Source organism: Gymnoscopelus microlampas, assembly GCF_963454915.1.
Source record: "Gymnoscopelus microlampas genome assembly, chromosome: 3".
Taxonomy (NCBI): domain Eukaryota; kingdom Metazoa; phylum Chordata; class Actinopteri; order Myctophiformes; family Myctophidae; genus Gymnoscopelus; species Gymnoscopelus microlampas.
Window position 1 is genome coordinate 41828442 of NC_139940.1, and position 71735 is coordinate 41900176.

Genomic DNA, 71735 nt, shown 5'->3' on the forward strand with positions numbered 1-71735 from the left:
GATGTGGATGCGCCATCTCATATCTTCACATTCTCTGACCAGTCTTTCGAGGAGAGCCTGCATCCTTACCTCAGCACCCAATCTGACCTCAACAAGCCTCTAGTAATCACTCCTTTACATCACCCAAATTGACTCCATTCAATGTGGTTACCTGCCTAATCTGCCTCCCTTGCTGTTGTGTTCATTGTATTCATTTGTTTTTAAATGTGTGATAGTAGTAGAGTTGGCAAAATGTATAGTTTGTTTCTGTGGACACTAGAATCAGTTAGAGACTGTGTGAAAGCTACTTCTAAGCCGATATTCAGTTTTTAAAGTGTTTTATACAGGTTTTACTGCTGTGACTGTTTTGTTCTTAACCTATTTGTGAGTGGGTTTAAGGAGTTTACTTTCATATTGTGACTTCTGTTAACTTATTTGGGAGTGGGTTTAAGGAGTTTACTGCAGTGACTTTTCGGGTCTTAACCTATTTTAGTCATGTTTAAAGTGTTTGTGTTATTAATAAACGGATACATTTCAGAAGAAACATGGCTGTGATTTTATTATCAATTCTACAAATGTATGCCACTACATCTTACGAGTGGGGGTTGTCCAAGAGTCTTACATTGATGGCGTTATGCCTTAAATTGGACAGACTATAATGTAATGTGTTTTCAGTGTATTGGCATTGTGTATGATTATTGAACAATATAGCCTATTGCCAGAAGCACACAAAAATATAGCCTATTGCCACTTATTTATAAATAATTTGTGGGGGGGGGAAAAAAGCTACAGTTGAGTGATTATTCCAACTTATCTGACAAAACCCTTTGTTAGGGGAAATGTCTCTGTCCTCAGGTGTGACTGTCAGAATACACAATGAGTACACCATTTTAATACATGCCATTTACATTGTAAACATGTTATTTTAACAATGTCCTGTTATTAGGATTTACAAGGTTGAATATGAAGTCCATGATGCATGTCCGTTTTAGTTGTGTTTTAATCCTTTTACCTTACATTGTACTATGTTCTCTGTAAAACACTGCGCATTGTTGACCATTGAAGGGTCTGACCTAACCTCGGCAAAACTTAACTAAACTCAGTAAAACTATGCTTAACCCTAACTTCAGTACTGTAAAACTATGCTTAACCTCAGCAAAACATGCTTAACCCTAACCTCAGCAAAACTATGCTTAACCTCCAGGAAAACTATGCTTAACCCTAGCCTCAGTACTGTAAAACTATGCCTAACCTCTGCAAAACTATGCTTAACCCTAACCTCAGCAAAACTATGCTTAATCCTAACCTCAGCAAAACTATGCCTAACCTCAGTAAAACTATGCCTGCCAGGGAGCCAATCAGACACAGGATAAGGGCAGGCGGGTCTATCCCATAACGTTTGTGGAATGAATCCATAATGTGTCGTGCACAGGGCAGGGCACAACACCTATGTCTGTATTTGGTCGATGATTATTAATGAATGATGCCAAACTAGTATGTTGCACATGAATGATATGGCCAGTGGTGTAATGGTGATTTATTTTTCAGGGGAACGGTATTTTAATGTCACATGTATGCGCACCGGTAAACCTGTTCTGCAAAGTAGCCATTTGGGTACTTGGCCGTGCCTTGCGCGTGAAAGATTTCCAGTGTTTTCCGTGGTGTCCCGTGTAGTGACCAAAACACCACTGGATATGGCAATGCCACATTTTACATTACTTGCATTCATTAATCTATAACTCTTTACTTCCATGTAATGGTATACACTAAATGTAAGCAAAACATGTTTTACTTACATTTTACAATAGATCATTTTATTTTAACTTTCAAATGCAGTCTGTCACAAGTGCTTCTGAACAGATGAGTGTTTGTATGCTTTTTGATGGTGTCAACAGCGTTCACAGATCTTCCAAAATGGAGTTCTGGAGTCATCTGTGATTTTCTCCTTTATTTTTTAAACGTTATTTTTAATGTATTTTTTATATTCTTTTGCACGTGATTTATGAAAAGTGCTATACAAATGAAGTTTGACAGACAGATAGTCTGACTGACTGATTGATTCACTGAAATGTCAGACTGTCCTTTTCACCTATGTAACATAGCAAAAGCCGGGCACACTGTCTCTAAAAAAATGTAGGTAGTTAGGTAGTGTGAACTACATATTTGGACAAAACAGACGTACTCTTGATAGGATTAGACGGACACTGATCTGATGCAATAACCTGGAGGGAAGGTGGACTTTTATTATTATTGATTAATTATGATGGTGATTGTTATCATTATTTTTATTATTTTCCTTTTGCTATTCGCCTTGCTGTGTATATGTTTACCATTATTGCTGCTACAATGACTGATTAAAAAAAAAATGTTACTCCTATGTACCTCAGTGCCTGCACACAAGATGTAAACATTGAACCTTGATCTGAGGTTATAAAATCACAACAACAAACATAGCTTTTTGGGGGGCTTTTATTTAATCTGTTGCTGTCATGGCTGCCAGTTCCCACCTGATGCTGTGTGGGAGTCCTGACTGCTGCAGGCTGTACTGAATAAATGCTAGCTTGCATAATGTCTTCAAATTAGGACTGAAGTCTAAGATGTACAGGTCACTGGGTCTGTCTCTGGGTCCTCTAAAGAGGATCACACAATCTCCCACCATGCAACAGGACATGCTTTTGTAGTAGGCATTCCAAACGGGCATTCACCCTTGGGCTTAACCTTCTTCCAGGAGAAGGAGTCTGGATTGAATTTCCACAGATCATTGATGATCAACTGATTCAGACGCAAGCCAACAAATATGTACAGCACTCCATTATAGGCAAAGGCTGAATGTGCTTGTGCTTGTGGAAGCTGTGCATAATGCGTGCTCAGGTTTCTGTGTCAAACACTGATGTTGTTGTAGTTCTTCAACTTGTTCCCTTGGCCCCCAAATGCAAACATTGTGGTCCCGATGATGGTGGCAGAGTGATGAAGCAGGTGTTCTGACCTTTTCCAACTCCCCGTCAGAATTTCACTCCACCTTAATCTTTACCTTGTTCTTCCGTAGTCGTAGATGGTGCCAGGTGACCTGCTTTCAAAGGGATTGATAGTTAATTATTACATTACTAGAGAACATACAATAATTAATATTTTTGATCAGTTTCACTGTTATCTCCATGCCTACAGTACATATACAAATAAGGAATTCTGATCTGAACATTATGACAGACCACCATATCAGACCAAATCATAATTTCATAGATTGGGGTCGCAAAGAAAAAAAGAAAAGACGAAAGAAAAGAAATTTGTAATCAAATGGGGGTCGGAGTGCTAAAGGTTCTTGAAATTAAAAGGTTTGAGAATCAGTGCACTGCAATGACTAACCCTTAATGGTCCATGTGGTTACATTTGTACATTCTCAGAGTTACAAATGCATAAACCAACACTGATGATTTTACTGTGCACAATTACAGTGTAATGTAATAATGATGTAAATAATCAATAAGACAATAAGCTATAAACAAACCACCTCATTGCAGTTTGTAAAAATTATCTGAGTACTTCTTCCACCACTGGGGGGGGGGTCCCTTGCACAAAATATTTTCACGTGGGGGACCGCCACGGCCAAATACATTTGATTTGGGGGTCCCTGTCTGACATGAAAAAGTTGAGAAGCCACTAGCCTCGATCTCCAAGCTTTTAAGAACCCACTGACTGGACGACAATAACCGTGTTGCCAAGCAACCAACCAGCCAATCACAGCATGACCACCCCATAGGCTATGGGGTGTAGAGGTGCCAGTCAGCGTTGCCATGTCCTTTTTTTATAAGCGACTTTGGGCGTGTTTTTGAAGCACTTTATTTAGAAAGACATGGAAACAGTACAGGGAAATTGAGGGAATTACAATTCATAGGTCCTCTAAACTGGATCTCATTAAAGCACAATGGCTTATTTAAAATTAAATCCCCATGTAAAGATGCTTGTAGTTGCAGGTTGCGTTTTTTGGGGCTTGTTTCAAAAGTGTAGTTGCTTATTAATATTTGGGATTGTTTCTAGCCCTAGAATGTCTGTGATCTAACATACATTGCATGTATTTCAAATACATGAAATGTATGTAATATCACATTCACATTCTAGGGCTAGGCTTGTTTCCTAATGTTTCATTTTCAAGTCAAGCTAGGAAAAATTGAATTAATATTTTTTGTCTGAGGACCCCCATCTGAAAACATTTTATGCGGGGAGGAACCCCCATACAAAACTTGTGTTGTTAAAATGTTAAAAAAAACTATTCCAAATTTTTCTAAATTTCTTCAAGATTTAAAATAAATACATAAATAAATGTTTAAAGGGCGAAGGGCTCGCTTCTTTTGGGCTTGTTTCTACAACCTTCTTTCGTAGAATCTGGCAACACTTTTGCCAGTCAGTCAGTCAAAGGCGGAGATTGTCTCTCTGTGGAATGAGTGTGTTTCGGAGCAAAAACATTTGCACGCTCCAAAACAACAAGCTAAAGGAACTGTAACTAAACTAACTGCCCCGGGAGACATATCAATGTAGTGGACTGTTATTACACACGGAGTCGAGGGTAAGCGCTTTTACTCACGTTTTATTTGTGGGCTTTAAACTTTATTTGTTGTTGTCCAGAAACTATCAGCCAGTGAGCCAGCAGGCCTCCACTGAGGCAGCGGGCTTTATTATTCTCCATGCCCCGACTCTGGTGTCCCGACCCGGGCTGGAATAATTATTGTTTTAGAGCCCAGTGGTGGAAGAAAGTACTCAGATATTTTACCTTTTAAGTAAAAGTAGCAATACCACAACATGTATAAAATAGGGCAAAAGTGGTTAATGCATGTTTTATAATATGATAATTTATATCTGCAAAGTAACTAAAGTTTTCAAATTATTTTAAGTGGAGTAAGAGTACAATATTTGCCTCTGAGGTGTAGTGGGGTAGAAGTAAAAGTACTGAAAATTGGAAATACTCCAGTAAAGTAAAAAAAAAAACTCAAATTGTACTTATATACAGTACTTGAGTACATGTACTTACTAGTTACTTTACGCCACACTGCATGTTTACCAAGAAGATTGATATGGAAGCTGTTATGTTTTACTGGTCTCTGACATGCTTGTTACATAGTTAAATGCTTCTACCAGCCTGTTGTAAAATATGTGTATTGTTGTTGTTAATCATTTGTCAGTTCAACACTCCCTTTCACATCCGATATTACACTAACATAGTATAAATGTTTAGTTTACCTGGTGAAATAAACCCATTTGAGTGTGGCAGTGGGGTTTATAGGTAAACAGCCCACACACTAATGCAAGTGAAACTCCTAAAAGAAAACTTGAATATTATTCAGTATATTGATATGAACTCTGCTGTTTTCCTTTGAACTATATGACTGATTGTTAGGGATAATAAGTGTGTGTGTGTGTGTGTGTGTGTGTGTGTGTGTGTGTGTGTGTGTGTGTGTGTGTGTGTGTGTGTGTGCGCGTGTGTGCGCGTGCGTGCTTGAAAAGCCAGATACTTAATGAGAAGCCTGCATCAACAAGCACAGACGTATTCTTATTGAATCAGTCGTTTATTCCCCACCCTGTATTTAATGCACTTGACTTTGTGCTCTGGGAAAAAAGGATTTGACTTGGCTTTTGAAATAACCCTTTGAACCAGTTCTGTACGTATCGCTGACATGTAATGAACACCCAGAATCAAGGCCACCTCGATCACTGATGATTCTTTTGGAAATGCCCTGATGATGATGACTAAGAGCTAAACATAACAGTAACCTGTTGTAGACACAGGCAGGCATAAGCCAAACTATCTATTCCACCATAGAGTTAACTTAATTAAAGTGCTTTATTTTCAGGGGATTTGTGGATTTTGAGCTGTGATCCCAAATTTTATAAGACTGATCTTAAATCATGGCTTCATTTAAATAGTGTAGTTGGGACGTAGATAAACGTATCGTGGCTGGACTGGCCCTATTGCTCTCACCTGCACAAGAGACTCTTTCGGTGAGGCCTTTGTTGAGTCGCTTGTGCTATGTGTACTGTTCTCTTAACTGTCTATATTAGTAATAATAATAGTATTTATTGTCGTCTCAGGGACATTCATCTTCACTGTCTGTTCCAACAGAAAAAAACACATAACCATAGTACAAAACAACATAGCACACAACAACATAACACCAAGACACCAGTATACACAGAACCATCATATCAGCGAGGCAGTTTGTTTAGTGCAGCAATGGCTGAAGCAGGGATAAAACTCCTACTAAAATGAACTTTTTTTTGCCATTTCGAAGTTCTGTATCTTCGTCCAGATGGCATGAGTCTGAAGTGACGATGTATTTTATTATTTTTATTAGCTTTTGTTTGGTTGTTTGTATAGTCTGTCTGTGTTGTAGGCTATGTTTTATAATGGACCACAATGGAAACAAGCTTTCAGCTTTTTTTGTGTGTTCAATCCATTTGGAGCTTTTTTTTATTTGGTGATACTGTGTTGTTTAATCGTTGCCAATAAAATATCTTCATAGATTTTGGAAACCTCATGTGTCCAAAATCTGTTACTTTTCAGGATTCAAAAATAGCAGATCAACAAGCTCACAACGCGTCGCTTCGCGCCGCGTTTCGAGCTTGCAGATCTGCTATTTTTGATCATTTTGTGTGACGCTGTAGTATGATCAAGTTGGGGGCGTTAATTTACGCCCAAAAACACAAAAAGTTAAAATATGCAGATATGAGGTTTCTGCCCGACAACAACAATAATATTCTCTCTACCCAGAGGCTCATGCTGAACACACAACGGGGGCTAATGGGAGTGTTCTACCTGCCACCCCTCCCACCGGCGTTGCCACGGAGATGACCCCCCAGGCCAAGTGGAATGCGGATGAAAGTCAAGTGAGCCAGTGGAATCCAACACTTTGGGCCAAGATATCCTCATTCTGAGCCAGGAGAGAAACTTGACCCTGTACCGGTGGCGGAAAGTAACCCAAGTACATTTACTCAAGTACTCTACTTAAGTACACTTTTTGAGGTAATTCTCACTTGAGTATTTCCATTTTTCAATACTTCATACTTCTACTCCACTACATTGCAGAGGCAAATATTGTGCTTTTTTTGCACCACTACGGTAATTTGCAGTGGTGCACAGTAACGGAGTAAATGTACTTTTAGGTTGGATATTTCTTTATTTTTTTTTCATTTAGTCTGGTTCTTCAGTCATTTCTATGTCTTTTATTGGTGTTTCTGCAGACTTTACTATAACGTAGTGGTTCTACAAGCAAGCACATGCACATCAGAGTGCATGCAGTGCAGCTGGTTTCAGAGAGATACCTCTCTGAAACACAAGGTCCTATGAATTCATTGTGAAAACATTACAGCAATTCATCGATATAAGACTTAAGAAATGTACTTCTACTTTTAATTGTACTTTTAAATATGTCAATAATGTCTTTGTATATTTCAGTTATTTGTCATATCTGCCCTGTGCAATTTTTGATTACGAAGCCTAAAAGGCTTCACATGTTGCAATGTTCAATGGCCAATAGGGCTGGTGAATTAATATTCGAATATTGAGTATTCCTCGAATATGGGGAAAATATGTATATTCGAATATGAAAATTAATATTTGAATATTAAAAAATAATAATAATAATGTTTATTTCACATGGACAATACAAAAAACAATGTATCAAGTTATAAAAACAAACAAAAGATATGTTTTATTGGATCCGAGCACTCAATACATTGTTTTTTGTATTGTTTCTGTCAAAAATCTTTTTGAAAAATATGTTTTTTTCAAAGAAAAAAAAAATATATATATTATAATAATATTCGAATATATTCGAATATCTGCCAATTTTTAAGACCAATATTCTAATATCATTTCTGAGGAAAGTTGACAGCCCTAGTGGCCAAACACAATTAAATCGTTAATGGCAATTATTTGAGAGACAATTAATCGTCAACTGAAATGTTTAATCGTAACAGCCCTAACAACAACAACATTTGCACCCCAAAGCAGCCTCCATAATGCTGACGTCTGGACCACCGTGGCTGCCGTGCCTCCTCCTGGCGCTGACGATGGGGATGAGAAGAAGCTGCCACGCCCACAGCCTGTTCACCTGTGAGCCAATCAGAGTCCACCGCTGCCACGGCATGCCGTACAACATGACCTTCTTCCCCAACATGATGGACCACTATGACCAGGATATCGCCGCCAGCAAGATGGAGGTGAGATTTATATAATATCTTTTATTTAACCTGTTCAAACCTGGGAACGCATCTGAGCCTTCACCTCTTCAGTTCTTCTTAGTTTTTGAGACCACCGCACCCACCATCAACCTTATGCTAAGGACAAAGAACGGAGCAACAGTCTACCCTGGACTTCATTGCTCTAAATAGACTACAATGGAGAGAGTGACATTGTGTGTATGTGTTTGTGAGTTATTGGGAGACATGGATGTACCATTGTATGCGTTTGGCCCAACAAGAATGACAAATGCGTGGTAAGAAAGAGAGAGAGAGAGAGGACAGCATGTGACAAAGGTTGTGAGTCCAATTTGTGAGGTCTCATGATGTTTTGTATTTGTATTTTATTTTATGTAGACTAAGAAAAGCACATTACAATTTCTTATCTCCCTACTATCCTATCTAAATGAGCCCCCAACATTGTGCGGTACTTACGATGTAGTCTAAACCATTGGTTCTCCTGGGGGGGGGGGGGGGGGGGGGGGTACCAGGGGGTCCCCAGGGGGTCCCCAGCACAATTAGCTCAAAATGAGCTAATAAAGCATCACAATCATTTTAACCGCTTTGTCCATATTTTATACTTTGGCTATTAAAACATAGCAGATATACAGTATAAGCTCATAGCGCGGCATCGAGTGCCATGCTATGAGCTTGTACATCTGCTATTTAAAAAAAATTATAATTGTTTTTGCAAATCTTTGAATATACCGTAATGTGTTTTTTAAAGCGTTAAACATTTGTAACTCAAATCTTTGCTTCTGGGGGGTCCCTGGAACAAAATATTTTGAGATGGGGGTCCGCGGCCAAATACATATCATTTTGGGGGTCCTTGACATGAAAAGGTTTGATAACCACTGGCCTACACACATTCTTATTTACACCTGTGTCCTTGGAGAGTAGATACAGGGGAGAGAGAGGTCTAGAAGCTACACAAAGACACTTACGTATACCTGGAAACTATGCAGCACAACCTGAGTTGAATTACGTTTTTGGCATGGATGTGGTTGTCAGGGGTTGACCTTGGCTCTTACTGGAAACGTTTGGATTGCCCCAAAAGTGTAAACAACACTCGTTGGCACTTTGGTAGATTAAAAAAAACAACGACAACACTCTAATTTCTTTAAAAGAGTGCCAGTGAACAGCACAGGCTAACGTCTACTTTCTGCTGAAGCCTGCATCCGTATAGGTCTGTGTGTCAAAATTGTATGAGTTGTCTGTGTTAAGTTATGGTGGGGAAAAAAAGTCATTTTTTTACAAGGAATAATTATAACTACTACAAATATATACACCGTCATACTGTGGTGTAAAGTAACTAAGTACATTTACTCAAGCACTGTACTTCAGTACATTTTTGAGGATTTTATTTACTTTACTGGAGTATATTCCCATTTACTACATCTCAGAGGCAAATAGTGTACTTTTGCTCCACTACAATTATTTGACAGCTTTAGTTACATTTCACCACTATTACATTGCACCACTATTTTCACCATTTGAAAATAGCCGATCTACAAGCTCACAATGCGTCGCGATGCGACGCATTGTGAGCTTGTAGATCTGCTATTTTCAAAACATCTGTATACATTATGAACTTGTGAAATGGGAAACTCTGCACGAGTACCCTCACGTCGGCGGTGGTTTCAGTTTGGTCTAATAGTGGAGCCTTGAGTCTTGGCACCCCATTAAAACGTCAGGGGTTTCGGTTACAGGTATTTGATGAGTAAGATGTGTTCCTGTGACTGACTGGCGAACAACAACAGTGTTCTGAGAGAGTCTTTGTGTTGTCTGGCAGAAAGTCTGGGGCTTCTTATTTCACTGGCAAACTTGGCCACAGGGAATCTTTTCTACTTTGTTGTGTGGGGCCTTTGATTTTTAGGAGGAAGGAGAGAGAGACACACCCAGATGCACACACAATGGTTTTCCTGCATACTTTGCAGAGAATCAATCTCTCTCTCTCTCTCTCTCTCTCTTTCCCCTCTCTCTCCTCTCAATCGTTTCTCCTGTACACAATCTTCCACCAGTCTTTGTCTCCTAGGTGACAGCCCCACATTCAAGGCTACATACAGTGGTGGAAAAAGTACTAAAATGTTGTACTTAAGTAAAAGTATCAATACTGCAATGTAGAAATACTCCATTACAAGTAAAAGTCCGGAATTCAAAATGTACTTGAGTATAAGTACAAAAGTATTGGCATAAAAAAATGACTTAAAGTACCAAAAGTAAAAGTACTCATTATGCAGAATGTCCAATTTCACAAGTTTAAAAAAACAAATAGCCGACCTACAAGCTCACAATGGTATGCGACGCATTGTGAGCTTGTAGATAGGCTTTTTTCAAATGGCCGATATGTATTTAGGTCTGAAGTGGTTAATGTATGTATTGTAGTAATAATCACAATATATAAAATAACTAAAGTTTTCAAATAATTGTGTTGGAGTAAAAGTAAAATATTTGCCTCTGACAAAAAAAATACCTCAAAATTGTACTTAATAATAATAATAATAATAAACTTTATTTGTATAGCACCTTTCATGACATGAAATGCAGCGCAAAGTGCTTTACAGAGCAAGAATACAGTTACAGTTACAACCAATTTAACAATAAAGCAAACAAAAAATAAAATAAAATAAAAGCAAAAGCATAAAACATTAAGTACAGTACTTGAGTAAATGTACTTAGTGACTTTACACCACTGTCTGTCTCTCTCTCTATATCTCCTCTCTTTCTCTCCTCTCAATGGTTTCTCCTGTACACAATCTTCCACCAGTGTTTGTCTCCTAGGTGACAGGTATACACTGCCCTACATTCAGGCTACATGCGTACTATACATAACTCTGTTTGAACTATGCCATGATCTATTGGACAGCCCCTGACATTGTAGTCAGGCAGACCTTTTACTGGGTGTGTGTGTGTGTTCTGCACAGCATATCAGTAGGACTTTCCGGTGGACGGCTATCCTCTTCCGTCCTTGTTTTCCCACATTATTCCACCACTGGCTGGCAGCTTTTGAAATGCCCCCGTGAGGCACTTCAGTTGAAAAATAATGGAAAAGTAAATTAACTTGTATACTGTCACTAGGCCTGTCCCCGACTAAGGATTTCTATAGTCGAATCTGATCGGCCAAATATTGCCTATTGTCGACTAATGTAACACCCAAAAAATAAAGAATATATATATTTATTTGTTTTTGAAAAACTTTTTTTTTTCATGATTCGACTGAGATTGGCAGTCGAATCACTGCCAATCTCTCAGTCGAATCATGCAAAAACGATGTCATGCAATATAGAGGAACATTCCATTTGGGCTGTAGGGGTGCTTAACTCTTTGAAGGCCGCTGACTCGATAACGCGTCAATTGCTAGTTTGTTCAGTGTGCCGTCGACGCGTTAGACCATTCATTGTTTAATCTCTCATCGCGCTATGCTATAATATTTCGATCTAGGTTTCGAGTTCCACTTACTTCACACACATCTGCATCCGGTTTCAAGGCCGGGGTTCCGTTTCCGGTTCTCATTTTTTTCCCGCGGTCATTTTCGGCCAGAATAGGGAAAAATACGGCTTTTCACACGGTAGAAAAGACAAACGGAGAGGTTATCTTCTATAATCTCTATGGTCTGGGTGACGATCAGTCACCCAGACCGTGTATCACATCGTATCGTATTTTTGGCCGATCAGACAATCTGAGGACACGTCACATCCGGTTATCACATCAGCGAGCTGATCAAGCTGTCATTTGCTGCTCTCTACTGGTGGAACTGTAGTATGGCTTAAATACCCACTCAAGAGAATTTATTTGAATGAAAAATGACAAAATAGCAAAAAAAATGAAAATTGCTGGCACTGGGGGAGTACTTTATGAAAATGCTCAGGCAGTCAAAGAGTTAATGTCTGATTTAACATATACTTGCTTGGTTTCTCCCCAGAACTCATGATGTATATCCTATTTTTGACATAGACTCCCCTCGACTGATACTCGACTGATTAGTCGACTATCGAGGTCAGGCCTAACTGTCACAGAAAACAGGAAGGCTATGCTTTAGATCAGTGGTTCTCAACCAGTGGTCTGGGGACCACCAGTGGTCCTTGAGGGGGTTCCAGGTGGTCCCCAGCTTAATGGTGGAGATTTGGAAACCAAATGGAAACCTTATTAAATCTTTAACTCTTGTGAGTGCAAAATGAAACCAAAAGGACTCATTACGGGTCCATTTGGTTTCATTTTACGCTCTCAAGAGTTAAATTATTGTTAAACATCTGCATTACAGAATTGTTATTTTGATCAACGTTTGCCTGTTATCTCTCCTATGGTACCAACATCAATACAGCATGGAATTGAGGACAAAATCGTATCCAACGACAACAAAAGTTTTGGGTCTGAGAGGCTAACTCTCATATTCTGGCTCCACCCCCTGAATCGTTTGCCTCGCATTCAGGGTCTGGTGACGCTGTCGAAGGCGGGTGTTTCTCGGTTGAAAATCTGTACGACGAATCGGGATAATCCAGTATGAACCAATTGCCGAAGAGTCACACTTTGGCCACGCCCCCATCTCAGAAATCGTCTGCAATGAGAGGGCTTTCAGACTGAATAATGGAGTGAAACGAAATGAAAATTCAGGCTGAGTGTCAGGTTATAACTCTCATCAAACTCTCATAAATAATGGACCTTGATATGAAAAGGGTTGAAAACCACTGCTTTAGATTCTTAAAAGTGGTTCTAAAAGTATTTAAAAAATAAGTGAGTGCCTAGCCAATCTAAAACCGTATAAATCCTTGAATGACGTTGGTGTGAAACTCACACAGCAGAGGATTTAGCCTTTTTCTTTTTAGAAGGAGTTGACTTGACTTCTGCCCCTGATCCTGGCTGAAGGTTTCTGAAATCATTGGCTTTTTTTTTTTTTTTTTTTACAGTAGCGCCGCCATAAAGAAAATAAAAGTCAGCGTGAGCACGAAGAGCTCATTGAGACGGAGTTTGGGACCTCCACAGGAGAGAGACAAGGACTCTCACTGTTGGAGGGAGAAACCCACCCGTGGCCCCTGAGAGATCGGGGGCCACTGCCAGACTGGAGTCTAGGAAAAGGAAACATTGAATAGTAACTTTGTTCGATTTACTCTGTGTTGACTGTAGGAGCGTGTGTGTGTGTGTGTGTGTGTGTGTGTGTGTGTGTGTGTGTGTGTGTGTGTGTGTGTGTGTGTGTGTGTGTGTGTGTGTGTGTGTGTGTGTGTGTGTGTGTGTGTGTGTGTGTGTGTGTGTGTGTGTGTGTGTCTCTAACTTACTTTGGGGTAAATATTAGCTGTAGAGATTGACAACAGAGTCGACGCATTCGTCTATGCATCACTAATCTGAACGTGAATAATAATGCATGCAAACGAGTTTAAAACCGACGTGAGCCGACTACGTCAATACAGCATTTATAATTGCTGATGGCTTTGATAAGGTGATGATGGATTATATTATTTATTTTAACCCTTGATAAGATCTCTTCATTTTGACCACTGACAACAACAGAACAAAAATAACAAACTCATCATTAAAGATTGTAGAATTTGAATCGGCAGTAAATGGCACCGGTGTCATAATATACTATAGAGCACCGAAGTCTGACGTAATTTACACATCCTACCCCCCCCCCCCCCCCCCCCCCCATTCTGAATTACCATAGACGTGTTTAATATCGCGTCAAATAAGAACTGTGTTCCAAAAAGAAACAAATGATCCCGGCGGTTTGACTCTTATGGATATGAAGCGTCAACTGACGGTGAGAAAACGCTAATGTTACTACCGCCGAATTAGTTATCAAATGATATCTGCCGAATTATATCAAATATGAGTGACTGACTATCATAAACGATACAGAGCCACCTCCCTGACAATATCGCCGAGACTGGTTGTTTATTTTTGGACCACAATTCTTATATGAGACGATTCGATGATGACCCAATGTTATTCTCCATAGAGAAATGACTTCGACTACGACCCAGGGGATGAACGATTGACGTCAGGACTTCTGTACTCTATATAAGCCTCTCTGGTGAAGTAAACCATAGCTATTGTCTGCAGGGAATCTGTGGACAAATAAAGAACAGTTTATATAATTGGGATTGCTTTGGTGCCTCGACTGCGATGGAGATTTTCTTTTCATGTTGTCTTGCCACCAGTAATCCACATTTAATCCTTTGTACATGCAGTGCACATGTCATAGAAACACTATAACACTGTGGCAGGCTAACCTATCAACAGCTCTCTGCTCTCTCCAGCCTTCCTGGCTAGTCGCTGTATGTTTCCAAACAGCTATGCAGTCATTTCCTGATGCTCCAGTCCCCCCCACCCCACCCCCCGGGTTCCCTCGTCTTCCACAAATCTGTTGAAACGGAAGAATATGTGAGCCAACCAGTGAAAGGACTCCTTTGTGTGGCAGTTATAGAACAGTACTGCTTCAGCAGCCCTCAGTGCTCACTTTACTGTAGAAATCACTCTTTTTCTTTTGCCGATCTTAAAGAGACAAAAAAAAACTTTTCTCGAACAATATATTTTCATTGTGATACCAATAAATAGGAACTTAAAATATACTATGTTAGTTCCTTTGCTCTTTGCCCTATCAATGTCCATTGAGGCGTTTAACCCATTGAGACCTGAAGCCGATTCTACATGTCTCCTAAAGCTCAACAGTATTCTGAAAAACGTATGTTTCTATATCAGTGGTGTTCAATCTTTTTCATGTCAAGGACCCCCAAAATTATATGTATTTGGCTGCCGACCCTCATCAAAATATTTTGTTCCAGGGACCCCCAGAAGCAAAGATTTGAGTTGAAAATGTTCGCTTTAAAAGTATTTATATTCAAAGATTTGCACACATTTTCACGATTTTTCAAAAATAGCAGATCTACAAGCTTGTAGCGCGGCACTCGGTGCCGCGCTATGAGCTTGTATATCTGCTATTTTTGAATAGCCAAAGTGTAAAATAATGCTTTTTAGCTCAAATCTAAAAATGACACAGTTCCAGGTCTTAATGGGTTAAGTCTCCTAAGACTTTTCTTTTCATTGGCCTTTGATCACACCTGAGGTTATTGTACACATTTTTATTTCAATTGTGTTTTTTGATGCCATGTGGGTGCACATGCATAATGTTTTGTTGATGTACAGCACTTTGGTCAATCTCGATTGTTTTAAATGTGCTCAATAAAGCTTGATTTGATTTGATGCCGGCACACAATCGAATTACTCTCATTAAGTGGTCACTTTCCAGATGTTCAAGTCGCCCTTGATCCCGACAAGTTTAGGAACCACTGACTTAAAGTCATCTCCAACTCAGAGAGTGATACAGTGAACACGGCAATGGGAAGTGAACTTTACAATCCTAGCAATACCCCGCTGTAGCCACTGAGTTGGGGAAGAAGACCCGTTGCCTGCCTGTGTCGTTGTAATGCAAAGGCTGACTGACTGACGACACTTGTTGTTGTTTCTGGCCCACCACGCAGCCGTTCATGCCCCTGGCCAAGCTGCGCTGCTCGCCAGACGTGCACCACTTCCTGTGCCAGGCCTTCATCCCGGCGTGCACAGAGGAGAACAAGGTGATCCAGCCCTGCCGAGAGCAGTGCCAGACCGTGCTCTCCGACTGCAGAAACGACAGCGCTACCTTCGGCATCTCCTGGCCCCCCGAGCTGCAGTGTGACAAGTAAGGAAAACCATCCAATCATCGCCAACTTGCACCCCACATGACCCAGACCCACACAACCTCCGAGACCTTTAACCCATTAAGACCTGAAGCCGATTCTACACGTCTCCTAAATCCCAACAGTATTCTGAAAAACGTATGTTTCTATATCAGTGATGCTCTATCTTTTTCTTGTCAAGGACCCCCAAAATTATATGTATTTGGCCGCGGACCTCCATCTCAAAATATTTTGTTCCAGGGGGTCCCAGAAGCAAAGATTTGAGTTAAAAATGTTTGCCTTAACAATATATATATTCAAAGATTTGCACACATTTTCACGATTTTTCAAAAATAGCAGATCTACAAGCTCATAACACGGCACCCGCGCTATGAGCTTGTATATCTGCTATTTTTTAATAGCCAAAGTGTAAAATAATGCTTTTTAGCACGGAGACCGGCTCATTGCACGCACGGGGGTCCAGTAGAATCGGAAAACAATTGGCCGTCCACGATCCTCCATTCCAGAGCTATGGTCGTTTGAATGTGGCTTGTTTTTTGAAAAACAACAGAAATCCGACAAAATGTGTCAATCCTTCAACATGAAACGAGGCAATCTTTTGTTGTTGTTCCCAGGCTGCGGAGCTACTTTTACCCATTGAGACCTGGAACGCATCTGTGTCACTTTAGATGTCTTTGGCTATTCAAAAATAGCAGATATACAAGCTCATAGCGCGGCACCGAGTGCCGCGCTACGAGCTTGTAGATCTGCTATTTTTGAAAAATCGTGAAAAAATATTTTTTATATTTCTTTCAAAAAACTGTTAGGATTTAGATTTTTTTAAAGAATCGCCTTAGGTCTTAATGGGTTAAGTAAAAATATCTTGAGTACTTCTTCCACCACACGATTCTGATGTGTTTTTTTGTGTCGTATCACCCTGTAGACTGGACACGTGTGTTTCCGCGGGTGGCTCGGTCAGCCCTTCGACCACTCCAAAGACCTCCCCGTCCGCCAAGAGGGACCTGGGCTTCTGGTGCCCGCTGCAGCTGAAGACCAAGCCGGGCCACGGCTCCTCGTTCCTGGGCGCCCGGGACTGCGCCCCGCCGTGCTCCAACATGTACTTCAAGCCCCACGAGATCGACTTCGCCAAGAGCTTCGTCGGCGTGTGCTCCGTGGTCTGCCTCGCCGCCACGCTCTTCACCTTCCTCACCTTCCTCATCGACGTCAAGCGCTTCCGCTACCCCGAGCGGCCCATCGTCTTCTACGCCGTGTGCTACAGCTTCGTGTCGCTCATCTACTTCCTGGGCTGGCTGCTGGGGAACAACGCGGCGTGCACCCGGGCCGCCGCGCACGGCGCCGCCGTGGACACGGTGGTGCTGGGCTCCCAGAGCAAAGGCTGCACGCTGCTCTTCATGCTGCTCTACTTCTTCTCCACGGCCGGCATCGTGTGGTGGGTCATCCTCACCATCACCTGGTTCCTGGCCGCCGGGCCCAAGTGGAGCTGTGAGGCCATAGAGAAGAAAGCGGTAGGGCCCCCCACTTTGTGTATATATATATATGTATTGGAGCATTGGTTCTCAAAGTGGGGTCCGGGGACCCGCCTAGGGGTACTTGAGGGGGTTCCAGGGGGTCCCCAGCTAAATGATGGACAGGAACCAAATGGACCCTTATGGTTCTGTAACTCTGAGAGTGTACAAATGGAACCAAATGGACCCATTTGTACACTCTCAGAGTTAAATTAACATTGATTTTACAATATGAATTGGGGTCCCAGAGGTATAAATGCCATTAAATGGGGGTCCGTAGCCCTAATGCATGTTAAACTGGGGGTCCTTGAAATTAAAATGGTTGAGAATCACTGCTAGAGAGCCATAAAAACCTTCTCTTATTGGGGTCCCTGGCTTATCTTTTCAAATGGGGGTCCGTGGGGTAATAAGCGTCTATTTGGGGGTCCTTGACATGAAAAAGTTTGAGAACCACTGTATTGGAGAGATGGTGAGAGGAATATAATGAAGGATATAATATATCAAAGATCATCAAATTGGAACAAGTGAGAGAGACAAAGGTCACTTGGTTGGCGACCTGATGCAACTTACACATTTACGTAAAAAGTTTCTCCATTTCCATAACTGAGAAAAATGTAAAGGCTTGCATTGTTCTTGCAATCATTTTTTTGTTCTTCTCACAATTGTTGTGAGGTAGCTAATTGCCAGAGAAAAACGTATTTTTACTCAGTGATGGAATTTGGTTTCTAAGAAAAACGTTGACCCATTAAGACCGGGAAAGCCTACACGTTGTTATACCATTAAAACTGGGAAAGCATCTGTGTCATTTTACATGTTGCTGTGTATATAGCAACAGGATTTTTTTTTTACATTTCTTTGAATATAGAATAGAACACTTCGGCCGCAGGTCTAAATGGGTTAAATAATATCAAACTGTAATGAAAATGGTTCCGAACAAAGAAAAGGAGAGACGTCACGTGACTTCCTATATCCAACGTTACAGAGAGTTAAAGGACGACTTCACCACTTTTCAACATATCTTCATATAATAGGTCCTCACTAATACTCATGATAAAATGGTACAATTATTTTCTAATCAGTTTGAGTCTCAGAGGAGGGCTGTAGACTGTTCAGAAACCCGTCTACCAGTGACATCATCGATGGGGAATCCAAGCTAATAGAAACGGCAGGCTTTGTATTCCTGGAAAGTTGCAATGCAATAATAGATCCCATTGTTCTCGCCTTAATACAAATTGAATAAAAAAAATGAATAAAAAAATCTTTTTGGAAAAAAAAATCCTGCCTAACGATGATGTCACTGGTAGACGGGTTTCTGGACTGTCCACAGCCCTCCTATGAGACACAGACCAAGTAGAAAAAAATTGTATCATTTTATCATGAGCATTAGTGAGGACCTATTATATGATAGGTTCAAAAGCGGTGAAGTCGTCCTTTAAGTTGTGCTCCTTGTGTCCTGTCCTGTAGGTGTGGTTCCACTCGGCGGCCTGGGGCCTCCCCGGAGCGCTGACCGTCCTGCTGCTGGCCCTGAACAAAGTGGAGGGGGACAACATCAGCGGCGTGTGCTTCGTGGGCCTCTACGACCTGGACGCGCTGCGCTACTTTGTGCTGGCGCCACTGTGCGTGGGCGTGATCGCGGGCCTGTCGCTGCTCCTGGCCGGCATCGTGTCTCTCAACCACGTGCGGCAGGTCATCCAGCACGACGAGCGCAACCAGGAGAAGCTGAAGAAGTTCATGATCCGCATCGGCGTGTTCAGCGGCCTGTACCTGGTGCCGCTGGTCACGCTGCTGGCGTGCTACATCTACGAGCAGAGCCAGCGCAGCACCTGGGAGAAGACCTGGATCAACGACCGCTGTCAGGAGTACAGCATCCCCTGCTCGCACAAGGTAAAGCGTGCCCGGTGTTGCCAGATTCTGTGAGAGAAACAAGCAGCCAGGTCTAAGAAAACCAGCCCAAAAGAAGCGACTATGGGCCACATGAGCACTTTAACATGTACATCGGCTATTTGAAAATAGCAGATCTACAAGCTCACAACGCGTCGCGATGCGACGCGTTGTGAGCTTGTAGATCGGCTATTTTCAAATAAAATCTTGCAGGGAAATTATAATAAGCAGATCTGGCAACCCTGACTGTGCCTTTTTATTGAAGATGGTTGATTTAGTTCAGTAGTGGTTGTTGTACAGTACAGAACTAGAAGGGGTGCCAGCCTTCCCGGGTTGCTATGCACGTCGGGAACAATGCAAGCCGGGAATACATGGCCACACCCATTGTGCAGTACTCATGTTATCTGATGTACGCTTCACGTTAAGCCGACATCTTGCGTTGGCCAATCAAGGACTTATATTGGCTAAGCGGCTCAATCGTGACTTGAAGCGTCACCAGTCCGTGAAACCGATGATGGGGCCGGGTTGGCCAATCAGGGAAGCAGATGCATTACGCTCCCAGCAAACACACAGAGATTTGGTGTATCCTCCGCAGAATCTGTGTGGCGTCCGGAGACCTGCAGTCAGACACATAGAGATATTTGTGGTTTTTCAATTCCGAAAACCGCCGGTCCGATCGAATTTGGCACTGCACACCCACGGTTCATATGGTATAACCACGCCGAGTTTGAGGCCGTTAGGTCAGACAGTGAACGAGTTATGGCCGGGACACACAGACACAGGTTTTGTGAAATAATAGATAGAAGACAGATACTGTATGTATGTACAATATTGCATGCTGAACAACAGTGGAAAACAAGCAAAGAAAGAAAATGAAAGTGAGAGAGAATGAGCTCGAGCAAGGGAAAGGATTTTGTGCTCCTGTTTTAAAAATGCAAAAGAACCAATGGAGTCAGTGACTGTTGGGAAAACGTTTGGGGTTTTCCCCTTGATGCAAAATGTAATGTTACACAAACGCACTGAGTAACATGGATTACCTTTGGCATATCTATTATGTGCTTGTTTTCTCTGTTTCAGACGGTGGAGTATGACCGTCCTGACCTGTCCCTGTTCCTGGTGAAATATCTGATGACGCTGGTGGCGGGAATATCCGGAGTGTTCTGGGTCAGCAGCAAGAAGACCTGCTCAGAGTGGGCCTACTTCTTCAACAGGACCCGCAAGACAGAGTGAGACGGCTGCTCTTTAATACCACATAAAATGTGTCATTTGTTTTCTTAGTCATTGATCTAGGACAGCATAATTATGATCATTCATCTGGTGTAGCTTCACAGGCAAGATAAATTGAAGCTTCTGGATTAAAGTTCTCAGTCGCCACGACTGATTTCAAGCATTTGGATTCCATAGAAGTCGGCATGTCTTCTATGAAAGCATGCCATGCACCGGAAATAGGCTATCTACAAGCTTACAACACGTGTTGTAAGCTTGTAGATAGCCTATTTTAGGTTATTTTGAAGTGGTCAAACTAGCAATATAATGCATGTTCAATCTTCCAGAAAATCCTAATAATCTCAGATATTTCATGAAAGCAAAGGTTAACCCTCTGGCATCTGGCATTTTGTTTTAAACCACTTTTTTTTGTCAGGGCTGGTACAGTATGGCCGACTTTAGCAATTAGCAAAACTTTCTGCGATGGACCCTTCGCTAAGCCCCACCCACTCCACTCTGTGACTGGTGGTGCGGAGTTAGTCACACATCCGTGGCCATAGCATAAGCAATTTATATTTGAAATCTGAACGTTTATATAGATGTACGGACCGTAAATGGAGAAAGTGCAAACACCAGGTTGAAGTTCATCCATGACTGTAACAGGAGTTTTCATGTACCGCAGGGTAAGACTACAGTAGCAGTTAATAAATAGACGAATAAATGAATGAATATACTTTAACTTGCGGAATTCGAAACAGGCAGCGCTGGGATTCTGAATTGTGTTACGATTACGGTGATTAGTATCATTGACACCACCTGGGCGAGTGAGTCGAGTAACTTTCCCAACGTTAAGCTGTGTTCAACAACACAGGCACAGCCATAGCCTTCCAGTTTAAGCGCAGATTTCAGCTTGGGAAAAGATCCTCCAGTTGTGGGTAAGTGGAATCTGTTGCTGGTTCATAGTCAACATTGCGTTATCGCGGTATTCCTGTTCTTGCTATTATGTTGCAAATGATTGTGTGTGTGTGTGTGAGGGCGAAATAACATTGACAGCTATGGCAGGTGACGAAAGTTTGCCAGACCTGTGCCAGGCTAACAACGGTTGCTAAGCTGGCATTGGACAATCGCTTTTGGGGTGGGGTTTAGCGAAGGGTCCATTTCTTCAACTGGTTGGCTGTATGGCTACCAAAACACCATCATTCTACATTTTGTGCTCATTGTTTATCAAACACAGCGCTAGTGTGTGTGGGCTCCTTTCACGCTGTTTCACAAATCGCTTATTCGGACTTACATACTGTACATACATACATGCATGTACTGTATGTACTGTTTGAATGTAGTGTACGTGCACATGGTCGGTAGGCTTGTAATACTGTAGATCAGTGTGGATGACACCATCATGGTCTGTGTGGTCCACAGCCCCATCAGCGAGAGCCGCAGGGTGCTGCAGGAGTCGTGCGAGTTCTTCCTCAAGCACAACAGCCGCGTGCAGCACAAGAAGAAGCACTACAAGCCCGGCTCGCACAAACTCAAGGTCATCTCCAAGTCCATGGGGACCAGCACCGGAGGTCCACCGACCAACGCCTCGGGCACCCCCACCACCACCGCCAACCAGGGCACGTCCGCCGCCGTCAGCAACCACGACCTCCGGCTCCACAGCTCCCTGTCCGAGCCCAGGGGCTCTTCTGAGACCTCGGGCAGGGACAGGGGTGAGCAGCACCTGGACAGGGCGGCCTCCGGACGCACCTCCAGGCGAGGAGGAGAGAGGGAGAGGGAGAGGGAGAGGGAGGGCGGCCTGCACCGAGAGGCCGTGGAGAGACGCAGCAAGGCGGGGAGCTCCAGCAAGATCAGCAGCCGCTCGGAGAGCTTCCAACGAGTCCCGGACGGAAGGTAAGGGAAGGATATTAGGAGATAATAGGTGTTTTTTTGTTGCTGTTTTTTTTTCATTTTAACTTTTTACTATTGTTAGGAACATGTCGTTGCTGTCGGGCAGAAACCTCTTATCTCCATATTCAAGCTTTTTGTGTTTTTTTGTAAATTAACACCCTATGTCAGGGGTCTTCGACGTTTTCTGCCCAAGGACCCCCTAGCTGAGAGAGAGATGAAGCAGGACCCCCTCTATATTGTGTTTTAGATTCAACTGTTTTTGTTGACGTTTACTGTTCTTTTTCCCTCTATACCTACACCTCTTTGCCAAAAATAGCCGATCTACAAGCTCACAACGCCTCGCGCTGCGAGGCGTTGTGAGCTTGTAGATCTGCTATTTTTGGCTAAAGTTCTCCTCAGAAAAGGGATGCTAGGGTTCAAGTGGTTAAGGTAAAAAAAGAATCGAATGAAGACCCCTGCCCTATGTGATCATTCTAGAGCGTCACAGAAAGCATCCCAAGTAGCAGATCTGCAAGCTCTTCGCGCCGCGTTTTGAGCTTGTAGATGTAGCTGTAGAGCTACTTTTGCTATTTTTTTATTTGAATCCTGAAAAGTAACCGTTTTGGACATATTTCCACACGATATGGTTAAAGGTGCAGTTTAAGATATTTTTTTGTTAACATAAGTGTTAAACAGCTCTATATTCTGATAGTAATCATTGCTATATAGAGTGTTTGTTCAGTAACAGAGGTCTCCCCATCTAGATATTATATTGTTAGTCTCGTAGCATAATTGTCTACGTCATATTTTAAGGTTTTCAGAAAAGAAGAAAAATCACACTCTGCCTAAAGGTAGCTCTCCACCGCACCGACGTCGCCGGCGGTAAGTGTTGGAAAGCGTCTTGTTGCCGAACATCTGCTGTTGATTGGGCGCTGGGTGTCGTGTTGGGTCGGCCTAGTTGTAGGGAAGCGGCGAAAGTCGACTGAGCAAGCTCGGCCGGCTTTCGACCGTCGGATAGTAGCGTGTTTGTTGTTGAAAAACACATCGAGCCATAGGCTATTCTTAGCTCCAAAGTAGCTGTCTGTCGGCTCTCAGGTGCATTCAGCTGCTTTTCTTCACACCTTCCAACCGAGTTTTGTAGTGATCTGTCGTAGTCTGTTTGGTGGAGAGCTACCTTAAGTCGTCTCTACGAACTCTACTCTCCTAACACTGCTGATTCACTGTGTATTATTGCCTATGTCCTCAGCCACATCAGAACGCTTGTTACGTTCCAAAATCGCTATCTAGCCTAAGTCAGTGGTTCTCAAACGTTTTCATGTCAAGGACCCCCAATATTATATGTATTTGGCCGTGGACCCCCATCTCAAATATTTTGTTCCAGGGACCACCAGAAGCAAAGATTTGAGTTACAAATATTGGCTTGAAAATATATATATATTCAAAGGTTTGCACAAATTTTCACGAGTTTTCAAAAATAGCAGATCTACAAGCTCATAGCGTGGCACTCGATGCCACGCTATGAGCTTGTATATCTGCTATTTTTTTAATAGCCAAAGTATAAAAGGTTAAAATTATCGTGATGCTATATTAACATATCATGCTGGGGACCCCCTTGAACGCCCCCAAGGACCCCTGGGGGTCCCCGGACCCCACTTTGAGAACCAATGGCCTAAGTCATCTCTTTGACTTATAGGCAGATAGTGATTTTAGAACAACGACAAAAAGTTTTTTAAAAATCCGTAAATGTCTCATGATGTGTTTTTTTAGGATGACTCCCAAGAGCGACCTATCAGAGGCCAGACACGCTCCCATTGGACCGCAGCATTCAGCTTTAAGCCTATCGCACAGCAGCAGCATCATCAAAGGCTCCGCCCCACACCCGGTCCGGCCCGTGCCGGAGGAGAGCAAAGACAACAGCTGTTGAGACAGACAGCCAGTCACACATTTCATCACTTTGAACCACCGCTCATGTCCATCTGAAAGTCGTCCACTCATGACCACACATTGTATTTTAAAACAAAATGCCAGATGCCAGGGGGGTTAAGAAAATTAAGCCAGTGGTAATTTCAAGCCCCCCCCATAACTCTTGAGAGTGTAACAAATGGAACCATTTGGTTCCATTTGTTACGCTCACACCAGTTACACACCTGTAAGGGTCCGTTTGGAACACCCTCAAGGAACCCAGAGGGTCCCACTGAACTAAGCAGAATTAGCACTACAGACCCAGTTGTTTTTTGCTACATTTTCCGGGAGTTAATTTTATGTTAGCACAGTAAGCTGTATTGTAGTCGGTAGACTTATATTTCCAGCCAAATCTCTTACTTCAAGTATTTACAACTTCGGCACATTTTTATGTCCGGCGTGTTCAGAGGAGAGAGTCTGTACTTCGACATACGACGCGCCGCATGCCAAAAATAGGAATCTACAATTTTACAAGCTCACAAAATGTCACAATGGTAAATGGTGCATTTATATAGCGCTTCTATCCAAAGCGCTTTTACATAGATTGTGCATTACATTCTCCCATTCACACACAGATGGCGGAGGAAGCCACGCAAGGCACCAACCTGCTCATCGGGAGCAATTAGGGGTTCAGCGTCTTGCTCAAGGACACTTCGACACTAACTCTGGGGGAGCCCGGCCACTCTACCGGCCACTCTACCCCTGAGCCACTGCCACCCAATGTGTGTAGGATTATAGATTGCCTATAGTTGGTGCGCGGCGCCCTGTACGACGGAACATAAATTAATTATTAGTGTTGCTATCACTCAAAATATGGGTGACACCACTTTGTCATTCAGCTTTACTGAGCTTTGGGCCGTACAGCGTAAAGATAAATGACAAAGCCTTTCTGTGGCATTGCTGTTTTGTTTAGCTGTAAAAGAACCAATTTTAATGCAATTTTAGTGCATATTAAAAAAGCTATACATTTTGTAGACGTACGTATATGTCATACAAGCTGTAGACCGCACACTGGTAAACGAATGCAATATTTATGTAAATAATATTTTATTTTTTAGAACTCAAAAAGTCTGTCACTGGACTAGTCTCTACACTGAGTGTTTTGATGGGAGAAGTCAAGATATTGCCAAACAGTCAACTTAAAAGTCTTACTGTGGGTAAGACGACAAACATGAAACTGTTTTTTTTGTTTGTTTATTCAGAGGACAGTTATGTCTAGAAATATGTGTTGTTTTATTTCTTTGAAAAACACATGTTTATATTGTGTAGTTTGTATTTTAGACTGTGCTGACGCTGTGGTTTCTGTCACTATAATGTTTGTCTTTTTTCTACATAGAATGCTGTAAATATGTGTTTTTTTTTAGGTGATTTTATTCTTTTCAAATTGCCATCGGTTTCATGTCCTGTGAATTTGGGAAAATATGGCTTTATATTGTCCTAAAGAATGTGCCTTCTTTTGTAATAACAATTGCTTTTACATGGTTATTCCCAGTGGTGGAAAGTAACCAAGTACATTTACTCAAGTACTATACTCTGCCGACGTACAATTTTAGGTACCCGGTACTTTTACTTTACTTGAGTATATCCACTTTTCAATGCTTTATACTTAACACTACATCTCGGTGGCAAATATTGTACTTTTTACTGCACTACAGTTACTTGAAAACTTTCATTATACGTTGTTTTTGCAGATTTCGATTATTATTACACAAAACATACATCAACCACTTAAGCTATTTTATACTTTGACTATTCGAAAATAGCCGATCTACAAGCTCACAATTCATCACAACACAAAAAGGTGAGTACTTTGGTATTGAAAGCATATTTTGATACCAATACTTTTGTACTTTTACTCAAGTAAAATTTTGTATACAGGCAGATTTTACTTACTTACTTTACAGAGTAGCCTATTTTTATATATCGGTATTGCAACCTTTACTAAGTACTTCTTCCACCACTGGTTATTCCATATGTCCATTCTTATTGGGAGTTTTCATATTTAATTCAAATTGGAATCAGTCTGCAGAATGGTTAGGTCTTGCACTACAGCATCTAGGATGTAATTTGACACAAATAATTGAATGTTGAGTTCAATAGCCATATATACTGGACTGTTGTCAGTAAATAAAAAAGGAGATAAGATAAGTTCACATGAAATTGACAGGTGAGTACCGTAAATTATCTCTTATAAGTATTTTCACTATTTCTTTTCTGTGCTGATTATTTGAAAACCATGCTGTTATACACACTGTTCTTAATGCTGTGTGTGTATGTAGGGGTTTGAGGTCCACTGCTTTTCCTTCCATCAGTTGATCCTTTTGTATTTGAAAGACACAGGACAATCCAGTTACACTTGATAAAGGGAACATCATCTATTTCATAAAATAAGTTTATATTTTATCATTCTGGATGATCTCTAGACCTAGTGTAGTTTAGCCATGAAATGCGTGTTAATTTCAGTTTTTGAACCTTTTTACTCTTGTCGTGTAAACTGCATTTTGCATTTGAATTTTGTATCAACGGTGTATTTTTAATAAACTTTTGAATCATGAAAAAAAAAAGAACATTATCTCACTAGTGTAGTGGTCTTGTCGTAGCTAAGGAATGAAATGCAGAGCAAACAATCCAAAGCTTTGCTTAAAGCTAAGAGAAAAGCCAAGCTGCTATTCTCATAGACCGACAATCCACCACCGTGCGAGGTCTCCAACTTTAGTAAAAAATAAACAACTATTTCGCTGCTAACCGAAACGAAGGCCGTTTTGTGTTGTTGAAAGTCTATTCTCTAGGCTGGGGATCTTCTCAGGACCCCACCTTCTCTGTATAATACACTTTTTGGACAGAAAATAAAATATTTCCGCTAGACGGATATTGTTTTATTTACTCCACTGCGCCCTCTACAGATCTGGTCAATGGTAATTTATTTTGACCAGATCTGTAGAGGGCGCAGTTGAGTAAATAAAATAATCACTATATGCTCAGAAACATAGTTCTTCTAGAGCAGTTGTTCTCAACCTGTGGGTCGGGACCCCCAGGTGGTCCCCATATGATGTTGGGGGAGGGGGGTCCCCAGATGACAGTGAAGTGACAATTTAAGGACTTTTGAATACCTCAAAAATAAAAATAAAAGAAAAAGGTCATTGCTGCATCAAAAGTAATCAACAAACTATAGGCCTACTATATAACTGGTCAAACATTGGCCAAAATAATATAAGAAAGAGGCAAACATTTTGAAAATAGCAGATCTACAAGCTCACAACGAAGCGAGGCATTGTGAGCTTGTAGATCTGCTATTTTCACAATATTTATCCGTGGAACCAATAAACTAAATGTAATGCCTATAATTCCAAGTGCTTGTCTGGGTGGGGGTCCCCAGTTCAAATATGATTGTTTTGGGGGAGTCCCCAGTTCAAATATGATTATTTTGGGGGGTCCCCAGTTCAAATATGATTATTTGGGGGGGTTCCCAGTTCAAATATGATCATTTTGGGGGGGTCCCAGTTCCAATATGATTATTTTGGGGGGTCGCTGCCTGAAAAGTTTGAGAACCACTGTTCTAGAGCCAGGTTCCAGGCTGGAACCTGGCTCTAGAACAGCCCTACTGCCAGTTGACTGGCTCCTCCGTCCTCTAAAGTTTAAACTAAAGTCTGGTCCTGCCTCCTCCTCCTCCTTCCAGCCTCTGGCTCCTCCAGTGTGTAACTACTGTCCTGTCTGTCCTGTAGTCTCTCTCTCTCTCTAACAACCCAGCGACACCACGATGTCTCCTGTGGCCGCGCGTCTGCTGCTGCTCACCTGTCTGGTGCTGCCTCTGTACGGAGTGGAAAAGGTGAGGAATAGAGGCTATCGAAACAAGGATGCTGAGATGGAAAAGGTACGTTATTTATAAGACGAGAGTGGAAAACGGACGGTGCGTTATTTTGGGGGATTTCGAGTCATTTGATTTATAAGAGCCACGCGTTCATATAAGCTTCTTAAAGTTAAGTTGTTGAGTTTTTCCCCTCGCGTTGGTTTAGACACCGTTATTCTTTGTCATAAGAAAAAGCTGCAGCACATTAACATTTTATTTGACATGATGTGGGTCATGCTGGAGCTGGATGCCATCCTGGCAAAAGATGAGCGTTATTAGAGGCTATACTTGTATCGCTGAGTTACTTCGATGCTGAGTTACTTCGATGAATTGAGGACAAAGGACCCCAATGGAAACAAGCCATAGCTTTTGGGGTTTTAAATCCTCTTAACAGACCTTGTATTGAACTGTACTTCCCTGTGCTTGTCTTTGCAAACGGTTATAAAGTATTCAATCAATCAATTACAATGAACAACAGATTTAAACAGATTTGGTTGCAACTTGCAACAGCAAAATAAGGCTCATTGTGGAAATATGTCGACCTGTGCAAAAGGTGCAAAGAGTGTTTTATTATTTTTATTTTATAGGCATATATAAAAATAAACATTTACATTGGAATTAGTATTTTAATGTAAATGACTGGGCTAACAGATGCATTGGTTATTATGGTGTCATTTCCCACCTCTAGCACAACATTGAGGTTTTAATCTCAACCTGTGGGCTGCGGCCCAATAGCGGGCCGTGAGGACATTGCAAGTGCCCCCCCCCCCAACTAATTAGAAAAACACTAAGATTTTAATGTGAATTCATATAACATTAATATAAAATTTAAAAAGTTCACAATTGTATTTAGATTTAGTGATAAATCAGTTTTCATTGTGATAACCGATAATAATAGGAACTTGATGTTATAGTTCCATTATTCCGAGCATGAACACACAACAAACAGAAAAAGTTTGGGAGGGAACCAGTTTAATGAACAGCATGTTATGTCATCATTTTCTGTCTATATAGTGCACTGGAAATGATGCAGACAAAGCTAACTGCACTAGACACACAGAGGAAGACAGATTGAACAACACGGTAATAATCACATTTTATATGTCCTGCTTCATTCATTCCAGAGCTGCTGAAAACTCAACTGAAATTTGAATGAACTTGAACAGTAAAAAAGGCATGCATTCTGTTGCTGTGTGCAGTGGTGGGCACATGTACTCAACCCCAGTACTTGAGTCAAAGTATAGATACTCCTGGTCAAATATTACTCCACAACAAAGTTGCTCAGTCAAATTAAGTACTTGAGTTAAAGTACTGGAATACTTAAAGGACGACTTCACCATTTTCAACATATCTTCATATATTTGGTCCACTCCTCACTAATGCTCATGATAAAATGGTTCTTTGTTTCATAGATAGGCGAGCTATGGACACTTTTTTTCCATTTTTATTAACATGAGAACAATTGCTTCCATTATATTATAGCATGCTAACTTTACAGGAATAGAAAGTCTGGTTTCTATTATCTTGGATTCCCCATCGATGATGTCACTGGTAGGGGGGTTTCTGAACTGTCCACAGCCCTCCTCTGAGACCAGTAGACACAAATGGTGCCATATTATGATGAGCATTAGTGGTAATTATATGAAGATAGGTTGAAAATGGGTGAAGTCGTCCAATAGTATAGGCTACATGGTTTTAAAAATACTCAAGGATTCAGAAGTACACATTACAACGTACATTTACTATTTAATATTAATGCAGAGTACAGCAACTTGCAATGTTTACAAGATAGTCTACAAGATACAATACACCTCAAACACAAAGACACCCATGTACTTGTCAAACTACTTTAAAACATTAAAGACGTCCACAAACACAACACCAGAGGGAGCTCCACAAATCACGTTCAGCACAGATTTGGCTCAAACAAGGGGTTAAATTAGTTCTATTGCCAGAAAAGCCCCCCCCTCCGAACTGTTTACTGTACATATTTTTATTTGTGATTACTACTCGTCTATATAATGTATTTGCATAGTATTGTATGTTTGTCTGTCACTAAATGTTTCTATGATGTTTCTTGGGTGCTTTCAAGCCATAATGCTTTCTTGGGTTCTTGGGTAAAGTATTCAATCAATCAATCAATCAATCAATCAACCCCCCCCCCAAGATTTTCAAGCAACATAAAGAAATATATCAATAATAGTGAAAATATCATATGTAGAAGCTCACATGTGTTGTGACTCTTGTGAGATTGTAGATATGATTTGAAATAGGACTTACTGTATTTGGTTAATTCGTAATGTACTTTTTTTTACCTTGCTAGAAATAGTGGAGTCAGAAGTACAACATTTGTCTTTGAAATGTATTGGAGTGAATGTCATCGAAAAAGTAAAGTAAAGTACAGATCCTCAAAAAAACATAGTAGTTACTATTAGCTTACTGTGTCCACCACTGGCTGTGTGGCCCAGGCTGGGAGTGGGTTTTCTTTGGCTCTTCCTTCAGTGTCACAACCAATGCATGACCTGTTGGTGATGATTCCTCAGTCCTTCCAGGCGAATGCCGCCTCTATGCTTGAGTCAAAAGCAATGGTCTTTCCGTTAATACTAACATTCAGAAAGGGCAATACTGTAATTTGCAGCACCACTATAGACTCTCCAGACTAAGTTAATATAAAAGTCAGCTGTGTAGCTACGTACACACAGAGTCTATTCATTAAGGTTACTTTGAAAGGTCTCCAGATTCGCGAACCTCATTAAAATGTTCAGACCCTGTAACTGTACTGAATTCCAAAGCTATACCGTTGAAATCATTCACTAATGCAAAATTCAGCTATAGTTGAGGTATATTATTTCCATAGTCACTTCCACATTAGGTCAGCCATCCTGGAATGTTATCCACTGCGTTAAAAGGACAAATTCCCAGTCTGTTACAGCATATGCATGTCGCCAGTGGTGGAAAGTAACTAAGTACATTTACTGCATTTACAAGTACTGCATTTGAGTAAAATTGTGTGGTACTTTTACTTACTACTTAGCCTACTTTTCTCGCCACTACAGTTACTTTGCAGATTCAGATTATCAATGCAAAACCTACGTTGACCACCTAAGGCGAGCCCTACTTTATACTTTGGCTATTCAAAAAATAGCCAACGTACAAGCCCGCAACTCGTTGCATCGTGATGCATTGTGGGCCTACTGTATTTTTGAAAATGTTTGACCAATTTGAGTACTTTTACTTTACTGCAAGTAATATTTGTATGCTAATACAATTTTTAATACAGGCTATAACAGAGTGTTTTTCTATTGTGGTATTGCTACTTTTACTCAAGTAAAAGAGTACTTATTCCACCACTGATGTCACCTCATAATCTATCAACTGTATTTGATCACAGGCTTCAGTTATCCCAGTTTTCCCCCCACAGGGATGAGGTCAGACTTCATTACTCCACCATAGGAGATCAGCCTCAAAGGTGGCTCAGCTTAATGGCTAAAACAGCGGGTGGGAGAGAGGGTGGATGGGTGCCTCACTGGGGCATGCGTCTCTCAGCAGTCAGCAGTGGAGATAAATAAAAACGTAACTCTATATCTGTTATTCTTTCTATTAGCTTTTTAACATTCTTTAAATTCTCTTTGCCTAAAATACACATATCTTTTACCCAAGAGGCTCAAGTAACAACATGTTTTTTGAGACTGAGAATCGCCTTTGTTATTTCCTTCTGCTGAGCACTGATTGACTCTGCCTGTTGGCCGGGTGCCCTCCTGCACAGCTGCATGACGAACAAAAGATTTATATAACAAAATAAATTGTAACAAAATGTTTACCCTCCCAGACCCAAACCCTCAGTTTTTATTGGACAAAGCTGTATTTTTACACACCAGTTAAAGACGTGTCACATTTTCTTTGATAAGACATAATAGGCCCGTATAAGTGGCATTTGGCTACTTGTTTTTATTCATCAAATGACAGAAATGAATTCCTGGTTTTAATTAAATCTCCTACATTGCATTATTATATGGTATTCGTGACTGAGCTTTGTTTCTTTGAAGGTCATAAAAGTCATGTTAGATCTACATTGTGCGTCTCTCTCTCTGTGTGGTGTGGCTACTTGGGCAGGCTCACATGTCTCTCTGAGTCAGCTTGAGTAACAGGCAGCATCTGTTTAAACATAGCAGGACACCCTAGACACTGAATCACTCCAGACACTGACCAGACACCCACTGGCTATCAACAGGCCCTCAATTTATGATTAATCCACGGTCTGTCACTCTAACACTTTATGTGGCCTAATAGCTGATACTTCACAGCTGGTCTTTTCTTACACATAGCACATTGACACTCAGATAAAGTGGGACATGAAGTGGGATTTGTCCAACACTAGGCTGTTTATTAACATGATTTGAATGGGGTATAATTGAGAATCAGTAGGGTTTATTTGTCACTAATCATACAGGTACAAGCAGTGAAATAAATGCAAGTGTGATAACTAAGGTCCGCAATGCTGTGATAAATGCAACATAATCGTGAAACTTAATACCACACTTGCATTTCGCTGCTTGTAATTTGTGTTGGGGTGTGATAGTTGACCTAGAGATGGCAACATCTCTTGGTCATTATCGTCCTTTGCAGATCTTGCAGTCCAACCGGGACTTGGCATGCTGGAAAAAGTTGCACTCTGAAACAGGAAGTTGGATTTTAATAGCCCCAACATGGGCCCACAGCTTTTATTTATTTATCTTGTTCCCTTTTTCTTTTTCTTCAATTTCTCTGTCTAGGCCTAGGGCGAGTAAAAAGGGTGTGTTTTTTTTATATTTTTTTATATAATATGTTGCAAAGATTATATCAACAAATTGATCAAACATTTAAGCCCCATTTTATACTTTGTCGCACAACAGTGTATTTTAACAAAACAATGTTAAACATTACAGCTTATAGAATGGCCATTTTAACTATTTTAGAAAATTGTTGACATTTTTTAAAGCTCAAATCGGTTAGTTCAATTAAATCTCACTCCCCTAATCATGTCCTCCTCACTCCACCTGTCCCCTCTTCTTGTTTCTCCCACTGTTTGGGTTTTCCAGTACAGCAGCTGTATGCAGGGTCCGCCTGGCAGCCATGGAAGAGAGGGCAACCCGGGCACCAACGGGATCCCGGGCACGCCGGGCATCCCTGGGCGGGATGGGGCGAGGGGGGAGAAAGGAGAGTGTGTGAGTGAGATCTTTGAGGAGGCCTGGAAACCCAACTATAAACAATGTGCCTGGAACTCTCTGAACTATGGCATTGACCTGGGTAAAATAGCTGTAAGTATCCTGGTGTTTTACATGTAGGGTTGAGAGGGTTGGTAACCGAACAAGTCACCGTTCTCTTTACCTTCATGAACGTGATATCATAGCTGTCAAGCAGAAACCTCTTATCTCCATATGTTACGACCTTATATGGAGTCTAGAGGCTAAGGAGTAACACATAAAGTACCACAAACACAAGTAACGAAAAAAAGTGTACATTTATTACTGAACTTGTGGTTACAGAAATTGCATAGAAATGTCAATATAAATAGGGAAAGCGTCAAACTTCAGGGTGGCCAAGGCCAAAACAACAAACAGAACACTCCACCCTACCTGAAAAGGAATCAAACTAAACTACACCAACCAAAGCAAAAATGACCGTCTACACTCCCTAACTAAACATAAACATGTTCAAAAAGAGTATAGAAGGAAATGGCAGCACACCCCTACCAAGCTTCCCTGGTCTGTACTTTAAACACTAACTATAAAAGTTACCTTAAACACCAAGCATAAGGCATGGCACACAGCCTACAGATACAGTAAACAGGAATAGATGCTAGCTACACAAAAGGGTTCAGCACATGAAGGTGACGGATGGCAAAAGCTTCTCCCAGGCTTTTATACTGGCTGCTAGCTGATTTAGGATGAGGCCCAGATGTGTCTCCAGACACCACGCCACTCCTCCAATCTCCACTCCCCCCTCCATTACCAAATAGGGCACTGAAAACACTCAGAGGGTTAAAACACAATATGAGGCCCCCTTTGTGGCCTCATTGTTAAACACCATATTTTAACTTTGTGTGTTTTTTTCCGTAAATGTATGCCCTACTTGATCACACTACACTACAGTGTCACACTAATGTATCAAAAGTAGCAGATCTGCAAGCTCAAAACGTGGCGTTTTGAGCTTGTAGATCTGCCACTTCACACGATTTACTAATATTATTGTACATTTAAATAAGCCCTCATAACTTATTTTAGATATGTTTACATTATAGTACTCTAGTTCCTGTGTGTGACTTAGTTTGAATCACATTTTCACTTAAAAGGGGTATTTCACTTTAAAGCTGGCTTTTGTGTGCACCCCAGATAGTTTTTGAGTTGCTTGGTTCAATATTTAGATAATTTGACTTTCATTATCCTATATAAATCTGCTGAACTTCAAACTCCATTTTAACCATGTTAGACTCATTGAAAACACACAACCCTGATTCTGGTGACTGATACTGTACTTCTAATGCGTGAGGGGGCCGTGTTTTTTCAATGACCCCAGAAGTGTTTTAAAGTGAAATTCCCCTTCAATAAACTAGTAAAAACAATTATAATGGTAGCTGGTGACCTCTGCCAGGCCAGTGCCCAAATGAGGACCTTTTTGATGTCTTTTCTGTGCTTTTCAGGACTGTACGTTCACCAAGCTGCGTTCAGACAGCGCTCTGCGAGTGCTGTTCAGCGGTTCCCTCAGACTCAAGTGCAAGAACGCTTGCTGTCAGAGATGGTACTTCACCTTCAATGGAGCGGAGTGTGCAGGACCACTCCCCATAGAGTCCATCATCTACTTAGACCAAGGCAGCCCAGAGCTCAACTCCACCATCAACATACACAGAACATCAGCAGGTATATGCTTTACGACATAACCACTTAAGCCCTGATGTCGAAAATTGTCAAAAGTTGTGAACTTTTTAACAATTCTGGCTAATGATTTGCTAGTGATATTCTTTTGGTAAAACGTTAAAGCACAATATTCTGATAGTTCTGTAGTAAACAGAAAATACCTTTTCAGGTCAGAATACCAATTGTATCCAATCAGGAGAGAAAACCCCACAAATATAATTGATCAGCTTACATTTTATATTCCACCTTTTTGTGTTCCAATTCCTATTTCTTCTGCTCATTTTTGTGTTTCATCACTTCCAATTTAACTTTATTTTTATCCTGTGTCCTGTATTCTCTCTCCTGATTGGATAAAATTGCTATCCTGACCTGAACATGTATTTTCTGTTTTACTAAAGAGCTGGCGATGGGGGAGACCCCCTTTTATAGAACAAAGACACTCTAGCCTAGCACAAACATTCACTACGACGCCATCTGCTGGTCATTGACCTTTATTGAATGTATGCTTAGAATTGAACAATAGCAGTGTTTGTAACAGCCTGGGAAAGCTTTGCCTCTCAAAGTCCATGGGGACTTCAGCATATATTTCACTTTTTGAAAGCAGAGTAACTCCTTTCATTTCAGGACGAGTTAATCACCGTCATAAAACAACCCAATGAAGAGCTGTTCAGTTTGGGTGTTCACTGGGATTAATTGTAGCCTGGAAGAAGTGGTAACCACAGCTCTCTCTCTCTCTTCTCTCTCTCTCTCTCTCTCTCTCTCTCTCTCTCTTCTGTTCTCTATTGCAGTGGAGGGGCTGTGCGAGGGCGTGAAGTCAGGATTGGTGGATGTGGCGGTTTGGGTTGGGACCTGCGCCGATTATCCAAGGGGCGACGCATCTACGGGTTGGAACTCTGTGTCGAGGGTTATCATAGAGGAACTGCCCAAATAAAAGGCTCTCTGTGGGCTCTTTTCGACTACAAGAACGAAGTGTGAACCGTGTGCCCTGCCATCTTCTAACAGTATTTCACCAGCTTTGGATTTGTGATACGCAGTGATGGAAGTACTCACATGTTTTACTTAAAGGGGCTACACCATGATTTAAAAAAATATGTATTATATATAAATATTGCCCCCTAATATGTTTTAAACAGGTTGTAAGCCTAAAAAACATCCAGATATTTTTTCTCACAATCTGACTGTCTGTCATTCCAAGCTTTTTCAGCTGCAATACCAAAACGTCCTATTGGGCAGGGGGGAGCTACTGAGCAATTCTGTCTGGCCATCATCAATGCAAAATCAGGGCAAGTGACATCACTTGCCCTGCCATTCTGAAATGGCCTGTTCAGACACGCCCATTCAGGAAATCCATGAAATGAGCATGAATGACTGAATGTTAAAAAAATATATTTTTTTGGGTACAAGAGACACTGGGGAGCCAAAAAAATACTAAAAACCTAAAAAAAAATGAAATTCATGGTGTAGCCCCTTTAAGTAAAAGTATAGAAGTCCCGTATTCAAAGTAAAAAGTACAAAAGTATCGGCATCAAAATATGTCCCATTTCACAAGTTCAAAATGTATAAAAGACATTTAGAAAATAGACGATCTACAAGCTCACAATGCGTCACATAGCAACACATTGTGAGCTTGTAGATCTGCTATTTTCAAATGGCCAAAATGTATATAGGGCTGAAGTGGTTAATGTGTTTTGTAATAATAATCAAAATCTACAAAGTAACTAGTAACTAAAGTTTGTATTATAATTGTAGTGGAGTAAAAGTATAATATTTTCCTCTGAGATGTAGTGGGGTAAAAGTGAAAGTATTGAAATTTGTAAATACTGAAGAAAGTAAAAAATACCTCAAAATTGTACTCAAGTACAGTACTTGAGCATATGTACTTAGTTACTTTTCACCACTGGTGGTGATACGCTTATGGCTCGTTTTCAAATAGGGCCTCAGAACCTAATTTGGGTCCCGCTCAGGGGGTAGCACTGACTCCTGAGTTCTTGGAACCCAGAACTTGTACTTTCAAACGTTTAAAAAGAAATAGCAAAGATCTTTGCTTTCTTTAATAGTTTTTTTCTTCTTTTTTTTTATGAAGGATATTGCCGGTTCTTCTGGTTATAATGGAAACATTAAAAAAACAAAACATTACAGAACATTACAGGTTCTGGGAAGTTTCAGGTTATGAAAGGTTCTGCGTTCCACTTGTTAGTCGAAGAGAGCCATGATTTGGAGGGGAGGGAGGGCGGGAGGGAGGGTCCCGATAGAATGCTGTCTGCCTCATGTGGTTCAACCAAAACTATCAGTTGTGGTTTAGCAGAGGCATCACAGCATCACCGATGTCAACTTGAATGTTTTATTTTTATACCAGACATGTTGACAGGGATATAAACGGGGGAGTACTGTGTTATTTTGTGTACCAGAAATAACACTTTGGTGTCTTTGTTTTTTTTTTTTTACTGTAGTATCATTTTGTACTGTAGTCTTTCTGCTAAAGTGCCTTGTCACTCTGAGGAGGGAAAGGTCAACCTTTGCTCAAATTGTTGTTCAGTCTCATTGAAATGAAAGGCGGTTTGGTAGCCAGAGGAGCTGCCAAACTGCTACTAGAGATTGTACCCTTTTTTAGTTAACTGCCTGGTGCCAAATTACAGAAAATATGTTGTCATCATAGTGTGTATGAGCAGCAGGGGTGGACACAGTATATACTCAAGGAATATTCAAAAGTACAAATTATGCAGTACATTTTCTTTTTAATATCAATGTATTGCTGTATTTAAAAAATGTCCCCAAAAGATTTCACCAAAAAAACAACAAAAAACAAAAATGTCCGAAAATTGCAGATCTACAAGCTCACGTGTCTCGGGTGCGATGCATTGTGAGCTTGTAGATCGGCTATTTTCACTATATTTGAATTAAAGGGGAAATCCACCCATTTTCAATATTTAACTATGTCATTAATATAGCATAAAGGAGTTGTGTGGAAATAAGAAAAAAGTTCCCCCCTTTCTGTGTTGCCTTGAACTGGAGGATTGATTGTGGGTTTAACATTGCAAATTACAACATGATGAGTCATCACGTTGTAATTTGCAATGTTAAACCCACAATCAATCCTCCAGTTCAAGGCAACACAGAAAGGGGGGAACTTTTTTCTTATTTCCACACAACTCCTTTATGCTATATTAATGACATAGTTAAATATTGAAAATGGGTGGATTTCCCCTTTAAGTGGTTAATTCAAATGTTTTTGTATGTTTGGTTCCCAAGAGTCCAAGAAATGTAGTGGAGTCAAAAGTACAATATTTCTATTGAGTCATTAGCTTGCAAATAAAAGATGAACCTCCAAAAACGTACTTACTGTACTATAAGTACAATACTCAAGTAAATGTGTAAAAGTTATTGCCCACCACTGATGATAAGTGATATAAGACCAAGATACATTATGCCATTTCATAGTGACAAGATTTTAACAATACTGACAGGCTGGAGAGAATGTGACCGGTTTGTATGCATTGTTACAGTTAATAAAGTCATCTTTATGTCTCTGTCAGTCGCTGCATAAGTTTACATGCAATGAATGAAACCCTTTACATTTTGCACACAAATAGAAACTAAAAGCATGGTATGTAATGTATTTTCTGTTATGTCAAACAAAATGCAGACAGCTGGAAGACAGTTTAAACTAAACAGCATTGCTATCAAGCAAATACAATCGACTGTGACAAAGAACACTTAGTTTAGAAAATATCTTCACGAAGATTCACTCACTAAGATTCTTTTTTCTTTTCTTCCTAAAATGCAGAAATAAAGGACCTTGATATTAAGCCCCATCTACAGTCTGTGTGGTTCAGACGTTACAGACATCACACAAGATGCAATAAATAAAAAGACAAAAATAATGAACTCACACATGCAAGCGATAACCCTGAGTACAAACAGATGAACCTTTTTGCCATATGTATCATATTATTGTGTGCTTAAGCCTATAGCCTCCTTTTTTTATCATATGTTATAGCGTAACAAAACATTGTTTGTTGTGCATGTCACCAATATTTAACATTAATCCTGTCGCTCAATGTGTTCTGTGTGTTAAGAGCTCACTAGGCCAATGGTTCTCAAAGTGGGGTCCAGGGACCCTCAGGGTTCCTTGATGAGGTTCCAAATGGACTATTGCAGGTCTGCAACTCTGAGGTATGGAGGTCCTTGAAATTAAAAGGTTTGAGAGGCTATGTAAGCTCTGGGGTGGATTTTCCAGCGCAGTGTTAAGTGAAGCTGCTTTCACACATGCACTGCAAACTCTGAACTTACCTAGGCATTAAGCAGAGGGGCTGTATGTGAGCATGCAAATGCCTCATGCCCTACCAGCTCCCTAGCACAAAGTCTGTGTAATGTCTGATTGAGCCCCATCAAAGTAAGCACTCGAAAAGGCAGTACAATTAGGTCGTTGACCACAATGCCTCGAGTGGAAACGGCCACGAAACACAGTGCTATTTTTAGTTTGTATGGGGTTCGAGACACTCGATGAGCCCTGTGGCTTTGGTCACGAGCGTGGAGACGGCCTCCACTTCAAGAAACCCAGGGACACTTTCCACCTCGTTGCCCCATAAATATTCACCATCACCAACTATAGGATTCATGTTAAATACAGCCAGAGTTGCCCTTTAAAGTCCATATCAGATCGTTTTGTTTATAACTCTCAGCATCAAAGAATGACTATCATAAAACCCAATGATGTGTCAACTAAGCCACATCTTTCTTCCCTAAAACCAGGGGTGTCATTTGGTGTTAGCGTTCACATTTAACCACAAATTCAGCTCTTCATGCGTGTTTTCTCCAACTCTAGTCTGATTTTGCAGCTGAAGCTGACTTCAGCTCATCACTGAGTGAGTGCATCTCAATCCACACCCCTTCCATGTGACATGTGACACACATTAAAGACGTGTTATCTTGTCTGCAACCATACATTCATTTATCACTTTCAACCTGGTGTCCCTGTTTTGGGTATATCATAATATAGGCGAACTGTTCCACAAAATGTCACTTAAAAAAAATAAAGAAAAACACAAATAGCTCACGCGATGTGACGTGATGTGTACTGTAGATCGGCTATTATTTTAATATGGTTTAAGTAGTAGCTTTTTCTTACCAACCCCTAGTTTTTTATGAAATTACGCCTCTGCCTAAAACAGAACACTTTTCAATGCATCCATGGCAGAAACAGAGGTCTATGTGCAGTGCCAGTCTGCACATAGACTCCACACCATCACTTTTTTACTGAGAACCCACAATTCAGAGTAAATGTCTTAAAGTTGCTGTTGGCACTGATCACTGCTTCATCTCTCAGATGACAGTTTTTATATAATTTCCTTCCACAACTTTGTGTGTCCTTAAGTGCAAACTTAGCAAACTAACATACTGCTTGCATACTCTGTATCTTTGCCACAGCACCCCATAGACTGGAGTGTCCCTGCCTGCCACTGTCCCGTGGTTTGTCCGTTGCCCTCACTTGGACAGGCCCAGCAGGAAGCGCGATACGTTCTCATATACAACGAACGTGATACAACAGGCTGGAGTAACACGGATAATGTTGGGGACCACACCTTTGTAGAACCCTCTGGCGCCCTCGTTCCTGGAAAGAAAAGTGAACAATTATCACCCTATAAGTAATCAACCACACTACAAATACGATGTTATTATTTTACTAGCCTTTCTTTGTTGTTAACGATCACCCAAAATGAGACACATTTAGGATGGTAAGAGCTGTCTTATACTCAATTAGGGATCTTATGAATTCCTGTACTGTAAAATCCAATACTTTCCATACATTTACCATTAAGTTTGGATAACAAGAAATATAACGTCTCTGTCGGGTAGAAACCTCATATACCAAAAACGGTTACTTTTCGGTATTCAAATTGAGAAATAGCTAAAATAGTAGATATGCAGGCTCGAATCACGGCGCAAAGCGACGTGTTTTGTGTGACGCTGTAGCATGATCAAGTAGGGCACTAATGTACGAAAAACACTACAAGTTTAAATATGGACAGCAACGATAAAGTACCTCCATGTCCTTCTGAGGACGTCCATGACCCCGTCGTATTTATTGTGATGGTCCTGCAGACGTGCGCGCACCACCTGGTACGGGTATGTGGTCGCCACAGCAAAGATTTTGGACAATGCTGCCATTGAGATATATTCCAGTGGAGTCTGTCAATGGAAGTGAGCGAGAGAGAGAGTGCATGAGAGAAAGGAAGAGAAAGCAGAGAGTATTGAATTGTGAGTAGTGAGCAACGCAGGATATGGAAACTACATTTTCTTTGAACCAACTGCAAGGTATCAATTGTGGGCTCGTTCCTTATTAATTTGAAGATTTACAAGCCCAATGCTTGAGTTCTATTTTAAAGCTGGAGCACAGTTCCAGCCGGTCAGCGGTCTGTGCGGTTAATGACTCACCAGCTTCTTGTCTGAAGGCATGCTGTTGTATTTGTTGTATCCTCTCTTCAGCTCCTCGTAGGCCATGAACTGCAGCGCTCCATGAGAGGTTCCAAACAGACCAGGAACATACCCCTTTAACATGAATATATGTACCGTTAGACATAATGAAACTGGAATATACCCCTTTAACATGAATATGTACTGTTTGACATAATGGAACTGGAACAAGTGTAGCATACCCCTTTAACATGAATATGCGTAAGGTTAGTCATAATGAAACTGGAACATAGAACATATCCCTTTAACATGAATATGTAGTGTCAGCAGTGGTGGACAAAGTACTCGACACCAGTACTTGAGTCAAAGTATAGATAGATACTCCTGGTCAAATATAAAAGTGAAAATTCTCTGTCAAAATTTTTACTTCAATTAATAAAGTACTGGAGAACTTGCTTCCAAAAATAAAACCATAAAAGTAATGGTTAAGGGCCAAGAGTATATACAGTACAGTTGGATTACAGTTTTCCCAACAAGGAAATAAAAGACGCATATCCCAGTGTAAACTGTCCACAGTTGGAAAAGCTATCATCCAAAAAAAAAGTTTTCAGAAAAGTCTAGAGTTGGCACAAATACCATACTTTTGAAGATGTTTTAATTCCAGCCACCTGGAAGTTAACCAAGGCATTTCTGGTTAGGGAAATTAAAGTTTTGGGGGACCGACAACTAAAAATGCATCACCAACACACCTTGCTATGCAAAATTTGATTTGTTACATATATACATATAGTGAGTGCTAAAACTTAAAATAATCAACATTTTATTGGCTGGAATTATTTTCCTACACCTCCTATACATCATGAACAAAATATAGCTGTTTTCCCTAGAGACAGGATAGATCTTCAAAAATAAATAAATAAATAAATATTCTGTGGGGAACTAGAGCCCTCTAGTGGCAATTCATAATATTATTACTGCCATTCAAAAATAAGTAATAACCAACGAGGCGAGTGTAAGGCATGTTACTGAAAGATATGCTTTCTTTACACCTGCATCATGACAAATCGTTACAAAAGCATTAATCATGACTACATAACACTTCAGCATCCACTACAATGTAATGCTATATGAAAATGTATATTTATATATTTTATATTTGTTTATTGAATACTTTATTAGTCAGAAATGTAAACAGTATGTAAGGATAACACAACAAAAAGTCCTATATATTCAATTCAGCAACATGGCATACAAAATGTACACAATAATACATATCATCATATGTACATGGTAGACTCACACTGTATAGACCACGCACTCCCTCATGGCGGTAGATCTTGACCAGAGCATCGACCATGCCCTTGTACTGTTTGGTGGACGGGTCAGAGCTGTACTGAAGCACCAAGCGGGTCTTAGTCACCCAGATTGGGTTGGTTAAGGTGAGAGTCAGAACACCTGGAGAGGGAGAGAACCAACAGGGATTAGACCTCCAATGTCCAAGTTCTCTGTATCAGTGGTTCTCAAACGTTTTAATTTCAAGGACCCCCAGTTTGATATGCATTAGGCCACGGACCCCCATTTGATACAATTTTCTATATCTGGGACCACAATCTATTCTATACTATAAAATCCTAATTCTGAGAGTGTACAAATGGGACCAAATGGACCTGCAAGGGTCCATTTGGTTCCATTTCTACACTCTTAAGAGTTACAGACCTGCAACTCCGCAAGGACCCCCACAGGTCTCCGGACCCCAGTTTGAAAACCACTGCTCTGTATGACACAAATATTATTACTACTGACCTCAGTGTATGCTATGGAGCCTGAGTGTCAGGCTGCATTAAAAGCCTTACTGATGCACTAACAATCCATGCTTTAGTTTATAGGGATCGAACATGATTAAATTAATTCTGGGTAATGTTCCTTTGAGTAGTCTGTTTTAGCGACATCTCATGTAGCTCCGCTGTCATTGTCTATATGCCTTCGGAAGGAAATAAGGAATGCTGAAAAAGGAAAGCTGCAGGATTCTAGCGCCCGAGGATATTTTGCAAAGCAAGAACACATCATCAGATATAGTATTTATTAACTGTAAATTACATAAATAAAATACATTTCCGGTAGATTTCAAGTACCCAAGTCATTTTACTGTCAGTGTCAGGGGCCGATATTCACAAATAAAAATGTTTAATAGTAAAAAAACACATTTATATGGAACAGTGAAAGATTATATCAAAAATAGCAAATTGAAAACGTTACACAGTATGACTTTGAAAGCAAACAGTGAACGATTTGTGAATGACTTTCGTCAAACTGTGCTCATACCAAATTAAATATGCCTTCACCAGTGTTTACAAATCACGCTTCTGTGCACTTATCATTGAAAACCCAGACTTGATTAAGTGTGCAGGAAATGAAAAGTACGAGGCTCAAATAAACACCGGAGGTATGACAGCCAACATAGATAGCAGTGTTATCTGCCTGGAGCGTGGGGCCTCTGTATTGATTGCAGTCAGTGTGTCAGTGGGGCTGTTGTGTCTGAAAAAAGGCAGTACTAACCTGATTGAGCCGCTGACACCAGGTGCTCCGTGGCACTCAGCTCCGTTTGGCGTCCTTCGGATTTGTATGCTTTGATAGCATTGTAGCTTTGGGAGGGGGGAGAGAACATGGGGAAAATAAGACACGGTGACAAATACACATGCAGGCACATATTTCACATAACACAGATGGAGAAACCCAACTGCCTATCCCGGAATTGATCAAACATAACTGCGCAGTTATAGCAGAGTGGCTCTGAGCCTCTGTCTGAAGACCAAAAAGCCTAATATCTCTCCCGGCCTAGAGGGAATTTCCCTTTAGGCTAGTGGTTAAGATGTTTGGCTTTAGTGTATCTTCTTAGAGTTCCCGTGCAGGAGACCGGGGTTCGAATCCCAGTAGGCCTGTCAAGTCATTTCTTTGTATATTTCAGTTATTTGTCAAATACATTTTGATTACGAAGCCTAAAAGCCAAACAGAAATTTCGTTTTTATTCATTATGTTCCAATGTTCGATGCCACAAACACAATTCAATCTTTAATCGTAATTATTAGTGTGACAATTAATCGTCAACTTCAATCTGTAATCGTGACAGCCCTAAATCCCAGGCGTTACATTGGTGTCATGACCTGGATCAGGTTTCCTGGTGGAGGAGGTCAAAGGGGGGGTGAGTGTAGCAGAGTGGCTCAAAGCCTCTGCCTGAACACCAAAAGTGTAATATGGCCCCTGGCCAGGGGGGAAATGTTAGTGGTTAAAGGCTAAATTCCCTGTCGCCATGTTAAGCAACGCCACTAAGGCTAGTGGTTAAACTGTTTGGCTTTAGTATCCCTTCCCACACAGGAGGAGACCTGGGTTCGAATCCATGGCGTTACACATTCACGTAATTGGTGTATTTGTTGGTGGGGTTAAAGGAGTATGATACAATATCCCCCAGTGACCACATCAGAAGGTAATGTAGGCCAAGGTCAGTAGTGAAAACTAAAATCTAGCAGGAAATGCCAGATAACGTCTCTGTCAGGTGGAAACCTCCAAAACTGTTACTTTTCAGGATTCAAAAATAGCAAAAGTAGCAGATCTACAAGCTCAAAACGTGGCGTGAAGCGATGCTCTTGTGTGACGCTGTAGTGTGATCAAGTAGGACCTTCATTTACGAAAAAACACAAAAGGTTTGAATATGGAGATAAGAGCTTTCTACCCGACAGCAACAATAAACAAGTTAACGGAATGTGCACAATTTGACCACGGCTGACTTTCAAAAACACTTTTTAAACATGAAAATATGGCACAGTCGGCGTTGAGCTTACGTACAAGAAGAAGTAGAGTCCCCATGAAGCTCCAGCACCCCAGATGTTGGGGGTGACTCCTTGGTAGAGTCCTCTCACGCCCTCCAGTTGCCAGACACTCTTCATGCAGTGCCAAATGCCATTATATTTGGGTCGTAGTTCCAGCCCGTCGCTTACTTTATGAAAAGAGATTGAGAAGCATATTATTGTCATTGATCTCAGGTTAAAATCTGTCTCATCCTGACATCAGCGCCATATGTTTAACCAGTGGTTCTCAAACATTTTCATATCAAGAACCCCCATATAAATATGTATTTGGTGCCAGAGACCCCATACAAGATGTGTCAATTAAAATGTTAAAAAGAATATTCACAATTTCCCACATTTCTTTATTTTCATTTGTTTAAGATGTCTTCAAAACAGCTGATGTTATTGGGTTAAGTGGTTACCCCTTCAAGGACCCCTGGGGATCCCCAGACCCTACTTTTAGGACCACTGCACTAGACTAGAGACTACTAGAGCACATGGCAGGTGATCCGAGGTCAGATCCAGGTTAATACTTAACTGGATTTTGTTATTACAACAACTCACAGGAAAGCTATGGCATGATAAACAACTTAACTACAGTCAAATAAAAACATAAACAAGGTAAACAATTATTCATAGTGAAATGACACTACCTGCCAGTGCCTCATGATTGATTGATTGATTGAATACTTTATTAACAGTTGCAAATAATACAGTGGTACGATATTACAATGATTGTTAAAAGGATAACACCACAAAAGAACCATGGCTTGTTTCCATTGTGGTCCTGTGTATTCAATTCATCAAGACATTCAAAAAGCCATAATGACATACAATAATAAACGACACATCATCAACACTAGCAGCAATAAACATATGTACAGTAAACAGTTTCTGAGGAGGTCATTTCTGGTGTCAAGACTTAATAGAGGACTTTTCTAGGACCAGCTACACATTGCATTCATAGTGAAATTACACAACCAGCAGGTGCCTTATTATATAACTAAGTAATCATAACATGACTTTTCACCTACCAGCAAATCTGAGTTTGACCAGATCCAGAGGGTGTAGCAGCATGGTGGACACCACTCCTCCACTGAGACCCGCAGCCGCGCTCTCCAGACGCACATGGCTGAGAACCTGCACGATGTGGCCCATAGGAGACACCCTGGCCGGGGGAGAAGGAGGTGGGGGACCTCCTGGAGGAGGCTCTGGAGCCGCTGGAGGAGCAGCAGCAGCTGAGGAGGAGCTCATGGTTCAGGGTTAGCTAGCTAATACAAGGTTAGCTGTGATGATAAAGAAACCCCAGTAAAAACAGTCTTAACATTCCGGTAACGTTGTCACTCCTAACTCCTGCATGTTCTCGTGTGGACCACCACGTTTCTGCTGACATGTGAGAGAGATCATGTAAACACAGAAGACTTTTGGCTTGGTTCGACCTTTCCACTTCTTCTTCTTCTTCTTCTGCTGCTCTCAAGCAACAAGCCTGATTACGCATCAAGGATTATAAAACAAGGAGAAGACAGACGTAGCACGTCATGGCATGCGCCATAGACCGACGCACTGCACTCGAGCGTATGTAATACCACCCCCCCTTTTCATTTTATTTTTCCAGTATTTTAACTGCATTTTGTCCTGTTATTTATAATTTTAATGTTGATATTTTGTAAAAAAGAAAGAAAAAAAAAAAACGTTGGCTTTATGAAAAAATAATAATTTGTATTATTATTTATTTCTTATGTGTACACTGTCACAATGTGGTGTCAATCATGTTTATCCATAGCTTGTCCTCCCGGCTGTCATTAACTTCAATACATTCGTTGGAACAACAACGTTAGTCAAACTAAGACGAAACTGCCAGCTAGACCTACTGGACCAAGTTACATGACGTTTGTGACCTGTCCTTCTTTTATGTGACGCTTAGGTCATAGAATATCTGTGTGAAAAGCCTGGTTTCTATTTACTGCTCAATGCTCATATCTGGTCTAAAGCCTGCCCTACTGTATCCGGTAATTTCCAGGGACACGACATGCACCCACTGTTTCCGTATCTGCTTCAGAGCCAAACCGGATCAACAAGCCACGAAGTGAATTGACCCCGCTCCAACGCCATCCGAGTCCCACAATGCAACAGTAGTGTATCATCACGTGACCTTATATTTCCTCACACATCAACACATGGGCCAGTAGGAGTAAACCATGCAGTGAAACATCCAGATAACTTTCTTCTATAATTATAAAACCCTTTTCTACTTCATTTCTTGTTTTTGCGAACGCGAAATGAAAGTTAAAGTTCTCTCCAGGAACCCGGACGACTTTGTCCGAGAGACTAAATATGATATCCAGCGAGGTAAGTGATTAACTAGCTGCTAATGTTAGCAAATGTACATATTAAATGCTAGGAAGAGTGGGCACCTAAACATTGTGGGCACCTCATTGTTACATTGGCTATTCTTTCCAAAATGTAAAAAAAGAAGAATACATCGATGTATCCTTTAGTAAATGCTCGGAAATTATGGAAAACAATGGTTCTCATAGTCCTATGGCTTGTCGATCTGCTATTTTGTTAAGCCAACATATAAATGGATAAAATTATGATTGTGATGCTGTATTAACACATTGGCTGGGGACCCCCTGGAACAACCCCCCCCCCCCCCAGGTACCCCACTTTGAGAATCACTGATGTACTTTGAACATGCACGGTACCTAGACCTAAAACTTTACCCTTCAACTTATTGTTTATGCCCATTATGACTGTCTGTCCAGTGTCCACAGGTTTTGTAGCAATTGTAGAAATAGTAGGCCATGTCATTAAAAAATATCATTAAAAAATGATGTATTTGGCTCCCCATTTATTAAATAAATGTACATACAAAATGTTGTCGCTTAAGTGTCTTGCTCATTGGTCACCTCGACACATTATAGCCAGGGCCGGGAATTGGACCTGGGACTTTATGTTTCCCAGGCAGGTGGCCTCTCTACCCATGCAGCTATGGCTGAAGAGGGCAGTCTATGGAAGGAATTGAAACTTAAATGTTGTAAACACCCTGTGAATTGCTATCAGCTAATAGAAGAAATAGGGGACAACTTGCACAGATTGTATGATATTGCTCCAGCCCCTTTTCAGAAGTAAAATTATAGTTAAGTCTGAAGCACCTCATTACATGAATAGCAGGTTATGGTTTGGTTGGATATTACAACAAGATAATGTCTTGAACTAGTGTTAGTACGCTGCAAGTGTTGATGTTGACAAGAGTTGAAAACTGTATGCTCGTCACGCTGTTTCTAACGTTGACTGTTGTCTGCTTTCAGTACCCAGGAACTATGACCCGGTCCTCAACCCATTTGAGGTTCCCAGGGAATACACCAGGGCTCTGAACGCCACCAAGCTGGAAAGAGTGTTTGCAAAGCCATTCCTGGCTTCCCTGGACGGACACAGAGATGGAGTCAACTGCATGGCCAAACACTCCACGAGTCTGTCCACTCTGCTGTCTGGTGCTTGTGATGGAGAGGTATTATTGAGCTGAGTCAGAATAAGATTATTTTCAATTCATTTGTATAAATTAATCTGTTGAAAAATAACGCCAACCTACAAGCTTGTAAATTGTTTTTATTCGCTATATTTGCTATACAATTATTGAATGCATGGCCTGTTTTGTCCATAGTACATTATTTATTCCGATTATTGGTACCGGTCAGTTTCAGTAATTTCTGTGAATATGTAAGTCATTTGTCATGTCTATCTGAGCTGTGCAAAGACTGAAAAGGCAAAGATAAGCATAGTTTTGATTTATATGTCTCAATGTTAATCGCAATTATTTGTAAGACAATTAATCTTCAAGTAAAATGTCATTTTTGACATGTGACTGCCTTACCACCATATATCAATAGATCGCTATACCATAGTTATCAAGACTTTTGGAAGTGTAGTATGAATGACACAGACTAGTATATAGACTTACTGTAATATGGGCAATATATGACCACTGCATATTAGCAGATATGACTTTGTTTAATTAATAACACAGCGTTGATGGTGATATTCTATCCAATAGTAAGTGTTGCTCTACTTTGTTCCTCAGGTGAAAGTGTGGGATCTAACCAGACGTGAATGCGTCCGCACAATCCAGGCCCACGAGGGCTTTGTTCGGGGGATGGTTGTCCGATTCTGTGGCACTTCCTTCTTTACGGTAACTTCTTTGCCACAACTTAGATTAGAAGATGAAGTCTTTCATGAGATCTGTAATTGTACTCAGGTTTCTGACCTTAACCTACCAGGAGTTTGACAGTGGGTAACATTAACATGGTTTATGTGTGACAGGTTGGTGATGACAGAACCATCAAACAATGGAAAATGGAGGCACCAGGCTATGGAGAGGAAGAGGAGCCCCTCAACACTATTCTTGGCAAGGTAGGCCTACTGTATAGTTGATTGTACTGTGTTATTTCCACAGCTCATCATAGCCAATCGTGCACATTGTTTCAGGATATTAGTTACTTTAGCTCTAATCTGAGTTCCCAGAAGTTTTCGCCAGCTCTGGCGAGGAACTTCTGGGCCACAGCCCTGGTATTTGTGGGCGGGATGTACGTCACGCTCTGAATCTGAGCGGACACGCCTCTTACCGGTCTGAGAGCTGTGCAACTCGCCTAAAAAGTCCGACGAGAGGCAAACAGCAGTACACAACAATGGCGGCCGAAATTTCTCAAGGGGAAATTGCTTCCCGTCGATCCTATTTAGATGCATCACCCACTGCATGTGGATCCCGCCCCCTTTTCTTCATTGGCTGTTGATTTGAATCACAACGCAGTGGCCGCGCCCCTGCTGTCCAAGCTCCGACGCTAACCCTCCCAGACTACTTTAGCTCAAACACCTCGGGAGGAGGAGAGGCTCCACCCGTCGACAATAGAAGCGCATCAACACGTCAGCTCGCTGATTGTAAATTCGCCGGACAATCACCTCGTCCATTCACACACAGAGCCGTTTTGGACTCAATCGGACATTACCCCTGCTTAACTTAACCCATTAAGACCTGAGGCAGCGTATAAAAAAAATCAAAATCCTAACAATTTTTTGGAAAAAAATATTAAAAAAACATTTTCACGATTTTTCAAAAATAGCAGATCTACAAGCTCGTAGCGCGGCACTCGGTGCCGCGCTATGAGCTTGTATATCTGCTATTTTTTAATAGCCAAAGACATCTAAAGTGACACAGATGCGTTCCAGGTATCAATGGGTTAAGGGTCCTGCCAGCATAAAGTCTGTTGGATGTCTGATCCGTACTGCGCCGGAATGTTGCGTTTATACATACATTCCCTCCGTTTAAAGTCTGGAACACTTCCATAATACAGTGCATGTCTGAAAGTAACTCTTGTCTCAGACAGCTAACTATTTTCAAAAATAGCAGCACAAAGTACGTACTGTGAGCTTGTAGATCTGCTATTTTTGAATAGCCAACAACATGGACAAGTGGATAAAGTGCTTACAATGATTGTGATGCTATATTAGGACATTTTGCTGGGGACCCCCTGAAACCCCCACAAGGACCCCTGGGGGTCCCCGGACACCCAGGGGGGACCCCAGTTTATCACATACTTTATGGCTGTATTCTTGAAATTTGCAGGCAATCAAAACGCTTCTAAATATATGTTTGGCTCATTTAGCAGTTTATGAAATGCATCTATTGCTTTAAATAGGACTGCTATGGCAAATACAGTAGCCTATAGCAATAACAAAATGTCATCATGCCCCATTTCCTTTTTGCCTCTCATTATTCTATTGGTAGTAAACACCAACCAGAAACAAGCACAGAAATATTAGACCTGTCAAATTGGATGCATGTTGTCTACTATGATGCAACGACAAGCCTTAATGTAATGGACTTACGTTTTAAAGGGCTTAACCCATTCAATCCGGTAACGCATCTGTGTCATTTTAGATTTTAGCTATAACTATTATTTTATACTTTGGCTATTCAAAAATAGCAGATATACAAGCTCATGGCGCGGCACTGAGTGCAGCGCTATGAGCTTGCAGATCTGCTATTTTTGAGTAGCCAAAGTATAAAATAATAGTTATAGCTAAAATCTTTGAATATATATTTTTTTAATGCGAACATTTGTAAAATATTGTATTTTGTTCCAGGGACGAAGCACAGATTTGAGTTACAAATGTTCGCCTTAAAAACATATATATTCAAAGATTTGCACAAATATTCACAATCTTTCAAAAACAGCAGATATACAAGCTCATGAGCTTGTAGATCTGCTATTTTTGAATAGCCAAAGAAATCCAAAATGATAGAGATGCGTCCCCGGTTTTATAATGGATTAAACAGTAGGGCTATCATATTACATGTAGTCAGAAGCCAAGGATTGCTGCTTTTGTAACAATTACAGCAACACTCCTGGGAAACTCATCATCATCAGTTTTTACGTCAAGAGACTCCTGTCCAGGACAGGCTTCAGACATGCCTCCTGCAAGAGACTTGGGCTCAGATCTGAACCCATTTGACTCCTAAAATGATCTGTGTTTACTGATGTATGTATGCGTCTCCTCCATCACAGACGGTGTTCACAGGGCTGGACCATCACCAGACCGACGGCGTGTTTGTGACGTGTGGCCAGCAGGTGGACATCTGGGACGAGCAGAGGAGCAGTCCTGTGCGCTCCTTCTCCTGGGGCGTGGACAGCTTCAGCTGCGTCCGCTTCAACCCCGTAGAGGTGAGGAGCCACCGTCCTCCCTCCGCGCTACGCAGCGGACCAAGCTAGGGATGTTGTTAACAATTAACATTGTTGCCGATTTAATCCATCGTTAAGAATTGACTCGATTTAAATGAATCAATTAACTGTTTTTGCTGGGTACCCCCTGGAATCCCCCACTTTGAGAACCAATGCTGTAGTGTACATGAGAGGTTGAACATTAATGATGTAACATTAGTTTACAGGGGCTGTTGTGTTGTTCAGTTAATTTAAACACCAGTACAGGACTAATTCGACTAAATGTTGCAGCATTGTCCGTCTCATGTGCTACTATGCAGTTTGTACTAGTAATGGTAAATTCACTGCTTATCAATTCATCGATGATCGATCGATAAGGTGAATCAACTCATCGATTATTGATTGAATCGATAATTGCCATCCTTAGACCAAGCCCTACCTACCTGATACCCTCAGACTGCTGTAGAATGGTTTGTTTGAGTTGGTGGTGGATAATACAAATGGAAATAACTGCTGGGGTTTTTTTTCACTCTGGGGGAAACTAAGACTAAGGGGGGCTATCGTTAGGATTTGATCGATTCCTTCATTTTTATTGGCAACCGGTTCTTGGCAATTTGGGTTCAGTTCCTACTTGAAACTGAATTTCAATACCCAACGATCGGTTTGCATCTTCTTTTTAACGCATCTGTGTCATTTAAGATTTCTTTGGCTATTCAAAAATAGCAGATATACAAGCTCATGGCGCGCCATGAGCTTCTAGATCCGCTATTTTTGAAAAATATTTTAACATTTGTAAAATATTTTGTTCCAGGAAACCCCAGAAACAAAGATTTGAGTTATAAATGTTCGCTTTAAAATTACATGTATTCAAAGATTTGCTAAAATTCACGATAAAAAAAAAATAGCTTATGTACAAGCTCGTAACGCGGCACTCTGTGCCACACTATGAGCTTGTAGATCTGCTATTTTCTGCTATTTTTGAATAGCCAAAGTATAAAATAATGGTTATAGCTCAAATCTAAAATGACACAGATGCGTTCCCGGATTGAATGGATTAATACTTATTCTTGATAATGCCAGAGATATACTGTATGTAAAGTTCAGTAACAGTGATTGTGTTTCCACAGATGTATGTAAAGTTCAGTAACAGTGATTGTGTTTCCACAGACGGAGCTTCTTGCGAGCTGTGCCTCAGACAGAAGTATAGTGCTGTACGACATGAGAGAATCTGCCCCACTTAAAAAGGTAACACCGTTTAATAACCACACAGAAGAACCCTAGCCCTATTATGTCATCGTTGCTGTCGGGGCAGAAACCTATTTTAACTTATTTTTATGTCCCCCCCCCCCCCCTAAATTAACGCCCTACTTGATCATACTACTGGTGTCACGCTTGTGGATCTGCTACTTTTGATACTTTTGAAAGTAGCTGAGAATAGGGTTCTTCAAGTGGTTAAATTTTATTCTGAGTGGCATTAAAAAGTCTCAAAAGGATCCCTGGTTAATAAGCCTTATATGCCTTCATACATGTTAATTGCCGTCTATCACTAAAATATCTGAAGGTGTTTTACATTTTTATTTTACCTATTTATATTTATATAGAAATACGGTAGTTCATCTTTTACTCAAAGGGGACAACGGCCATCCCAAGTTGATGATGTAATGTATCCATGTGTGTGGTCCAGCCCTATGGAATGCATGACCGTGCTAATAAAAACCTATTTAGAACATTGTTTTGATGCTCATATTAGTATTAAGTTGGTTTATAGTTAGCACATACGTTCCATGCATTCCATAGGGCTGAACCACACAAAATAAATACAATATTTAAAGTGTTTTACTTTACGTTTCAGTTATAGAGGGCAGTTATCATGTATTAAGGCGTATTACCCACGTATCCTTTTAAATCTAGCTTGCCTAAACCTCCAGAAACTCTGGATATCTGGGTTCCAGGCTGCTGCCCCAGACATAACATTATGATAAAATAGTGCTACCAGTACAGTAAGAGGTGCACATGTTCTTCTAGTCTCTGGGGATTACGATGCCCTGGTTAAGACAAAATCTTTATTAGAAACCCAAGTGTAAATGATCTGTTTCCCCCCCCCACCACAGGTTATTATGGATGTGAGGAGCAACACATTGTGCTGGAACCCAATGGAAGCTTTTTACTTCACGTGTTCAAATGAAGACTACAAGTGAGCATACTGTCATTTAGACTGTCTGTCTACCTGCTATCCCAGTCAATTGTTTTGTTATTTGACTTCTAGGTCCATTTCTGCTACACAGTTATCAATCATTTTATTATCATAGATTAATTATTATAATGGATTAACCAGGAAAGCATCTGTCATTTTAGATTTTAACCTCTTTAACCATTATCTTATGTACTTTGGCTATTCAAAAATAGCAGATATACCAGCTCATAGCGCGGCACCGAGTGCCACGCTATGAGCTATATTTTTTGAAAAATCATGAACATTTTTGCAAGTCTTTGAATATATATACAGTATTGTTAAAGCGAACATTTGTAACTCAAATCATTTTTTGCTTCTAGGATTCTACAAATCCTAACATTTTTTTGAAAAAATGTATGTTGCTATAATCAGTGGTTCTCAAACTTTGTCATGTCAAGGACCCCCAATATGATATGTATTTGGCCGCGGACCCCCATCTCAAAATATGTTGTTCCAGGGACCCTGCAGAAGCAAAGATTTGAGTTAAAAATGTTCGCTTTAAAAAAAATTATATATCAAAGATTTGCCCAAATTTTCACGATTTCTCAAAAATAGCAGACTACAAGCTCATAGCCTTGTAGATCTGCTATTTTTGACTAGCCAAAGTATAAGATAATGGTTAAAGTGGTTAGACAGATGCGTTTTAATGGGTTAAATAGATTTCTTCCATTAACTGTTGCACCCTATATTCTTGCCTGTGTTTCCTGTCTCTCACCAGTCTATACACATATGACATGCGGCACCTGAACAAGCCGGTTACGGTGCACATGGATCACGTCTCTGCCGTGTTAGACGTGGACTACTCCCCAACAGGGAGGGAGTTTGTCTCCTCCAGCTTTGACAAGACCGTCCGCATCTTCGCCAAGGACTGTGGGCAGAGCAGGTCAGTAAGACCGTCGACACTTGATGGCTACCGTGGTCATTTGTTTTTAATAATGACAATATTGGCTATTACGTCAGCGATTACCCAATCTTTGGGCAGTAAGGATATTGCAAGTGGGCCTCCACATAATTGGCAAAACACTAAGGGCCCTATTTTAGCCGGTGCCTTACCCATTTATCCCTAAAGTTCTAAAAACATTTTCAAATAGTTCAAATAGCCAATCTACAAGCTTACAACGAGTCGATGTAGATTGGCTAGTTGAACTATTTGAAAATGTTTTTAAAAATAGTAAAAGATGGCAAAGAAGTTCAGGGATAATGGGTAAGGCACCGGCGAAATCAAAAAAATCGAGGATGTTGTATTTGTTATATTTTCATTTTGTTTGTATATCAACAAATCGATTGACCACTTTTTTTTTTAACAATGTGTTTATTGAATATTCTTTACTTACAATGACAACATCAAAACACTCTCAGATTGACCACTTTAAGTGTTATTTCATACTTGTTCGCACAACAGTGTTGTGCAAAAATAGTGAAAATAGAGCTTGTATATTGGCTATTCTCGCTATTTAAATTTCTTTTTGACATTTCTTTTTTATGTTTTGAAACTTTTCACCTACAATGAATATTATTGGTCAAAATTAATAGATTATTAATCGATTCTTTTATGTAATAATTGATTAGTTTGATTAAACGTTTTGCACCCCTCGTGCCGCCATATTGACTGTTTTGCTTTGTGTGGCTCTCCTCAGGGAAATCTATCACACCAAACGCATGCAGCATGTCATCTGTGTCAAGTGGTCCGCTGACAACAAGTACATCCTCAGTGGTTCTGATGAGATGAACATCCGACTGTGGAAAGCCAACGCCGCAGAGAAACTGGGGAAGGTGAGTCTCGCCTTATAACCACTTAAGGTAGCTCTCAGAACCGCACCGGCAACTGCGGCGGTAAGCGTTGGAAAGCGTGTTGTTACCGAAAATCTGCTGTCGAATGGCCGTTGGGTACACTGCTGTGCCGGGTCGCAAGTTATAGGGAAGTGGTTTGTTTTGACTGCTTCACCCAGCTGATTGCTGCCCAAGTGGTCAGACTTGAGCGCAGCAGTTATGGGTTTAAGTGTCTTGCTCATGGAGACCGCGACACATTGTTGGGAATCATGGCTTGGAATCCAACCTGGGACCTTCTGTGTCCCAGGCGGCCTCTCCTCTAGCCTTTCAGCTATGGTCTTTACCTTGTCTCAACACAGGGGGTGCCAGCGCACCAAGATTAGGTCCAGTGACTTGGGCCACCTGACTGACCACAATGGATCTATTTTTTAGGGCTGGCTTAGTCCTCCACGATCACTTTCACACTGTGGGTCTTTCCTTTCAGTGGTGGAAAAAGTACTCGAAAATGTTTTTAACCCTTTAAGACCTGAGGCCGATTCTAAAAATGTTTTCTAAATCCAAAAGGTTTTTTGAAAAAAATTATTAAAAAAAAATGTTCACGATTTTTCAAAAATAGCAGATCTACAAGCTCATAGCGCGGCACTCGGTGCCGCGCTATGAGCTTGTATATCTGCTATTTTTGAATAGCCAAAGAAATCTAAAATGACAAAGACGCGCCCCCGGTCTTTATGGGTTAATAAAACTTAAATACTCTGTTACAAGTACATGTATTCAAAATGTGACTTGGGTAAAAGCACAAAAATATTGGCATCAACAACATCTACTTAACAGTACTAAAAGTGGCCCGGACTGCTGATATAGCGTTCCGGACACCTAGGGCAGCAATGCTATGGTTCGAATCCCGATCCCGACGACCTTTGGCAATTTATATATTTAGCCACAGCGCCCCCCTGTGTTGGACCTTATATTTTGAGTTCATTCCATTCTTACAGAGCAGCCTCTGGCCTCGTGCCCTACTAAGCAGGCAGTGCTGGAAAGTAACTAAAGTACATTTACTCAAGTACTGTACTTGAGTACAATTTTGAGGTGCTTTTACTTTACATGGGAACGGTACTGCAATGTCTGAAATTCTTTATTGGCAATTAACCCTTGAGATGAACCATCTCGTTTTTAACACATGGGGTGCCAGGTTTTTTTTTAAAAACAGAGTACACTGAGTGCCAGGATTTTTAACCATTTTTGAGGAGCCGAGATACAGGCTTTTGAAGTCATTGAAATTGATTTTTTCCCAAAAAACGTATATATACGGTTTTGGCACCCAATGTGTTAAGGGGGTTCGTACATTACAAAATCAACATCTCAGAGGCTAATGTTTGACTTTTTACCCCACTACAATTATGTGACAGCTTTAGTTACTTTGCAGATTTAGATTATTACTACAAAACATACATTAACCACTCAAGGTCAAGTACCATTTTATGGCTTTGGCTATTTAAAAATAATGTTTTTTGAAAACATTTGAGTACATTTACTTTAGTACTTTAAGTATATCGTCTCTGTCGGGTGGAAACCTCATTATGTATTATTCAAATTCAAAAGCAGCAAAAGTAGCACATCTACAAGCTGAAAATGTGTCACTTGGTGCCACATTTGGATCTTTTGGATCGGCTACTTTTGATGCTTTTGTGTGACGCTGTAGTTGTAGTATGACCAAGCAAGGCGTTAATTTACGAATATGGAGATAATCAGTGGTGTAAAGTAACTAAGTACATTTACTTAAGTATTGTTCTTAAGTACAATTTTGAGGTACTTTTACTTTACCTGAGTATTTCCAATTCTCTATACTTTATTACTAGTTACTAGTTACATTTTGACATTAAAACATACATGAACCACTTTAGCCCTATTTTATACCTAGGCTATTTGAAAATAGCAGATCTACAAGCTCGTACAAGCTTGTAGATCTGCTATTTTTAAACATTTTAGTACTTTTACTTTTGGTACTTTAAGTACATTTTGATACCAATACTTTTGTACTTTTACTTTTAAGTAAATTCAGAATTTACTTATAACAAAGTAATATTATAACATCATATATAGAGTACTTCTACATTGCAGTATTGATACTTTTACTTGAGTAAAACATAAAACAGAGTACTTTTTCCACCACTGGAGATAATAATAAAAAAATTAAATCTGCCTGACAGCGATGATATTTTGATGCCAATATTACTTTTAAAATGTTGAATGCAGGTCTCTATGTGTGTAACAGAGTAAAAAGGAGTAGTCCTTCCCCCTCTGAGAGTAGGTGATGGTGCCAGGAGCACCGGCAGTACCACTTGCCAAACACTTTGATGGATGCTGACTTAGAGAAGAATCACTCCCAATAAGTACAATGTACCAATTGGCACAGCGGTACTCTGGTGGCAGATGGAAAGTACAAAGGGAAAAAGTCAAGCATTTGTTCCGTGTTATTCTACAAATGATTTCCAAAAAAAGACTCGATTGTGGTTACACAATCTCACTTTAAATTTCGAGTTGAGTTTTAATATCGTAATAAGCACCGTGTCTGTGGCCTTACGGACAATGTGGTCTTGTGTCAGCAGAAACGTACCTAATGTTGGTGTTTTGCTCATCTGTCTAATAAGCTTCTTTAAAAAAAAAAATTGGGGAAGGGCTCTCGTGCCCAAACTGCAATTTATGGATGAATAACAGAGATCAATGGGATCTCCCTGTGCTCTGTCCAAGATCCATCTTTCATCCTCAATCGGATTCACTCTTTCTTATTCCCTTAATGCAGCTCCCGGGGGTGGAAAATTGGCCAAGTTTTGGCACTTGTTTTACTGTCACTGTATAAGAGGGGAGATTTATTCGGAAGCTTTGCACTTAAACAGATCAGACAAGCTCCCTGCTCCTATCAGCAGTTTGAATCAGCCAATCACTTAAAGCCCAGGCACTCTGAACATAATGAAGCATTAACAATCAAGTTGTACTGAAAGGGTCTTTAATTATGGGAGAAATGCTGAATCAAGCCTATGTCTCTGTCTCTGATCTCAGCTTGAAGGAGGCATCGCACAAACCTGGACCCAGCTCTTTGAGTTTGTTCGCTGTCAAGCTGCTATGCCGCTTGTGGCTCGTTTTTCTGATGCCTTACAATGGTTAAGGCATCAGAAATGACTCTGGCCTTTGCCCCCCCCCCCCCCCCCCCCCCCCACAGTGTAAATTAGACCAGCCGTTCCCAAACTGTGGGCCGTGACCATATTTGCTAAAACGCTATGATCCATCCATCTTCAACTTATCCGGAATCGGGTTGCGCGGTTAACAATAGGCTCTATGCACAGCAGCCATATTGTGAAGACATTCACAGGTGTTACCAATGATACTAATGACGGCTCTGTTCCATTTAGTGTAGCACAGTGGTTCTCAGATTTTTCAATTTCCACGACCCCCATAACTCTGAGAGTGTACAAATGGAACCAAATGGACCCGTAAGGGTCCATTTGGTTCCATTTGTACACTCTCAGAGAACGTACGTACACGTAAGGGGCCATTTGGAAACCCCTTAAGGAACCATGAGGGTCCCTGGACCCACATTTTGTGTAGCAGAGTGTTTCCAGTGAGCCAACACGCACAATATCAGCACCCTGACTCTGTTTGATCAGAATGGAACAGAGCCTTCATTAGTATCATTTGTAACACCTGTGAATGTCTTCACAATATGGCTGCTGTGCATAGAGCCTATTCCAACATAGTTTTCCAGTCTTCCCTTTCCAGAGCAACATTAGCAACTTCCTCCTGGGGGACCCCGAGGCTTCCCAGGCCAGTGTGGAGATATTATCCCCCCCCAGCTGGTCCTTGGTCTGCCACGGGGTCTCTTCCCAGTGGGACGTGCAGCGAGGATATCCCTAGTATGGAGACGCTCAGGAGGCATCCGTACTAGATGTCCGAACCACCTAAGCTGGCTCCTTTCCAAGTCAAGGAGCAGCGGTTTTACTCTGAGTCTCTTACGGATGACTGAACTTCTCACCCGATCTCTTCGAAGGGAGAGGCCGGCCAACCGTCTGAGGGAAGTCATGATCTTAATGATAATATAGCATATCGTTGCTGTCGGGCAGAAAACTCGTATCTCCATATTCTTTGTATTTTTTTTTTTTCGTAAATTAACGCCCTACTTGATCAAAAGCATCAAAAGTAGCAGATCTACAAGCTCGAAATGCCACGGGCCCTGATATGCGCATGAGGGCTATGAGCGGTAGATCTGCTAATTTTGGGAAAATCGTGAAAATGTGGGAAAATCTTTGAATATATATATTTTTAAGATAACATTTGTAACTCAAATCTTTGCTTCTGTGGGTCCCTAGAACCAAATATTTTGAGATGGGGGTCTGTGGCCAAATACATATAGTTTTGGGTGGTCCTTGACATGAACATTCTTTCACGATTTTTCAAAATGTACCAAAAATCTACAAGCTCTCGAGCTTGTAGATCTGCTATTTTTGAATAGCCAAAGAAATAAAAAAATGACACAGATGCGTTCCCGGTCTTAATGGGTTAAGGCTTAGGCTGACACAGGTGGAGATTCAAACACTGTCTGTTAGTTTGTGTCTTGGAGGGGCACCGCATATGATGTTTAAATGTATTCATACTGTATTAAGGCTAAGCAGTACAATCTAGTGCAGCACTGGTAGAGGGAACACTATATTTTAGTTTAAATTTCATGGCCTATTTTAAATATAGGACGCAGCTTTGTTTTTTACTTCTTTTTACTTCTTACTTGTTTCTTTACTTTAACCCATTAAGACCGGAGGCCGATTCTAAAAATGTTTTCTAAATCCTAATAGTTTTTCTTTATTCACATAAAAATATTAAAATACAAAAATATTAAAATGTAAAAAATATATAAAATATAAAATAAACAAAAATATCACAAAATATGTTGTTCCAGAGATCCCCAGAAGCAAAGATTTGAGTTACAAATGTAAACGCTTTTAAAAGTATATATTCAAACATTTTCACGATTTTTCAAAAATAGCAGATATACAAGCTCATAGTGCGGCACTCGGTGCCGCGCTATGAGCTTGTATATCTGCTATTTTTGAATAGACCCAAAGAAATCTTAAAAGGACACACAGCTGCGTTCCCGGTCTAAATGGATTAACTATGATTTCTAATGAAGAATCCTGTGTGTATTCTCATTTCGTGTCTCATCATCACATCTGTTGCGTAAGCCACAATCATTTACGACCCCCCACTGAATATGGTCAGTTTGGGAGGGCGTCGTATATATAAGCTCGACGCTCCTTAACTAAATCAGGCCAAACGTTGTGATTGTGTGAAAGTATTTCAGTTGGCTCGGCAGCTCCTCTTCCTTCCTTCCTATCTCCTGACTCCTCTTCTTACCCCCCAAAAAAAATGTCATACTGTAAATAACATTTAACAAGGCTGACCGGTGTGTAAGTGGAGGTACAGTAAGGGTGTGTTCCAACAGGATCAGCAGCTATCAGCTCTTCTCAAACAAATTGAATCTGAGAAAAATCATTGCTTTTAATTAGAATAAAAGCCCACAAGGAGGAGGGGGTGCACTTAAAGGACCTTCTCAGCCAAGGGCTCACAGAGTCTCTGTGTGTGTGTGAGGGCCTGAGGGTTTTTTATGAGAGTGGATGGAAGGCTAGCTAGAGAGATGGTTTGATCTGTTGTGTTTGCTCTTTTAACCTGTTAAGACCGGGAACGCATCTGTGTCATTTTTTAGATTTCTTTGGGCTATTAAAAAATAGCAGATATACAAGCTCATAGCTTGTATATACGACGAGCTTGTAGATCATCTATTTTTGATATTGTTTATCTTGAAAATTTGGGCAAATCTTTGAATGTATATGTTTTTTAAAGCGAACGTTTGTAACTCAAATCTTGGCTTCTTTGGGATACTGCAAATGTCTTCTAAATCCAAACAGTTTGATTTTTTGAAAAAAAAAAATTGCTATATATATATCGGTGGTTCTCAAACTTTTTCATCTCAAGGACCCCCAAAATTATATGTATTTGGCTGCGGACCCCCATCTGAAAATATTTAGTTCCAGGGACCCCCAGAAGCAAAGATTTGAGTTAAAAATGTATATATATATATATTCAAAGATTTGCACACATTTTCACGATTAAAAAAAAGCAGATCTACAAGCTCATAGCGCGGCACTCGGTGCCGCGCTATGAGCTTGTATATCTGCTATTTTTTGAATAGCCCAAAGAAATCAAAAGAATGTCACCGACCGCGTTCCCGGTCTTAATGGGTTAACAGACATTGATTCAGATTTGAATGTTGAGGTTGTCAGTCTGAAGTTAACTGCTTACTGTTATCCAGGCCAACGTTTATTTCATGACCTAACCAGCAGACATAAATCAGACATAAAGAATGCATAGTTGAACTGTCGGTAATGGGTGAAGCGGCATGCGTAAATGTAACTATTTGTGTTTTCTATGCTTTCATTAGGGCTGCAACTGCCTAATATTTTCTTAGTGATGTATTCTATCGGATTACTTTTTTTTGATTAACCCTTTTAGACCGGGAACTCATCTGTGTCATTTTAAGATTTCTTTGGCTATTCAAAAATAGCAGATATACAAGCTCTTGTAGATCTGCTATTTTTGAAAAATTTGAAAATTTGTGCAAATCTTTGAATTTATATTTTTTAAAGCGAACATTTGCTTCTGGGGGTCCCTGGAACAAAACATTTTACAAATGTTCGCTTTAAAGAAATATATATTCAAATATTTAACAGCCAAAGAAATCTAAAATGACAGAGATGCGTCCCCGGATTGAATGTGTTAATCGAATAATCGAGGAGTGTGTGTTGGATTAACGGATGGCATCTCTAAATGTTTTCACGTTTCCTTGAAGATGCAAGACACCGATCTTGAGCATGTGTTGATTTTATTTGAACCACATTTATTTCCCTAAATATGTTTATATAACAGTGTGTGTGTATGTCCACATTACTGCATGTCAGAAAATAATTCAAAATGAGGCGTCTGCATAGACCCACAGTGTTGATTCTATTGCTAGAGATGGAACAGATGGAAGGGTATTTAGTTTTTAATCTGTCCCTCCACAGTTTAGCAGTTACTCGTGCCAGAAAAGGGAGTATCTTGCCCATTGCAGTTGTCTCCTGCAGTAGAAACCCAAGGAAAAGAGCTTGAAGCTAATTGGTGAGAAGGGCAATATAAAAGGCACTGTAAAAGTCCAGCTATTCGAAGGATCAATGCCGTGCAGAGCGGTTGGTACAAACCTAGTGGAATTTTGGCTATATCAGTGGTATATTAAACCCAGCGCGTAGCTTGGCCTCTTATTATAATTCCACTGCTCAGCCATCCACTACCTAATTTACTTTAAAAAAATCTCTCCCTTAACTTTTCTCTCTTCGTTACCGTGTATTATTCTTATTCACTTTGTTTGTTGGCTGGACTCTGGCGTTCTCTCCTCCTTTCCTGTTCCTTCACTTCACCTTTTTTCACATGCTGCCTAGTTCTGTCTCCCTATACACTGTCTTCTTAAAGCTGCATTATTTACTTAGCAATTATTCTATTGATTACTTTTCCGGGTTAATCGAGTAATCGAACGAGCACTTACTGTAAGCACTATTTTTGCCACACAACAGTGTCGTGCAGAAATAGCAGATCTACAAGCCCCACAACTTGTCGTGATGCGTTGTCAGCTTGTAGAACGGCTGTTTTCATTGTTTTTGAAATGTTAAGAATTCTTTTGAGGCTTTTCGCCTGTAATGGCAAGCCCTAAATAAGGATCTATTACTGATTACTGTCTTCCATTCCCACCATTTTTTTTCTTTTTCATTTTTATACCCTCCCTGTCTTCATATTGCAATTTATACCAGTTGTTCTCAAAGTACCTCCAGAGGTCCTTGATGGGGTTCCAGGGGCTCCCAAGCTAAAATATTCCATTTGTACTCTCTCAGATGCGTTCCCGGATTGAATGGGTTAACTCTGTGTCACTCTGGATTTCTTTGGCTATTCAAAAATAGCAGATCTACTTCAGATCTATCTGGGTTTTTTTTTTATCGTCAAAAATGTATGCAAATCTTTGAATATATATTTTTTTACATTTTTTTAACTTGCTTCTGGAGGTCCCTGTAACTAAATATTTTACTAATCTTTAAAAATATATATATTCTCAAAGATTTGCACAAATGTTCACGATTTTTCAAAAATAGCAGATCTACAAGCTCGTAGTGCGGCACTCGGTGTTGCGCTATGAGCTTGTAGATCTGCTATTTTTGAATAGCCAAAGTATAAAATGACATAGTATGCGTTTTGAATGGTTTGAATGGTTTAACGGGGGGGGGGGGGGGGGTCCATGGCCTACTAATGCATGGCAAACTTGAGTGTCCTTGAAAATTAAAAAGTTTGAGAAACAACCTATTTTGTACTCTTACATCACAGCTGGCGCCCAGAGAGAGGGAAGCGGTGAACTACAACCAGAAGCTGAAGGAGAAGTTCCAGCACCACCCTAAGATCCGACGCATCGCAAAACACCGGCACCTGCCCAAGCCCGTCTACAACCAGGCCAAGGAGCTGCGCATCGTGAAGGACTCCAAGCGCAGGAAGTAAGGGCTCTTTTTTTTTAGTTTTCAAATGCTTTGACATTTTCTGACACCTTTCACCTGTAACGGCATGCCCAAAATGGACCTCTATTACTGATTATTTTTGATTATTTTTTATAATCGATCAACTTCCTGAGGGAGGCTCGACGCAGGAATTATTGGCTCTTTTTATTTAGTTTTGATAGATCAAAAAATCTAGTTTGCATTTTTCTATTTATCAACAAATTAATTAACCACTTAAGTTAAAGTAGCTGATCTACCAGCTCACAAAATCTCACATTTAACTGGATCGTATTTTATTTAAGCACTTAAATCCTATTCAAAACTTTTCAAAAATAGCCCAACGTACAGGCTCACAACATGTCACATTGTGAGCCTGTAGATTGGCTGTTTTTCAATAAGTTTGCCAAGAATGACTTGCCCAAAATAGGGACGGCAGGTTGATCGTGGTTAGAAATTGGGACATGTGGGCTGCATAGTTGCCGAGAAGTCAAATAATGTCCGATGTATCGTCAGACCAACATAGTCCGTTTCATCTGACCTAATGCAGACTTACTGGTAAAGTGGAAAATATCATGGACCCCTTTGCCTTGTTACAGAATACAGATAGACGTTGCATACTCATTTACAGTTTTCCATTGTGAATTGATTGACCTATGAATCACTGAACTGCAGGGCAAACAGGGCCAGTCAGTCCGTTGTTTTTGCGTTTGTTTAGATACTGACATCACTATTGGGATGCGTGTCTGTGGACGGCGCTTGGACGCTGTGAATGATTTACTATGCATGTATCTTTTTTTCAGGGTGCATTAGTGTAGGCAATGACGTAGGTGTAAGGTCAACAACCTGTGTCTCACTCTCCCTCGATCACTCCATCCTCTGTTTGCTTTTCTGATCTCTTTCTCTCACACTCTGCCCCCCCATCCATCCTGTGACTTATTGTTAGCAGTAGACTAAATGTGACTTCAAATCAATAGCACAGTTATTTCAAACTTTTTTCATATTATTTGCGATTCGTTGATATATAAGAAATGGAAATCATTTATCAAAAATGCTTCTTGATTATTAAATTAACCTACATGAGCAAGATTAAGTCGGTTATTGGTTTTAAATACCGGTTTCGATCTGTTTTCCATTAATTGCCCAGCCCTGTTCTTAGCATTAGACCACTGTAGCTGGGTTACTCATGCTGATTCTTGTGTGTGTTTTCTCATTTCCTCAGGGAGATGAACGTGCGCAAGCACAGCAAACCAGGAAGTGTTCCGGTGGTGTCCGAGAAGCAGAAACATGTATTGGCTGTGGTCAAATAGACCAAGCTGGAGAAGAGAGAAGAAAACCCAGAGACTGTACCAACATTACATCTACATGAGGACATTTTAATGCAGCTCTCACTTAAGGGTGCGTTCGAAAATACAGCACTGAGCGCACTGGCCAATACAAACTAATAGGCGAGTGTGCTCTGGTGCGTAATTTCCGAACGCACCCTTAGAATTGCAGCTGGTTCCCCTGTCTATTGGTTTTGAATGGGGGGGAAAGTTTTTTTTTTTACATCGGTATACAAGAAGGGATGCACATTATAACATTATATAGCTTGAGGAACCGAATAGACACTTCTCCATTGAACTTCAATGGACGAGGCCGGCCGCCATGTTCTTTTCAGCCGCCCTATTACTTTGAATGGTGTGCTCGTTCTTGATTGGCGCTTTGGCCGCCAACTGATTGTTTCCATGGTTGTATCGACTGCTGTCGATACCGATATTCCAACACATTTTCTTTTTTTTCAAGATTTATTTTTGGGCTTTTATGCCTTCATTGACAGGACAGTAGGCTGACAGGAAAAGGAGAGAGAGAAATGGGGAGTGACTTGCAGCAAAGGCCACCGGGTCGGGACTCGGAACCCGCGACAAGCTGTCAGGCTACACTGAGCCGAGGTGCCTGGACCCTACGCCAGTAGTCTCGCGTGGCCAGACTGTTGCCTCCCACAATTTTCAAATGTTTCCGGTCATACAGTCTGGGACTCGGAAGCTCTGATCATGATTAGAATATAAACCGGATGTGAAGCTTCCTCCCCACTTCCGTTTCGTCTTTACAGTCGCGCAAATTTTTCCCCACTATAAATCTAAATTATTTAAGTATATTTAGCTTGCTGCTTAGCAGAAATGGAAATTAAAAAAGAAAATGTAAAGATATTTTAAAATATATGTTCGTGAACGGAAGTGCCAGTTTCCTCAATCGGATTTCAGGAGTTGTAGTTCCAGACTCTATATAGCATTCGGAGATTGTGAAATAGTTGTCTGGCTTCGCGAGACTTCTACACCAGCGGTCCAGGCCTTCCAATACCATTTTCCACCAGTAGGGGTTTACCATATATCTGTGTGTCTCTGTGCGTGATTCCGGAGCTAATCTTGCAAACCGCTGGGCCAATCAGCACCCAATTCTATTGTGCACATTGCCAAGGAAGTCACTCCACTCCAAAGTTTTGAAATCAGCCTCATGGTGACACTATACCAGTCAGAGTCCTGGCTGAGGTACCTCTTTCAATTCCTGTAACTGATGCATGGATGCAGATTACAAGAATACAAATTAAAATAATGCTTTGTTATGACCTGATTTTTTTTTTGTAGGCTTACTGAACACTATACTAAATATAGCACACCTTTGCACGACAGATGTGCGGAGGAGTGCTACATTTCGGGATGTCGGAGCTTCTGGTGGCGTATTAAGTTTGGTGTTAAAGCTTTTCTTTCTTGCTCCCTCCTTGCATGACCGAAACTGAACTGTCATTGCAAATGACACATTTGTTGTCACTTTCAGAGACTTTGAAAGTCTCAGTATTGGGAATAATTTTGATATTTGTCCGATATAATGACACGTTTTGAAGTAATTATCAGTCGATAGTGATATGATTACCAATATGCAATATATTGTGCATCCCTTTATGTAAGCCAATGATATGAACAGTGGTTCTCAAATGTTTTAATTTCAAGGACCCCCAAATGTATATGCATTGGGCCACAGATCCCCATCTGAAAAGATTTTGGTGCTACCTCCAGAAGAGAAGATTTGTTTTTAAAAAATCTCTACATTATTCCCCCAAAAACTCTACATTTGTCAAAAATAGCAGATCTGCAAGCTCACAATATGTCACATTGCGACGTGTTGAGCTTGTGGAGCTGCGATCTCCAAATAGCCGAAGTATAAAATTGGTTTAAAGTGGTTCAACTTTCGCTGGGGACCCCCTGGTACCGCTTCAAGGACCCCTGGGGGGTCCACAGACCCCGCTTTGAGAACCGCTGATGTAATACACAGGACTGAAGGCCATGTTCAGACTACACACACACACACACACACACACACACACACACACACACACACACACACACACACACACACACACACACACACACACACACACACACACACACACACACATTCAGACTGACACAAACACAGCTGTGAAAGGGCTTTGCTCATTGCAAGGCCAAGATCCGTTTTACTGTGCCAAGGTTACAAATATCAAAAGACAAGGATTCCAGAACGATTTTACTCAAATTAGATGATAATTTTGTTCTACATGTGGCCTGGATTAATGGCCACATTCTGTTTTTGTATTAAAATAAGAATATAAAACAAAATTAACAATTCACCCGAGTATCATTTGACTTGGTATTGCTTTACGCATCGCTGTTGTCGGGCAGAAACCTCCTACTGTATCTCCATATTTTAAATTAGTTTTTCCGTAAATTAACGCCCTACTTGATCATACTAGAGCGTCACACAAAAGCATCAAAAGTTTTGAGCTTGTAGATCTGCTACTTTTTCTATTTTTTTTTATTTGAATCCTGAAAAGTAACAGTTTTGGATATGACAGATGGAGATGATGGGGTCCTTGCTGATTCTATCATTGCTGTTCAGTAAATGCATCACAGGCAAATGAATTGTTAAAACTACTATCAATGATAACATTGAGTAGATCCTGTGATACCTTTTCTTTTTAAGACTGCAATTTTCTCTTCCCTCTGTTACTTAAGACAGGGACAGTTGCCAGTGTACCAGAGAATCATGTGAAGATTTTGTGATGTAGTCAATTTGGAACTGAGATGGAAAGCACAGGACAGAATTAGAACCACTCTGATGAAGGCTATACTTGTGTTTTGTTGCTCAAATTGCATTTCATCGCCACTACTATCGATATGACAGCAATACACATATACTGACTGCAGACTTCTGTTGGTATTCTTCTAGTCTGGCATTGCCAGACGATAAGAGATCTCCGCCTATGCTGATGCGTCTGGTGGCATCTGAATTCAATGAACAGGCTAAAACCAATGCAAAGATATCAGGGTGTTCCTTAATATCCCCGTTGTCGGGCAGAAACCCCTTATCTCCATGTTCTAACTTTGTTTTTTTGGGGTAAATGCATGCCCTACTTGATCATACTAGGCTACAGTCCAGTGTCACACACAAGCATTTTTAAAGTAGCAGATCCAAGCTCGAAACGCGGCGAAAGTGACGAGTTTTGAGCTTCTGCTACTCTTGCCGTTTTTAAATTTTAATCTTGAAAATGAACTGTTTTGAGTTTTCCCCCCCGACCGACAATATGGGATAGGCATTAGGATTGGTTTTCAAATCAGTGGATGTATAGGTCTGTCACCGCTGGTTTTCTCCGGCGTCCAAGCCCCATTCAATGAATGTAGATTTTTCTAGACATATCAGTATAGGCGGATCGTCAGTCTGATGATCATCTGGCTACACAAGACTTAAGTATTCTTGTGGTCTTCACGGGCTGTGTATTTTTGTGTATATTTATAAATAAAAGTTAAGAAATGAAATAATGTAATATATGTTAGTCAGTTGAGAGACGCCATCATGTCCTACATCAGGGGTCTTCAATGTTTTCAGGCCAAGGACCCCCTAGCTGAGAGAGAGATGAAGCAGGGACCCCCTCTATATTGTATAACATTGTGTTTCAGATTCAACTTTTTTTGTTTACGTGGTCTGCTCTTTTTTCCCTCTACACCTATACCTCTTTGCCAAAAATAGCAGATCTACAAGCTCACAACGCCTCGCAGCCTTGTTTTTGGCTAAAGTTCTCCTCAGAAAAGGGATGCTAGGGTTCAAGTGGTGAAGGTAAAAAAAATAATCCTATCACACAAAGATTTGGCAGACCCCCTGTAGTAACTGAGGACCCCCTAGGGGTCCCGGACCCCCTGTTGAAGACCCCTGTCCTACATCATTTCTCATTTTGACTGACCACAGCAATCTATCTACCCTGGTCGTAGCAGTGTTTAGGATTGCCTTACTGCTGCTAATGTTCTTATAGCCCTAATGAGGGATCCTCTTAATGGTTGCAGACTTTCACCATCCAGGCTTGTCTCGTTGTATTATAATCCCATCAACACTGTAGCCTCACAGAGGCTTGACGTATAGGCCAGAGATTCAGAGCCACTGGTGGGCCGTGAGGATATTTCAAGTGTGCTCCCAAATAATTGGCAAAACACTTAAGATTTTTTATTGATAATAATTTAATTATTTAAAAAATAATGATTTAAAAAAAAACGATTTGTATTTATTTTTTTAAACCTTGTAAAAATAGGTTTTCATTGTGATAGCCATAGAGTTATACTATAGCTCTGTGGTTATTTCATTGGGGTGATGTACCAATATTTTGCTGTGGACCCCCTGAAACCCCCTCTAGAACCACTGGGGGTCCTTGGACCACACTTTGAGAACCACTGCTTTAAACCATTTTATGGTTTTAGATGGACATCATCTAAACTTTTCATACAATATATTATAGACATAGGCTATTAAAATTCCAAATAAAATAGATACTCTGGTAAACTAAACAATGAAGGACTACTTCCTCCGGCGGAGGGACTAGCCCAGGCGGACTGATACACGGTAGCGTACTGAACTCCCCTTGACAGATTCGCGCGACTTTTCAAAATATGTTCTTCTGACTGATATGCAGTTGTGTAAAGTACATGTACTCACTTACTGGAGTATTTCCAATTTTCTATACTTTTACTTCTACTCCACTACATGTCAGAGGCAAACATTGTACTTTTTACTCCACTGCAATTATTTGAAGACTTTAGTTTCTAGTTACTTTGTAGATTTTGATTATTACAAAACATACATCAGCCCTACATTGGTCATTTGAAAATAGCAGATCTACAAGGCAAGCTCACAATGCACATATTGCGATTTTTTTTTTTTTTGAAAACTTGTGAAATGGTGAGTACTGTACATTTTGAATTCCGGACTATTATTTGTAACATCTACATTGTAGTATTTATTTATACCTTTACTTAAGTAAAAAATGGTAGGCTACTTCTTCCACCACTGGACCTCTGTCATGATGTGTGAATGCAACTTGAGACCATAATGATTCTTGACAGCAGAGTCGAGGTGTTTTTTTTTGTTTTCCTTATGAAAGTAGCCTAACATTTGATGTAGATAGCCAGTAGGCCTAATATTCCTTTTTTATTTGATTCTAAAAGTTTTTCGCTCGACGCCACCCCCACAGAACAGGTAGGGCCAGGTGTGAGTCATGCTTATTAGCTAGCTAGCCTATAGCTAAGTAGGAACATTCGTTTATGTAGCTATGTGTGTTAGGATAGTAATGCTCAAAACTCGGTTCAGTAGCAGATATACGACGTGTTGTTTCCTCCCCCTCTCTCTCTCTCTCTGTAGGAATGAGCCATTTAGCAGCTGGAATTAGTACAGAGGCCTTGAGGTAAGGTGCAACCAAACGTATGCTTATTTACAAACACTTCAAGAAGGACAAACGGGACATAACATCAGCCCCTATGATGACCTTGTGGTGTCCAGCTTTCCTCAGTTTTTATAACCAGCTAGCTAATGTTGAGCTTGGACTGCACCATGTCAAGGGGTGTTTTCTCGATCTAGAACATACATAAATAAACATACAATAAATACAAAACCCACATATTGTCTTAAACTCAATGAACAACAAGTAAATATCAATTCTTCACACTACTGCAATTCCACAAGCACATCACAACCATGCCCCTGCTATCCTGACTATGCCCAATCACACTGGCAGACACAACAGGTAATTGTTAAGCAACCAATCAACGTAACAATCAT

General features: G+C 40.7%; 4 protein-coding genes across 7 annotated transcripts; 3 read left to right on the forward strand and 1 right to left on the reverse strand.

Annotated features, from left to right (window-relative positions):
- The first annotated feature begins 4396 nt into the window (after positions 1-4396).
- On the forward strand, positions 4397-26862 carry fzd6 (frizzled class receptor 6). 2 transcript variants are annotated; one of them, XM_084053433.1, is made up of 9 exons: positions 4397-4540; positions 6740-6991; positions 7979-8190; positions 15681-15877; positions 16798-17380; positions 18845-19264; positions 20339-20487; positions 21887-22357; positions 24101-26862. In XM_084053433.1, the coding sequence occupies exons 3-9, from the start codon at positions 7990-7992 to the stop codon at positions 24255-24257; spliced, it is 2178 nt and encodes a 725-aa protein (XP_083909559.1). In that variant the 5' UTR covers positions 4397-4540; positions 6740-6991; positions 7979-7989; the 3' UTR covers positions 24258-26862. The 2 variants fall into 2 exon arrangements, with proteins under 2 accessions (XP_083909559.1, XP_083909560.1); XM_084053434.1 differs by having other exon boundaries at positions 7982-8190.
- A 1167-nt stretch (positions 26863-28029) lies between these two features.
- LOC311042003 (collagen triple helix repeat-containing protein 1-like) lies at positions 28030-38053 on the forward strand. 2 transcript variants are annotated; one of them, XM_084052501.1, is made up of 5 exons: positions 28030-28166; positions 29157-29225; positions 33221-33439; positions 34822-35038; positions 35824-38053. In XM_084052501.1, the coding sequence occupies exons 1-5, from the start codon at positions 28053-28055 to the stop codon at positions 35964-35966; spliced, it is 762 nt and encodes a 253-aa protein (XP_083908627.1). In that variant the 5' UTR covers positions 28030-28052; the 3' UTR covers positions 35967-38053. The 2 variants fall into 2 exon arrangements, with proteins under 2 accessions (XP_083908627.1, XP_083908628.1); XM_084052502.1 differs by lacking the exon at positions 29157-29225.
- A 1812-nt stretch (positions 38054-39865) lies between these two features.
- Positions 39866-46767, reverse strand: LOC311041535 (solute carrier family 25 member 32-like). The gene is made up of 7 exons (XM_084051947.1): positions 46326-46767; positions 45290-45440; positions 44006-44091; positions 42750-42904; positions 41471-41584; positions 41079-41224; positions 39866-40646 (listed from the first exon to the last, which is right to left on the reverse strand). Exons 1-7 carry the CDS (start codon positions 46543-46545, stop codon positions 40520-40522), a joined length of 999 nt encoding a protein of 332 aa, XP_083908073.1. The 5' UTR covers positions 46546-46767; the 3' UTR covers positions 39866-40519.
- Positions 46768-47468: 701 nt separating this feature from the next.
- On the forward strand, positions 47469-67764 carry dcaf13 (ddb1 and cul4 associated factor 13). Of its 2 annotated transcripts, XR_014600528.1 has the most exons (12): positions 47469-47640; positions 48603-48802; positions 49373-49480; positions 49612-49701; positions 51855-52010; positions 53175-53252; positions 54119-54201; positions 54959-55123; positions 55878-56013; positions 64459-64622; positions 65842-66010; positions 66104-67764. XR_014600528.1 is itself a non-coding variant. In XM_084053496.1 (11 exons), exons 1-11 carry the CDS (start codon positions 47571-47573, stop codon positions 65927-65929), a joined length of 1338 nt encoding a protein of 445 aa, XP_083909622.1. In that variant the 5' UTR covers positions 47469-47570; the 3' UTR covers positions 65930-66078. The 2 variants fall into 2 exon arrangements, 1 of the variants encoding a protein (XP_083909622.1); XM_084053496.1 differs by lacking the exon at positions 66104-67764 and having other exon boundaries at positions 65842-66078.
- The last annotated feature ends 3971 nt before the right edge of the window (positions 67765-71735 follow it).

Bases quoted from the DNA above. Each gene is read 5' to 3' on its own strand.
- fzd6 (XM_084053433.1), top strand. From the start codon at position 7,990: ATGCTGACGTCTGGACCACCGTGGCTGCCGTGCCTCCTCCTGGCGCTG. The intron at 17,381-18,844 runs GTAGGGCCCCCC...CCTGTCCTGTAG, and splicing joins AGGCCATAGAGAAGAAAGCG to GTGTGGTTCCACTCGGCGGC. The intron at 20,488-21,886 runs GTGAGACGGCTG...TGTGGTCCACAG, and splicing joins AACAGGACCCGCAAGACAGA to CCCCATCAGCGAGAGCCGCA.
- LOC311042003 (XM_084052501.1), top strand. From the start codon at position 28,053: ATGTCTCCTGTGGCCGCGCGTCTGCTGCTGCTCACCTGTCTGGTGCTG. The intron at 29,226-33,220 runs GTAATAATCACA...TGGGTTTTCCAG, and splicing joins AAGACAGATTGAACAACACG to TACAGCAGCTGTATGCAGGG. The intron at 33,440-34,821 runs GTAAGTATCCTG...TGTGCTTTTCAG, and splicing joins TTGACCTGGGTAAAATAGCT to GACTGTACGTTCACCAAGCT.
- LOC311041535 (XM_084051947.1), bottom strand. From the start codon at position 46,545: ATGAGCTCCTCCTCAGCTGCTGCTGCTCCTCCAGCGGCTCCAGAGCCT. The intron at 42,905-44,005 runs GTTAGTACTGCC...CTCCCTCTCCAG, and splicing joins GGTGTCAGCGGCTCAATCAG to GTGTTCTGACTCTCACCTTA. The intron at 41,225-41,470 runs GTGAGTCATTAA...TTCCATTGACAG, and splicing joins TGCCTTCAGACAAGAAGCTG to ACTCCACTGGAATATATCTC.
- dcaf13 (XM_084053496.1), top strand. From the start codon at position 47,571: ATGAAAGTTAAAGTTCTCTCCAGGAACCCGGACGACTTTGTCCGAGAG. The intron at 48,803-49,372 runs GTATTATTGAGC...TTTGTTCCTCAG, and splicing joins CTGGTGCTTGTGATGGAGAG to GTGAAAGTGTGGGATCTAAC. The intron at 53,253-54,118 runs GTAACACCGTTT...CCCCCACCACAG, and splicing joins AATCTGCCCCACTTAAAAAG to GTTATTATGGATGTGAGGAG.